Below are 71,455 nucleotides of genomic sequence, written 5' to 3'. Positions count from 1 at the left end.
CGCTCTCCCTTCCTGCTGCCCCGTAGTGGTTGCCGCCCCAATCGCATTGCTCTCTCCTCTAGCTCTGCCGCATTGAGGTTAGTTCCTATGTCATATATGATAGTATGAACAAACATCGCCTCAATTGAATTTACACATTTTCTTGAATCGGATTCGACTTGAATTCGTGATATCTTCCTCTAGCAAGCTCCAAATCATGTACCGTTTGATTTATTGGAAAGTACACTTCAAATCCTTCCCTCTTAGCTGTATGGATTCTTGATTCTTGTAGCACCTCCCGCTGGCCTCTATCATATCTCATCTTCTTGGACTTGAAAGACTCGACAAGATGTCTACGTAATAAGATCACACAAGATAGTAGCTCCGTTTCTTTCCAAGTAATGTTTTGAACACATTTAATAATTGAATTCACCTGATTATAAATGTTCTCCAATACTCTACAATTGAGGGTACCGAAGGTCGTATACATGATTAGCATGTCGATATCACGTATAGTCCTTTACCAAAGCGAATAATCAATCCCCATAATATCTTCCTGCGGTCAACCCCTCTCTCTCTCTCTAATGTCCTTGTTGAATTCTCTTTTCACTCAGGCGCCCATGCAGCGTACAATCTGTCAGAACTGGCCATCACCCAAACCAGGCATGGTGGACAGTACCTGTGACGGTGGAGAACAAGTGTATCTGCACGCAGGAAAACGTCAAGCTGGCGTGCAAGGGCTTCGACTCCTCTATCCCCGTCCAACCGGCTGGCACCGTCGTAGTGGACGGCGACAATGCATATTGCACCTTCATCGGCCGAAGCACGGTCCGGCCGGGCACGCCGTCCAATTTTCGTACGCTTCAAACACCAAGTTCAGCTTCGTTCCCGTCTCCTCGACCGTCGTGTGCTCATGATCTGAATAAATCAGATCATCAATTTGTATTTTGTGCCGTCAAAAGGAAATATTATTTCTAATTTGTACATGCTCCAAAGCATTCAGTTTCAGACAGTGATGGGATGCCATGTTGAGGTAGTACCAAAGTTTGGTCGTTATTGTTACAAAACTCTATATATTACCGGAAACAACAAAGGTGCAATTCATGTTTATATATTATCTTTTCTCTTTGGAAACTGAAATACTTGCCGAAAAATCATACCTTCATATGCCATGCAATTAGGGAAAAATAAATGTCATAAAAGTAGTCATGATTTTGTTTTCTGAATATATGTTTGATGTAAACAACATGAATATATTGTGTTTGGCAACGAAAAAAGAACATGATATTGTTCCATGGCACCCTTTTTCTGTACTGGCTTGAATTACCTACCATCTTTGGTGAACATAATGAACATAATATTGCACGGTTACTATTATTGGGAAACGATCGAGTTCTCCACGCGTTGGACCGCGCGAGCGCCCAGGTATATATGTACTCCTACAAAGACCAATACCCGAGGAAAAAGAGAACGCGTGAACAACTGTACTACGTACGAAAAAAACTGAGTACGGAGCGATTTTAAAAAGGCGGAATCTAATTTTTGCCCGCGCCTCCTTGTCTTACGGCGTGCGCGCTGTTCTCTCCCGCGTCCTACTCCCCTCTCTCTCCCTCTTGAATTTCTTTGTCAATGCGATGTCGGTCAGCGTACAGCTTCATACGATCCTGAGCTTTCAGAAGGTGACTTCGGAGAAGTTCAATGTGAGTGGACCTGGTCTCAAGATCCACTTTTGCAGGAGAACCCTCGGCCGACCTAATGTTAGGCATGGCACCAAAATTTGGTTCAGTCCCATATAATGCTTTGAATCGGAGTGCAACCAAGAGCAGTGTGGAACGAAGAATTATAGCAAAATTCTGCTAAAGGAAGGCATTCTTTCCATTTCCTGGGTATATCATGCACCACACAGCGCAAATATTGCTCAAGGCACTGATTCACACGCTCGCTCTGTCCATCAGTTTGCGGGTGGTAGGCTGTGCTGTAAGCCAACTTTGTGCCCAAGGCAGAGATGATCTGACGCCAGAAGGCACTTGTGAAAATCCGATCGCGATCAGAAATAATGGTAAGAGGAACTCCATGCAAATGAACCACTGTGTCAATGAACAATTTGGCAACTGATTTTGCCGTGAAAGGATGGCGCAGAGGGATGAAATGCGCGTACTTGGTGAGACGATCCACAACAACCATAATCACAGCACAACCATCTGACAGGGGTAAGCCCTCTATGAAATCCATCGTGAGGTCATGCCATGCCTCAGCTGGAATAGGAAGTGGCTGAAGACGTCCTGCTGGTTTGGTGTGGTTGTGCTTAGCATGTTGGCAAATCTCACATTGCCGAACATAGTTCTCCACTTCCAACTTGATGCCAGGCCAATAGAAGAGTTTCTCACACGCTGGTAGGTGGCTTGGATGCCTTTAGCGGAATCATGAAGATGACCAATAAGTTGTGTCTGTAATGATAAGTTGGAGCCAATAAAGAGGCGGCCTTTGTACTTGATCAGACCATGATCCAGAGCATATCCACGGGCATCTGGAGATGAAATAACTAGTTGTTGAAGCAAGTCCTGAGCCACCGAGTCCAAAGCATAAGAGTTAAGCACTAGCTGTAGCCAGTCAGGTTGATTGGAGGATATTGCTTGAGTGTGCAGCAGATGACCAACACGAGAAAGGGAAGCAGCGCCAGTGTTATCTTGCCCTCTTTTGTACTTGAATTCAAACTGCAAACCCACGAGTTTTGACATGGCTTTACGTTGCAGATCTGTTCCCAGCTGTTGTTCAGCCAAAGTACATAAGCTCTTGTGGTCAATTAAGATTTGAAAGGGCCCTCGTTGCAAGTACTGTCTCCAGCGATCCACTGCCATCATGACTGCGAGGAACCCCTTTTCATATATTGAAAGACGCCGATTGGCCACACCTAACGCCTTACTTAAATATGCAATGGGGTGGCCATTTTGGAGCAACACAGCGCCTATGCCTGTGTCACATGCGTCTGTTTCAATCGCAAAGGGGCGGTTGAAATCCGGTCGGGCCAAAACAGGAGTGTTCCTCATGGCCTTCTTGAGAGTATCGAAAGCAGTGGTGGCTTCGGCTGTCCAAGTGAAACCCTTTTTGGATAATAAAGCAGTTAATGGTTTTGTGATTAAACGGTTTTGTGATTAAACCATAATGCTTAACGAACTTTCGGTAGTAACCTGTTAAACCATGGAAACCACGCAATTCAGTAGCATTTTGTGGTCAAGGCCAATTGTGCATCACCACTTTTTTCTCTGGATCCCTTGCAACTCTAGTGTCAGAAATAATGTGGCCGAGGTAGTGAATACTTGTCTGGCCAAAAGAACACTTATCAATTTTGCAAACAATTGAGAAGTGCGCAAAGTGTCAAGGACTTGCTGCAAATGAGATAGATGTTCAGCCACTGAAGAGTTGTAGATGAGGATGTCATCTAGGAACACAATGACAAATTTGTGCAGAAACTTACTGAAAATAGAGTTCATAACGCACTGAAAGATGGCTGGGGCGTTGGTCAAGCCAAATGGCATCACTCGAAACTGGAAATGACCGTGATGTGTCTTCAATGCCGTTTTCGGCTCATCCTCTTCCCTCATCCGTATCTGATGGTAACCAGCCCGTAAGTCCAGTTTTGAGAAAAATTTAGTGCCAGCCAATTCATCTAAAAGTTCATCAACTACGGGAAGTGGAAACTTGTTCTTGATGGTGATATTGTTCAATCCCCGGAAATCCACACAAAACCACCAGCTGCCATCCTTTTTCTTTACCAAGAGCACTGGAGATGCGAATGGACTCATACTAGGCACTATGAGACCGGAGTCCAGCATTTCCATCATTTGGCGTTCAATTTCGTCTTTATGCATAGGCTAGTAGCGATACGGCCTGGCGTTAACTGGTCGAGCATCTGGCTCTAAGGATATGGCATGATCAAGAGCACGTCTGGGTGGAAGCGACTTAGGATCCTGAAAGATATCCTTGTATTGCTCTAGAAGCTGTGTCAAATCAAGAGCAAGAGGTGATACTACTGGAGCGGCATCCGGACTGGCATCGGTGATGGGTTCTAACACTGCCATAGCCCATACTTCATTACCACTGATCCACTTTTGCAATTGCACCACTGATATTTCTTACAAAGTGGCCACCGATTCTGTAGTGACACCATGCAGAACAACGGTCTTATTTTGATGCTAGAAGGAAATCATCCGTTCAGCACAGAGACAATGCATCAGACCACAACTGCCAAGCCAATCTAGGCGAAGTACTGCATCATAGCCACCGAGGTCCAGAACCCGCATATCGGTTGTCGTACCAGTGGCCCACGGGACCACACTGATACGGAACGTGTGGGTCGCCAGTAACAAAACCCCATCAGGAAGGACTCCCGGGAAGCGACGAGTCCAGGAAGCCTGCCTCGAGGAGACGGACTTTGGTGAAGGTGAAGCCAAAGGCCGAGTACAAGAAGCCCCCGGGAACCCCGGTTCCGGGAAGCTGAAGGAATGCCTCCCCGCAACCAGCCGAGTGCGCTAGCCGGGAAGATGCACCCCAGCAACCCGCGCACGGGTATACAGGTGAGACCCACAGAACAGTGAAGATAGGACAAGACGGCGGGCGCAGTGCATTTAATGCACCGACAGGAGTCTTATCGGCAGGCCTAGTCTTTCTGAGCAAGGCTAGGGCGACTACCCTACGAACCGTTTTTTCTACCGTGTACAGTAGACAGGGCGCTCCGTGGCGTCCAGCGCGGATCAACCAAACTGTATCTCGTGTGGCCGGGACACGCGTCTGGGAAACGTGTCACACTGCATGCTTAGGCACCTGTGGTATCCCCTTGTCTATAAAAGGACCAATGCCACCGATCAAAGGGTTCCAACTCCAGTTATTAGAACATAGCGGGTGATCTGTACGCACTCAAACTTGTGAATACAACTCAAAGCAGGACGTAGGGTATTACACCTCCGGGTGGCACAAAGCTGGGTAAACTCTCGTGTCTACACTTCGTGTCTTTCGCCACGCCGGCGATCGCCGGGGCGATCACCTCGCCCTCCACCAAACCAAAAAGGGGGTGCTCGGCATCCCCGGTGCCGGAGACCGTGCTCCGACATCTGGCGCGGAGAGAGCTTCGGGTGACCGCCGGCGTCATCGGCATCAACATCCTTCGTCTACGACGTCTTCGACAACTAACTCGTCATGCCGCCCAAGAGGGCATACGAGCCTCGGGTCGACTTGCGCGACACTCTCGCAATGCGCACTCGGTCCCATGACATTGCGCGCACGTCACAAGCACAAGGGGACCAGGGGTCCCCTCCACGGCAGTAGCAGCAGTCGCAGCTGCCACCTCCCCCTCCTCGGCCGTCGGCGGACAACCGGCCGAAGGGGCCTGCGGCTTCCAGCGCCGGAGCCAGTCGCGCGAGCAGCCACAACGCCGCGCGCGCCGGCCAGCAAGTCCACTCACGGGCCGAAGACGCGTAGCAACAGCTGCGCCACGAGCACAGCGCATCACGAGCGACACCGACGGAGTCTCGCACCACACATCTGAGGGCACCGGGTGATGATACGGCGGAGGGCAGCCGGTTGGAGAAGCGGCAGCCTCCCGCCCAGAACCGGCGGAAGCCATTATAGCCACGCGTGTCATGGTGCGCTATGAGCCACCGCAAGGCACGCCGGCGCATGAAGCATGGAGTGCAGAGCTAGACGCGCTCCTCGCACTCGCCGCCCAGCAGCCGCAAGGCGAGAGCGCCCCGGCTTGTTCAGGCCGGGGGTAGAAATTGGGACGCGGAGACGCGCCCCGCATCTCAGGGCATGGAGAACACCCTCCCCCGCCGGGAGGGCAAAGAGGCGAGGATCCCGTGGGGTCCTCGGTCTCGTCACCAACCGTTACACGGGGTGACGCGCGAGGCGTCCCGAACGCCCGCCAGCGGGAAGACCTCCGCCCGCGCTTGGAGCGCCGGCGCCGGCGTGAAGTAGAATGCCAGTGCCCAGAGGAGCAGGAAGATGCTCCCATGGGCGCCGAGGACGGCTGCGCCGAGTGACATGGCCCCGCAAGTTCCGAGCACCGGCGCTCGGGACGTACGACGGGACCGTGAACCCCAAGGACTTTCTCCTGACCTACACGTTGGGCCTGCACGCCATTGGCGCCGACGAGAAGGTCAGGGCCAACTGATTCCCGATGGTCCTCAAAGAATCGGCGAGGACTTGGTTGCTCAACCTGCCTGCCGGGTCCATAGCCACCTGGGCTGACCTGTGCGAGCAGTTCGTGGACGCATTCCAGGGTGGCTGCAAGCACCCAGGAACCATGGGGGAACTGCACACGGTCGTGCAGAAACCGGGGGAGACGTTGCGGGACTTCACGAACAGGTTCTCCAACCTCTCCTACTCCATCCCTGAGGCGGAAGCGGCCGCCATCATCAACACGTACGCCATCAACGTCCAAGACCCGAAGATGTGTGACAAGCTCAACACGCACCGGATCCGGACCACAAGGGATCTCTACGCTCTCGCGCACAAGTGCGCGATGGCCGAGGAAGGGCGCTTGGTGCCCGAGCTTGCCGCCAAAGCAGCGGCAAACCCACTAGAGGGCTCAGGGAAGAAGAGCGCTCGGAAACGCGGCGGGAAGCAAGTGCTTGCCGCGGAGCCGGGGGCTCCCCAGAGGCCCACCAAGAAGGCGGCGTCGGCGGGAGCATCGGGTAGCAAGCCGGAGCGTCCGCATGCTGCCCCATCCACACCGACGCCACCCACGACGCGCAGGACTGCCGCACTCTCCAGACCATCGAGAAGTGCGAGCAGTGCCACGAGGAGCGCCGCGCTGCCGGGGCTTGCTTCAACTGTGGGGACATCGGGCACCTCTCCCGGGACTGCTCGAACAACCCCCGTGGCGGAGCAGGCCGGGGCGCAGCTGGCGGCGACAAAGGAGAACCCACGGGCACTCGCGGTCAAGCCCGCGGCGGCAAGGACCGACCTCCCCGGGCCCGCTTCCAGGAGCCCTCGACGTCGCCTGCATCCACGGGGGAGCGTATGCTCTCACGTCTCATGGTGCCGTGAAGCGGCTCACGCGTGAGGTCTGCGCCCTCCTCCCTAGCGTGGAGGCGCAGCAGCCGTTGAGGTGGTCGCATGTGCCGATCACCTTCAACTCGGACGATCACCAGATCCGTCCCTTGGGTTCAGGGGTGCTCCCCCTCGTGGTGTCGCCGATCATAAACAATGTGACGGTGACCAAGGTTCTGGAGGACAGCGGGGCAAGCCTCAACCTGTTGTCCGCCAAGCTGGTGGAAAAGCTTCAGCTGCCCCTGGAGCAGATGAAGCCCACCGACCCGTTCTGAGGGATCAACCCCGGAGTGGTGCCGCCCATGGGGCGAATCACGCTCCCGGTGACCTTCAGTTCCCGGGAAGCGTTTCGGACTGAGCAAATCATTTTGATGTGGCTCACACCCTGTTGCCGTACAACGGGATCATTGGTCGGCCAGCGCTGATCAAGTTCATGGTGACATCACATTGCGCCTACGGCGTGATGAAGATGCCATCAACATACGGCGTTCTCTCCATCAAGTGCGACCTGAAGGACGCTGCTTGGTGCATGGGCGAGGTCGTGAAGACCTCCGCAGTGGCGGATCCCGGCGACTACAACGTTGCCGGGAACGAGGATCCACTTGCGGATGAACAACCCGCACAGAAGAAGGCGCGAGCCGCTCCCGGACAGGATGCCGAGGGCAGCTCCAGCTCCAGCCCGCGCGTAAGCAAGGGCACGAAGCTGAAGGAGGAGGGCACCAAGGTCAAGAAGGTGCCCTTGCATGCCGGCAACGAGGCACGCACCGTCTCCATCGGTGTGAGCCTCGGTGACAAATTGGAAAGCGCCCTCATCGCCTTCCTCCGGGAGGAATCCGACGTGTTCGCTTGGGAGCCGTCAGATCTTCCTGGAGTCCCTAGGGAGGTGATCGAGCATCGGCTGGCAGTGCGGCCGGACGCGCGGCCCGTCAAGCAGAAGGTTCGCCGGCAAGCACAGGAGCGCAAAGACTTCATCCAGCAGGAAGTGGAGAAGCTCAAGAACGCCGGGGCGATCAGGGAAGTGTTGTACCCTACTTGGTTAGCAAACCCTGTTGTAGTCCCTAAAGTTGGAAATAAATTGTGCATGTGTGTAGATTTTACTGATCTTAACCGTGCATGTCCTAAGGACCCCTTCCCTGTACCCCGTATCGATCAAATAGTAGATTCTACAGTAGGTTGTGAGTCTTTGTGCTTTCTAGATGCCTTCTCCGGCTACCATCAGATCAAGATGGCAGTTGAAGACGAGGAGAAAACAACGTTTATTACCCCGGTTGGCTGCTACTGTTACACGTGCATGCCTTTCGGGTTGAAGAACGCGGGCTCGACATTTCAGCCTGCCCTGCGCGAGTGTCTAGGACGCCAGCTAGGCCAGAACATCGAGGCCTACATGGACGATATCATCATCAAGTCGCAGCGTAGGGACTCGCTCGTTGGCGACCTGCCGGAGACGTTCAACAACCTCCGCAGGATCAAGCTCAAACTTGCTAGGCTTCTTGGTGTCTCACAGGGGAATCGAAGCCAATCCACATAAGATCGAAGCGATCGAGAAAATGGAGGCCCCCTGCAAGGTTAGAGACGTCCAGCGCCTCAATGGGTGCGTTGTGGCGCTTGGGTGTTTCATCTCAAGGCTGGACGAGCAAGCCCTGCCTTTCTTCAAGGTGATGAAGAAGAAGGGTCCAATCAATTGGACTCCCGAGGCGGAAGCGGCGTTCCAGGACTTGAAGAGGTACCTGAAGTCGCCGCCGGTCCTCGTCGCCCCCAAGCCGGGCGAGCCGTTGCTGCTGTACCTGGCAGCGACGGATCAGGCAGTGAGCTCCGTGCTCGTTGCCGAAAGAGAAGAGCAAGTCCCGGGGGCTGAGACGGAAGGGCCGGGGCCTCCCGGCGAGCCGAGGGAACCCCCGGCTACCGCCTTTGCCCCTGGATCCGAGGGACAGCCCCCGCAGGCTGCCCCCCGCAAGCGGCTAGTGCAGCATCCCGTGTACTTCGTTAGCACGGTGCTGCCCGATGCCCGGGTACGGTACCCGCAGGTCCAGAAGCTTCTGCTTGGGATCCTGCTCGCTTCAAGGAAGTTGGGCCATTACTTTCAGGCGAACAACATCACGGTGGTGTCGGGGTTCTGCCTAGAGAGAGCCCTCACTAACCGTGAAGCCACCGGAAGGGTGGCCGAGTGGAGGATGGAGCTAGCAGAGTTCGGGCTGCGCTTCGCAAACACCAAGAGCATCAAGAGTACCGCTCTCGCCGACTTCGTCGCGGAGTGGACATCGACAAGCATAGAGGAAGAAGAGCTGAAAGCGAGCCTTCCCGGCAGATTGGATGAAGGGTACTGGGTCATGTACTTCGACGGCGCCTTCTGCTTGCAGGGCGCCAGTGCCGGAGTGGTAATCGAGTCGCCCACTGGAGACCAGCTCAAGTTTGTGATACAGCTCGACTTCGCCAACTCTACCAACAACACGGCAGATTACGAGGGATTACTTGCTGGGCTGCGCGCGGCAATCGCCCTCGACATCAAGTGCTTGGTTGTTCGCGGAGACTCCCAACTCATGATCAACCAGGTAAACAAGGACTACGACTGCCCTCAGATGGCAGGGTACGTGGAGGAAGTGCGAAAATTGGAGTCCAAGCTCAAAGGACTTCGATTTGAGCACGTAAAGTGTAAGGCCAACTTTGTTGCAGATGAACTGTCCAAGTGGGCAGCAGAATGTAGCAAGGTGCCTCCTGGGGTGTTCGTGCAGAGGCAGTCGAAGCCCTCTGTCGACTCCAAGACAGTTGCCGGGGAAGCCCCCCCGGCAACTCGAGGTGACCCTGCAGCTACGGGGGACCATGCCGCCAAGTTGGTGGCATACACTAGCCGGGAGCCAGCACCCTGGGAGACGGATATTATTCGCTATCTCAGGGACGGGACCGTCCAGGGGGAAGACGTTGCCGTGGAGCGAGTAGCCCGGCAAGCTAAGATGTACGCCCTGGTGGACGGACAACTCTACCGAAGGCGTCCTAATGGAATCATGCTCCTCTGCGTGCCCGAGGAGGAAGGGCGCGCATTGCTGGAAGATATACATTGAGGCACATGCTCACACCATGTGGCCTCCAGGGCGCTAGCTAGGAAAGCGTTCCGGCATGGCTTCTACTGGCCGACAGCACTAGCCGATGCTGAACTATCAGTCAAGACCTGTGAAGCATGCCAATTTCATGTCAAGAAGAGCAACTAACCAGCGCAAGCCCTGCAAATCATCCCATCCTCATGGCCGTTCGCGGTCTGGGGGTTGGACATTGTCGGCAAGTTGCCGAGAGCAGTTGGCGGCTACGAGTACCTGCTCGTTGCCATCGACAAGTTCTCGAAGTGGATCGAGGTGGAACCTGTCCGAGCCATCACGGCGCAGGCAGCCATCAAGTTTTTCATGGGCATTGCGTGCCGGTTTGGTGTGCCTAACGGCATCATCACCGACAACAGCACGCAATTCACTAGTGCGGTGTTCTAAGCTTACTGCGAGGACATGGGCACTAAGATTCACTTTGCCTCTGTTGCTCATCCTAGGAGCAATGGGCAAGTTGAGCGAGCCAACGCGGAAGTGCTGCGGGGGCTCAAGACGAGAACCTTTGACAAGCTCAAGGGCCCTGGGAAACACTGGGTTGAAGAACTCTAGCCCGTGTTGTGGTCGCCGCGGACCACACCAAGTCGGGCGATGGGTCAAACTCCATTTGCCCTCGTCTACGGGGCAAAAGCTGTGCTGCCCCTCGAGCTCAAATATGGGTCACCTCGGGTACGCACGTACGGCGACAAGAGCCAACACACGCGGAGGATCGATGACCTTACCTTCATCGACGAGATTCGATGCCGAGCTGCTGTGCGAGCTGCAGGCTACCAGCAGGGACTCCGTCGTTATCACGACAGGAGAGTCCGTCCCCTGGTGCTCGAGGTTGGAGACCTCGTCCTGCACCGGATACAAGGAACGAAGGCGGGGAACAAGTTGACTCCAATCTAGGAAGGCCCTTTCCGGGTAGTGCAGGTGACCAGGCCGGGGGCTGTCCGGCTAGAAACCGAAGAAGGCTTGCCGGTGCCCAATAGTTGGAACATTGCGCACCTGCGCAAGTTCTACCCGTGAAACGGTGGCGCCTTACCCACGGGTGACGCTGCGGCAGCGTGCCTCTTTAAGCTAGTGTAGCCGGGCAAGGCCCGATTGTAATCCGCTAGCACAAAGTGAAGTGTTACCTCTGTGAATATTGTGCTTTGAAATTTAATAAGTGCTTCTGTCTCCTGCTCTAGGTGCACAGAATTGTCTCCTCATCCTTGGCTGTGAGCAGGGGGCTGCCGGAACCCCGAAAACCAAGCTCGTCACCTGGACATCCCGGAACGAGGCCTAGCAGTTGCCGGACCCGTCCGCAACGTGCTACGTGCCATCGAGGCACCATGGGAATAGAAAGATGCTCACACCCAAGCCTGAGGTCGACTCTTCTGTGCCCGGGGGCTGGGAGGCAGGATGTTATCCAGTTTGAACTATGTTTTGTGCATTTTGAAATTTTTGCTATGCACCTTGGGCACTATAGAAATCTGACATGCAGGGTAAAGATGAGGCGAAGGCACACTGTGACGCTCGTGGGGTGGTCACGGGTGTTGTCGTCTTGTGAGTAAGTTGTACATATATGGCAATTACTTCGAGGCTTGATGCAGGAAACTGAGACAGAGCCAGTGCCTCCATGCGGAGACTGGTGGTCCCGGGCGTGTGGAGGCAAGAGCAGCGCTTCGGCTATTTAAAGAGACTGGGGCAAGTGCAGCACCAGCAACAGGCAAGAAGGCAAGAGATGTCGCAGAGAGGCGATGGTAGTGCATCCCTCTGCGCTTGTCGCTGAGGGTTTTCCCACCATCGCGGCCCTGCCACATCTCTTAGGAAACGACACCAGAAATGGCGATGAGACAACCGAGAGGTGTCGTAAAGACGCGGTGGTGGTGCATGCCTCCGCGGCTCCAAGGGTGCTGCTGGAGGGTGCACTGCGACCACGTCCTTGTCACGGCTCTCAACAAGGTGCAACAAGTCCAAAAAGAACGGGAAGCTAAGTATCTCATTTTGGGTCCTTGGTTTTTCCCTTTAGTAACACTGGTTTGCTGGGGTAAGCTCGGTCCCTGTGTTGCCGGAGCGTAGGAAGGACGCTTGCGGGGTGAGGACGCCCTTCACACGTGGCTCGCGGGTCGGACCCGGAGGCACGCGCGCTGGGGTAGTTAACCCGCAGGCGGAGTGACTAGCCACTGCTGTTTAGTCCTAGGTTAGCACTGCTGGTCCGTCCCGGGTCCCTAGTCTGGCCAAGCACGTGGTTGGCGAGTCCTCGGGTACGCAAGGCTAAAACACGAGAAGGATAGAGCCCCTTCCCGGCAAGCTAGTTTTAGCCAAAGAGGCAAGTAAAAGTAGCATTGGATATATATTGAAGCTTGAGCAAAACGAGTTAACAAGTAACACTGGTGATGACAAGGGAAAGCTAACATAAAAAGTTCTAAGGCGCCATCCGCCACTTGCAGGGAAACCAAAAAACAAAAGGCAACTATGCGGGAGGTGCTCCCGGGGCGGTTGCATCGGTGTCAGGTGCGTCCTCGACACCGGGGGCTTCTTCGGTACTATGCGGGAGTGGTGCTGCTGTGCATCGTTGAAGAAGTCGACGAACATCCGATCCTGCTGCTGGATGTTGTTGATCACTTGGTGTCCCTGTTGGAACACGCTTGGGTCGAAGGTAATCTGACCCCAAGTCCGCCTGGCGAGTTCCCCCGTTCCCGGGCTGAAGGCGGCTCCGGTGGAGGAGGAGGACCCCGCCGCGACCGTCCGTGATCCCGAGGGCGCATCAGGATTTGGCGACGCGCCCCTGGCTTGGCCAAGCCCCGCTGCTCCTTGCCCGTCCGAAGGGGCGGGCTGAGGGCTCGGGGGCTTCTCCAGAGCGCTGCCGCCTGCCCCAGCTGGCGGAGGCTGCTTTGTGTCACCCGCCTCAGATGGCGCCCCCTGCGTGGCGTCACCTGCGGCAGCGATCACGGCCCCGGCAGGCGCCGTGGCCGATTGCTGAAGGGCTTCCGTCGGAGCATCGTCATCGACCTCATCGGTGAGGTCGATTACACGCACCTCTGCGGGTGCGGGCGTAGCCGGAGCCTCCCCAGCAACTGCACAAAGAACACCTGCGTCAAGTACGGGAGACGGCGCAGATGAATAAAGAAAATGTGGGAACTCGCACTTACCTGCCGCCGGGCCGGTGCCCTGCGAGCTCGAATCAGGGACCCTTGGGTCCCCAGCGGCCGCTGCCGCTGTCACAGCCGCCGCGTCAGCGGCGTTTCCGTCGCCACCGCCTGATGCCGGGCGGGCCTTCTTGGTCGGGGCTGCCGGCGATGTGCTGGTCAACGAACTGAAAATCACAAGAACAAGTTAGTCTGGCACACGAAAAATTTGTGAAACATTGAACTTACCCCGCCGGTTTGAGCCTAAGCACCCTGTCCGCCAGGATGCCCCTCGCCGGAAGGCCGCTTCGCGCGGGGAGAGCTGTCGGAGCCGCCGAGGTGGTTGTTGCAGTCGCATCGCCGCTGCCGGAGGCCCCAGCGCCACGTCGCCATGAGGCTCTTGAGGCTGCGGGCTGGCTTCGTGCCTGCTCGCCCGCTCCGCCGCGGACCGCCTCACCAGGGGGACGTCGTCTTCCTCGTCATGAGCGCGACCCCGCCGGTTGCCGAGGGAACACCGTCGTCGTCGTCGTCGCTGAGGTCTCCCCCGATGCCTAACGAGGAGTCGTCAGAGTCCGAGTCCTCTGCCCTGGCGGAGGACTAGCCTTGGCCCCCCTTCCCCGAGTCAGCAGCCGGCTCATTGCCCTTGCGGGCCTAGGCTGCGCGGGGGAGGGCTGCGCCGAGGGGTCCTCCATGATCCCCCCACTCGTCGCAGAGTGGGAGATCCTGGGCTCCCGGGTTCGGGATCCCGACGTGGAGCGGGTGCGCTCCAAGCGGGGGCAGCCGGTAAGGTTCGTCCTTGCCGGTGATGCCCTTCACCCAGAACTGCACCTCCCCCGGGAGGAGGTCCGTGCGCTGCAGCCGGGTCCGGTCGCCGGCCTCGGTGTACATCCACGCCGGATGTGAGCGCCGCTGCAGGGGAGCCACTCGCCTCCCGATGAAGTGGCGCGCCACATTCGTGTCCGTGAGCCCAGCCTCACGGAGCGCCTTGATCTTTGCACAGATTCGGGCCAGCTCCTCGTCCTTCTGGTCCCGGAGCGTCCAGTCGTCAGAGCCCTTCGGAGGCCCGAGGGGCTCCTCGTGGAACTCCTGGAGCTCGTCAGTGCACACCCAACACCAGTCGCGATGCCACTCATGCTCGATCTTCTTCTTCCCCAGCTCAATGAATTCCGACTTGATCCTGTCGTGAAATCGGAAGACTACTCCCGAGGACAGGGGAGCCTTCTTCTCCACCCTCGAGTAGTAGTGGTGGCGGAATAACGCCACCGACGGCATCACCCCCACGAACGCTTCACAGAGGTGTTGGAAGACAGCCAGTGTGAAGAATGACGTGGGGTGAAGCTGCGCCATGATGAACCCGTTGGTCTCCATGATGGCTGAAAGGAAGTAGGAGTGCGGCGGCACGAACCCGGCAAGGATGAACCTCCCGAAGATCCGGAAGTACTGCCCATCGCGCTCCGCATCGACGGGGAGAATCCGCGTTGGCCCGTACTCGTTTGCTTGGTGGGCAGCGCCAAGACCAGCTTGTCGACCCCCTCGCCGTTGTACCCGGGGGGGAGGAAGGTGAACTTAGCCCGCATTTCCTCATCCTTCCGGGCCCTGTCCGACAACTCCTTCTTGCCAGCCTTATCGCGTTTTTCCCTTTTGCTGGTGCTCCCCTTGGGACGGTTCTAGCCCTTGGAAGACATCGGCGGAGGTGGAGAGGTGATTTGGTTGGAGTTGGGGCGCGGGGAGCTTGGGAGGAGGCAATGGCAGGAGTGAGAGACAATGGGGAGTGCCCGCCGCCGGCCTTGGGTATTTATCAGGGCTGGCGGACTGCAACGGACACTCCCCCGATCGGCAATATAGAGCCCTAATATAGAGCCCTAAAGAACCGGAGATTAAGAAGCGGGTGCGCGACGTGCCCTTAACTCTCTGGTGATTAAGGGGGATAAGGCACGAAATCGTGCGCCCGACCGTTTCGCTCGAAGAAGTGGAACTATAAATGTGGTCTGCGAGGCCGGGTGTCAGGGGTTTTTCCCCTTGGGACCCACATGTCGAATGGGGCGTAGCCCGGCAACCGACCGAGGATCGCACTTACTGGAAGTTTCAAGACTGCCGGCCCACGCCCGGGGGCTACTGTCGTACCAGTGGCCCACGGGGTCCCACTGATACGGGACGCGTGGGTCGCCAGTAACGAAGCCCCATCAGGAGGACTCCCGGGAAGCGACAAGTCCGGGAAGCCTGCCTCCAGGAGACGGCCTTTGGTGAAGGTGAAGCCAAGGGCCGAGTACAAGAAGCCCCCGGAAACCCCGGTCTCGGAAAGCGGAAGGAATGCCTCCCAGCAACCAGCCGAGTGTGCTAGCCGGGAAGATGCACCCCAGCAACCCGCGCTCGGGTATGCAGGCGGAACCTGCAGAATAGTGAAGACAGGACAAGACGGCGGGTGCAGTGCATTTAATGCACCGACAAGAGACTTATTGACAGGCCTAGGCTTGCTGAGCAAGGCTAGGGCGACTACCCTGCGAACCGTTTTTTCTACCGTGTACAGTAGACAGGGCGCTGCATGGCGTCCAGCGCGGATCAACCAAAGTGTATCTCGTGTGGCCGGGACACGCGTCTGGAAAACGTGTCACGCTGCATGCTTAGGCACCTGTGGTATCCCCTTGTCTATAAAAAAGAGGACCAATGTCACTGGTCAAAGGGTTCCAACCCCAGTTATTAGAACATAGGACAGCGTTCACCTAAGTAGCCCACCCGGGAACCTCTCGGGTGATCTGTACGCACTCAAACTTGTGAATACAACTCAGAACAGGACGTGGGGTATTACACCTTCGGGTGGCCCGAACCTGGGTAAACTCTCGTGTCTACACTTCATGTCTTTCGCCAGGCCGGCGATCGCCGGGGCGATCACCTCGCCCTCCACCGAAACAAAAAGAGGGTGCTCGGCATCCCCGGTGCCGGAGACCGTGCTCCGACATCAGTGGGTGAAAGCAGTGCCCTGACACCACCAAGAAAGGCCAATAACAGTAGCTGTGGATTTCAGAAACTGTCCATTGGCCACTTTGACATTCAAGGTGGAGGCCTCCTGGACTTTGCACTGAGCTCGAGCCACAGAAGAAGAATCGACAAATGTGTGGGTACTGCCCAAGTCCACTAGTAAGACCATGACTTGGTTGCCAACCAACGCTCGCAGCCGAAAGGTGCCTAAGTCTTCAGTACTAGCCATGGCATCGACAGATAAATGACATAGAGTTGCTGCTGCTGTTGGAGGTTCGGCCAAAAGAGAAAGTGCCTGCACCGTGTCTTCAGACAAGACTTCACCATAATCCCCCACTTCAATCATGCACCGGTTTGCAGCTCGTCACGATGCCCTAGCACAAAATGAGGCACAAACCAGCGAGGATTCAGGGTGGAATCAACTGATAACAAGCGATACATGATGGACTCAAAAATTCGTTTGTAATCAGCTATCGTACCTGTCTGCTTCAGCTGAAGCAGAAAAGACATTTGGCCGTCGAATTCGTCAGAACCGAACTCCTCGACGACGGCCGTGATGAAGGCATCCAAACGAAGCTGACGATGTGTGCGCTTGTACGCCTGCAGCCACAAAGCCGCGTGTTCCTCGAAGTAGAGCGTCGCGGTGCTAACCCAGTTGTGCTCAAGGACGTTATACATGTCGAAGTAGGTGTAGCAGAGGTCAACCCACAGCAAGGGATTCTCGCCCTTGAAGGTGGGGAAATGGTGCTTCGGTGGTTTTGGGTAGACGTCGCCACCGTGGCGATCCTCCTCCTGGCCGAGGTCCCCGCGGTCTGCAGCGCCCGGAGCCGGCGGACGACGGTGGTCCTCCAGCCGGGGCGGGCCGTTTTTGGTGAGCCGCGCCGGGCGACCAGGTTGGGTCCGGTGGGACGGATGCGGCTGGTGCAGACGGTCCTCCGGCGTGGCCTGTGCTTGCTTGACGGTGTCGAGATCCTGGCCGAAATCATCCACTTGCTTGCGCAGACTGGTGACCTCCGTAGTCATCTTCTTCATCCCGGCAGAGTTTTTCCGTCAAGGCCTTCTCGAAGCATTCCTGAAGCGATTTCTGCATAGTCTCCATCCTCTCGAGCACGAAATGGGTTTGGGCACTTGGATTGCTAGGTTTCGGAGCCGTCGTAGCTTCCTCTAGAACACTCGAACGCCAATTTCGGATTTACAAGAGATAAGCCGAAGCGAATCCATAACCAATTGGTCGATGTTACCGAGAAGATCTCCAGAACGAAGTGCGGAGCGGATAGAAACCTCGCTCTGGATACCAATTTGTGATGTCCCGAAAAAACAACACAAGAGACAGGTGAGAATCGGAAGAACAAGGGGATGAGGAGCAGAGAAACAAGAGGGTGAGAGTTCAGATCGGTTCTACTTTTTCTGTTCCATAAAAATTGACACGGTTTTAAACTAATTCTAATCCAAAGCCATGTCAATTTTTATGAAACGAGGGAGTATTTATTTTCTTCGATGCCAAGAACAGAGTTGGGCTCCCCGCCAAACTCTTTTCTACCGGGAAGGCTACCTACCGGTGTCTCTCCTCCAATCACGCTTTGCCACGTCATAGTGTTCATCTGCACCCCATTTTATCTCTCCACTGTATTCAATAGCTAGGTCCCACCCACGTGCTCTTTTATCTCACCAACACCGGTACCTATTTCAAATAGCATTGCAATTGTTTCACTAGAGTATATACTATATCATTGATACACCACTGGCATTTTGCAATATCATCACTAGAATACCGTCTGATTTCATTACCATATCTACTGAATATCAATTATTATTTTATTTGAAAAATGAGATAATTACTTTATCATTATTTTTACTGGCATATCATTGAAATGGTTTTTATGCCAACGAAATTTTCTGTGATATACACATAAATCAAACTGATTTCAATGATTTTTCAATGATGTACACATAAATTTCAACGATATTTCAATGAGTTCAATGAAATGCAACAAAATTCAAGGATATTGCCAACGGAATTTTCTATGATATACACATAAATCTCACTGATTTCAATGATTTTTGAATGATGTGTACATAAATTTCAACGATATTTCAATGAGTTCAATGATATGCAACAAAATTCAATGATATTCAAATGGTATGGGACAAAGTCAACGATACATTAATTAGATATCAACGAAATATGCTCAAAATTCAAATGGTAAGGGACAAAATCGATGATACATCAACGATATATCAATGGTACATCAACGAGATATCAATGAGAATACAAATTTGTGAGCAAATTTCCGCAACACAAATCGAACTGTACGGGCCGACGGCGGCCAGATCCGGCCCCATCCATGGAAAATTTCCCAAATCAAATTTCATTGAGATACCAATAAGATTTTTGCTTCATATTTGCTTCATATGGAACAAAATAAACGACACACCAATGAGATATATTTGAAACTCGATTGGAACTAAACAAAAACTGGATACGTCAATGAGATATACGTTTTTTAGATGCACCAATGATTTCCACCAATAATTACAAAATCTAAATCTAAATCAACTAGCCAAGAAGGTAGCTAATTAATAATGGTCGCGACCTGGACCGCGTCCTGGTCGGAGGAGACGAAGAAGGAGGCGTTGCAGGATCCGCGGGGTCAGACGTAGCGACGACGGGCTGCCGACGGGATTGGAGGAGGGACGCCGGCCGGGCCACGAGGGAGGGAGGAGGCCGTGGCGGAGGAGGGTAGGCCTCCGCCGGCTTGGCCTTTAGGGAGGGAGGGGCGGCTGCGGTGGCCGGGCAGGATCTCGCCGGATCCGGCCAGTGGGAGGCGGCGGCGGGGGCTTGGCGCGCAGAGGAGGGAGGCCACGCGGATGGTAGCACGCAGCTCGTGCGGAGGAGGGAGGCGGGGCAGCGAGCTTCCCGGCGGCCGGCGAGCGGGCGGGAGGAGGAGCCTGGCGCCGTCGCGTGGATAGGGGGCAGCGGCAGTGGGGGAAGAGACTAGGGAGGGAGGAGATCGGTAGAAGAGAGAGGGATCGGGAGAAGAGAGAGGAAATATCTCTCGTGTGGAACCAGATATATTTGCACGAATCTTGATGGGGAAATGGATGGCTAGAAGGACGCCGGTAGGTAGCTGGCCTGCTAGAATCGCCGGACTCCTGGGCTCCCCCTTATAACAACAGCAGTTCACTCCCTCACTTACAGATTGGGTCCACTCAACTACTCCTATAGCACACACAACTCTCACGACATGGCAACTTCTTCCCAGGTGGACTGCAGGTGGCGCTGGCTACACCTCTGCTGTGTGCGCTGACAACTCCATGGTGATGGAGGCAGGAGGCGTGACACAACCTCCCCTCGAGCGGGGCTGCGGCAGCCTGGACCAAGCCCCCACTCCTCTGCCTCTCTCCCTTCCCGCCGCAGCAGCGGGTCTGAGCGGCCTGGACAGCGGCCCAGCCCCCCTCCCTCTCTCTCCCTCCCCGCCGCAGCAGCGAGTCGCAACAGTGGTCTCCTCCTGGATCGGTGACGACGCCATCCCTTGCTCGACTCTGGCGATTGGCGTGGGAAGAATCTAGCGACCGGATTGGGAGGGCTCGAGCGAGAAGAACGGGCAGCTCGGCGAATGTACACCACCACCGGCCGGCGCCAAATGACTCCAGAGACCACGAGCGCGGCAACTCCGGCGATCAGGTATTCAGGTTACCCAATTGAGCAGTATGTTTCTTTTCCCCTCCCGAATTACCCTGAATTTAACTCGCTCGGCGAAGGCTGGGCTCTTCCTGTACCAGTAAACTGTCCCTAAGCTTGACCATGGAGGCTTCAAGGTGTTCTGGTGATTGGGCCGAGCCGGGAAGGTTGTAGTAAAATCTGGGCAATAATATGAACCTTAGGGTTCTTATGTGTAATTTTGGTTACGAGGTTCATTTGTTTTATTTTGATGCCGGTAATGGAGCTGTGTTTTAATTTCCATTCCTTTTTGTTTGTCAATGAAATTATGCTTGCTCATTTTGCTTTGCATTATGTGTCCCACTACTGTAGTTCATAGGTGTAAATATGATGCAATGAAGTTACTTCTGAACATTGGTGTCTTACTGTGGATGGAATGGCATGCATGTTGATCTTTGGGTCTGGATGGTATCCAAGTAAAGATTCTAGTCGTTTTGTGTAGTCTTGTACGATGTTCTTGATCTCAAGTTTTTCCTGTGGTGAATCGGTTGCCAGGAATCCTGAAATTCGATGGATTCTGAGCTTCAGAATGTGTGATGTTTTGTTGTTGCCATAAGCTCTTATTTGGATAATATTTTTGGTAAGGGAAAGGATTCCTAGATGTTACAATTATGTGTAAGTGTTCATTTATTCTTGCATTTTTGCTAAATGATGGATGTAAGTTACTGGGTTTTAGCGTTTATTACTCAGATCAGATTACTTATATTTTCTCAAATCCAAGTATCTAGAATGTAACATTTATTATATATTAAAAGTACATGACGGAGCTATCACAAAAAAGATAGAGAGACAAGAAAATCTAAAAAAAAAAGCAAAACATCTGGCCTTTCCATTAGGTGGACCTGCCGTGCTAAGTATAGAAATCAATGGACGTGATTTTATCCCACGGGTCTCTGTGTGCACCTCATGGCTGTCGTGTGATCTCCTACTAAACTTTGACGATCTCTTACCAAAAAAGATAGAGAAGTGTTGTCGTACTAAACTTATTTGTAGCGTTAGTCCGACTCATTGGTCCCATCGTCTCCTCTCCTTTGTGCTCTTCCCGGCCTCCGGCCTCCTGCTCTCCTCTGAGGTTTCGATTGGTGATAACGACAATGCGCCCGGCCACTAAGACTGCAGGCAGGGACGAATCAATTCCATCAGGATGTACGACAACACTTCTCCGGTGTTGCGGGCGGGCGGGGGGCGGCAGCAGGCGGTCTATCGATCAGTTATGGAGAGGAAACAACTTGCGTAAGATTAGATTACTCTGTATCTTTTCTTTCTAGGTTTCCGGAATTTCCTGTTCTTCTTGGTCGGTCTGGATCGACTGGCAGCGGACGGTCTCATCTATGCCTCTGTTCTTAGAGAAGTGGTTTTAATTCTTTTTTGTTCTGATGGAATATGGAAAGACTAACTTCATGTGTGTCAGACCTTATAGTAATCATTCACTTTTTATGGTTTTGTAACGAATAGGAGGCTATCAGCGACTTGTACAGGTGAAAAGCACTGTTAGGTTCAAATTGTCAGTAGGATCTGTGTGTTGCCGAGTTAATTTTGGTTTTAGATGAAATCTCCAGTTCATGGTCTTCACATTGGAGCACTGTTATATTTGATAAGAAATCTCAAGTCCATTTTCGTACAGAGCTACATAGATGAAACTTCATGCCTGTAAAGTTTCGTCAAAAGATAGATTGATTTGTTCTCTGTACAGAAATAACAAATTTAGCAATAAAACTTCCAGGCAAACTATTGTCACATTATTTAGACAGCCCATTATAGCATGATCGATGTCATGATGGAATAACTACAAAAGAAAAATACCATTGATGCTATTTTGTATTTTTCCAAAATTTTGATTTCACTTCCATATATCTTGCAATATTTAGAACTACTATTGCCCCTTGATTTATCCCTCATTAGCAGAATTTGTTATGAACTCACTTCATTTAGAATTATTTGACGATTTTGCAAATTTGATTGTTAAGTCATATAGCGGATTTCAAATGCGAGTTACTATCATCTTAAATGGATAATTAGCATCAAAAATAAATAAGATTGGCGGACGCTTGAGTATTTTTGAAGTTATCATAGGCACTTCCTTATCGATGGGATTGTCACCTACCACTGAATGAATAATCTTTTCTTAATTAGACAGAAAAAGCTTCGAAACTAAGGTTTGATACATGATGGACTAGGGAATACAACCACCCCCGTTGTCCATCCAAATGGTCTCCATAACAGTTGCGATTTGTTAATTGTATTATATTTCATCTTCCTATCAAATCGGTCTTTTAGTCTAGATGGTTGGCTTCTTTATCTTAACATGGTATCAGAGTAGAGGTTTTGAGTTCGAGTCTCAGACCCCCAAATTGAGCTTCTTTCTTTCCATGTCGGATATGAATGGGGGGGGTGTTAAGTGTATTATATCGCAACTTCCTATCAGATCGATTTTTTACGTCAGATGGTTGGTTGCTCTATCTTAACACTATTTATGTTTCCAATCAACTCAGGTAAACAACATGTTTCCAATCAACTATTTGTTGTTCTGCCTTTGTTTAATATATTTTGTTCTTTAACAATGAAATCTGCCAACTGAAATTGGTTCAGCATTAAGAAAAGCTACTGCCAACGATTGTTCAATTTTGGATACTGCCAAAGAATTCAGAATCTGTTTTTCCCTGTTACACGTTTTAGCATCTAGGTTACCACAACCATGTCAAACATCTCACTTGCTTTGGGCTGGAATGAACTTCTAATCACCATGCGAAGATCAATCTGCTTTTCATTCAAACTTGGTGTGGGCATCAACATATTATAGATGGATGCCAATTAAGAAATTGTGAGGTGCTTGACGATCCTACTCTATGAATTTGTTTTCTATAGGTCGTACCTTTCTGCTTTGTGATTTGATCAATAAGTTTACAGAACAATTAATCAAGCAGACCCTGGGTTGAAGTCAGGAAGACCTAAGATTACTCTCTCTCTCTCTCTCTGATGGATATTGCAATATATATGTAGACACACACACCTGATGGATCCTTGTGTTTATTCTAATATTGTTCATATAAACACCGTGAGCACAATAGGATGTGCAAGGTTTTATAATGGGGAAAGAACTGACTTCATATATGTTTCATCTCTTTATGTTCATTTCAAAAGATAATGCACAATAATAACATAAATGCATGTTATTCAATTACTCCGTATAGTTCATTTTCTTCTGCCATCCTTTCATTGCAATATTTGACTCTTATTTACATTTATATTGTCCTTCGTAGCTTGCAATTTTCATGATCGAAGATGGACAATTGAAAATACTAAAATGTCACTTTTATACCCTGAACAGTCACTTTGTAAGGCACTTTCAAATAACATAATATTATGACACTAACATCGTAACTTTTTGATACACATAAGGGTGTTGCCGGCGCAATTGTGCGGGTCACTTGGCTAGTTTTCTTAAAGTTACATGCACCACTTCTTTGGATGTAACATTTTCTAAAAGTTACATTCATCAATACTTTGGATGTAACATTTTTCTAGAAGTTACATTCACCACTTATTTGGATGTAACATTTTTTTAGAAGTTTCATTCACCACTTCTTTGGCTGTAACATTTCTTCTTTTCTTTGAATTTTAGATGTAACTTATCAGCACTTTTAGCGATAACTCGATATAACTTATCTTTTGTTGGTCCTTTTCTGGAGATGTTCACGGAGATACAGCAATGGCTGGAGGTGGAAGAAAGGGTCGGTGATTTTTTTGGTCGAAAGTTATCTCCAGTTCGATGTAATTTTTAGGGTTTTTTGTTTCCCTAGACATATATCTGCCTACTTTTGTGTTCTCATGGCGGTCTGGAGGTAGAAGAAAGGGATGGTAGCTTTTTAAGGGTGGGCTTCAAGCTAGGTTGATCACGTGATGGAAGCAGACCATAAACAAGGTTTTCTGCAGGTTTTTAACTGAATTTCAATGCCCCAATGAAGCGTTTTGATCTCTTGCATGGAAAAAAGAAGGGTTCTGTGCAATGCTACCATGAACTGTGATTTTGTGTTTTCTAGCTGTATATGGTCACAAAACAACCTGAAAACTACTTGTACATCCTCTTTTCCTATGTTACTAGCTAAATGCCCGTGCGTTGCTACGGATAAAACATATTAGACTGCTCGTGAATTAAAAAACTTTTATGTGTTAATGACACGTGCTATTAATTTTATGATTTATCTTAGCTTCGATGGAAAACACCATCCATATCTTAATTATTTAACAGATTTAATTGTTGTGTTAGGAGGTGGTAAGCTTTTTTTTTGCGATAGAGGAGGCAAAGAGGTGACGGACCGCCACCACCAATTGCCTCTTTTATAAGAGTAAAGATATGCATGTAGTTTATCTGAACTTTCTTTAATCCTACCTACATGTAAATAATAGTAGTACAACTACGTTTTGGGCTTTTTCTCTGTGAATTGGATCTTGTGTGTGTGCAGGAATTTTCATGGATTAGATCATACAGTATTGGACCAAAAGTTATGGCATCAAACCATGAGGTGTTTTAGATTTTTCTTTTTTACAGCCAAAATTGAGGTAGACAACAAGACAACAAGTACTTGGAGAAGTTTGTTTTCCTCGACTCTTGGTTGATCTGCCTGGATCTGATGTTTTTTTTGTTAGTTGCATTCTCTAGTTCCATGTAATTTTTAGGTGTTTTTTTTAGAGGTTGATCTGATTCCTTTTGTGTTTTCATGGCAGAGGCTGCTGGAGGAAGAAGAACTACGTCCGCAGAATAAGGAAGAAAGAGTTGTCAAGTTAGAGGGCCAGGTGATGAGGAAAAGGATTGCCAGGCACGTGATGGGAAAATAAGAGCACCAAGTATCGCATTTAATGCGAGACCATGGATTTCACTGTCTTCGTTGGGGGGGGGGGGGGGGTGGCACCGTGGCCTGTCGGGAAGCACGTTTTGGGACAAATAGTGCGCACCGCGTAACCAAACATTTTTAAGAAATACTGCTACAAATCATCAAAGTGATAACACAAGCATCAATTCTTTAACTTTATTGACAAAGAACAATGCCACGTATCATCACATATAAAGTGTATAACTTTGCCCCACGCGCAGTAGAACTTGATATACATAAACGACAGCATGCGGCATCTGGTGCATATACGCAGAACCATATCATGGCATGGAAAACAACAAAGATTTCCTTGTACATTCACATCTATTCAAGGAGGAGTATTACAATTTGAAGAGGAAGCAATCCAAACACCAAACTCATTCTGGTACATCAAAACAACAAGGATTTATCTGTAGATCCAAATTGATTCAGTGTACAATAAAACATCTGGCATGATGACATCTATTCTGTTAAACAACATAAAAACGCCATGTACATCGAAGTAACAATTCTAGCTTTCTTCAGCAAAATAGCTGAGGTTCAGCAGTCCGCGGCTTCCAACAAAATGCAGGTACATCAACTTTTCTCGGCAAAGGTACATCTCTGTCTCTACTGCTTATAAAAACACGAACACATTCATTTCTAAATCTTCCCCACGTTTCCCACCTGACAATTAACAAACAATTAGACCCTGCGACAACTGCCGTTTACCGTTTACCCTGCCGATCTTTTTCATGTCTGCGTTTAGCGAATATAATTAACATCCGACTATGGTCTGCTTCCCAGAACTCCTGATCCGCACGTACCTCTTCATCATCCATCTATTCTTTTCTACGCCCGTCTTCCCTTTTTTTTCCGCCTCAGCCGACCTCACGCCGCCCGCCCGCCCGCCCGTCCTGACGCCGCCCGTCCGCCTGCCGCCGCCGCCCTCTCGCCGCCTCGCCCGCCCGCCGACGCAGCGTCTGTCTGCAGCCCCTACCTCCCGCGGCTGCTGCCCTACTGCGCCGCATACCCTATCTCCCGCGGCCACCGCCCAGCACCCCCGCGCCGTCCGGCACCTCCAGCGTCGCCGCCCACCCCCTCCCGCGTCCGCTGCAGCTGCCGGGTCACACAGAGGGACCGCGATCGCTGCAGCCACCGACGTCTCCTCCCGCCCCGCGCCTCCTCCCGCCCCGACATCTCCTCCCGCCCCGCGCCGAGGGCTGCTGCCGCCGCCCAGTCCTACCTCCTCTTCCGATTTTTCATCGGCCGGCCGACTTTTTGCGTGGAATCAGGTGATTGACACTGCCACTCCTCTTTCTCTGTTTTTGCCCTTTTCGCAAATTCTGGTTCACATTCAGCAGCTGAGTTTCAGACGTTGAACAGTTAGCACATCGTGTGTTTGTTAAAATGCTTCTCACGGTGGAAAATTAGATTTGTTTACCATGTGTATAATTCTTAATTCTTAATCTACTTGCATGTTTTGCGTTGTTGAGTCGAGACTTGTTGGATGCCTATAACTAATCTTTTTCTGAATGAGACCATGCGTGTATTAATGTTAACAGTAAAGTTTCCATGTGCTCTCCCGCGGCGCCGTGCCGCTGCATGCGCCGGCCCGCGTCACGCCGCCCCTGGTCTCCTCCACGCCCACCTTCCACCACCGGGCCCGAGCACCGAGCCGCTCACGGACATCGTACTGGTAAGAGCCTGCTCCCTGTTTTTCGTCTCTGTCTATGTTGGATTGCATGGATGATGATTAAAACTATAAAATTTTGGTACACCTGATGATTAGATAGACATCATAATCGGAATTGATTTTATTGACAACATCTTCAAATTGTGAGCGACAGCTTATTGATATTTCTCTGTGGATGATTTAGGCTTTGCATAAGTGGCAGCGCATTTTTATGCAGCTCAATTCGTTCAAATGTTGTGTTCATAAGATCATCTGAAAACCAATTACAATATTCTTGTTGATGACTTGTTGATGGAATAACCCAAGGATTAGTGGCAACGCAACAAAACATTCCAACATATGCCTACTGCACTAATTCCATTCTGTTGGTAAGAAACATACTTGCAGTTCTAGCGAGGAATGCTATGTTATGTTTGCTACAACCTGAAATATATTTAGATGGGAACATAAAGTATTGTGTATGGGAACTCCTATGGTAAATGAAGATGCTTCAGTTTAAGATTCCGTTGATCTTCAAATGATACAAGTAGAATCTTTTTGACTCTTGCTCCTATTGAGAACATACCTAATAACTGATGCTTTACCTTCTTAATGGCCAATAATGGATTGTTGCAAAATTAAAATCGGATTGCATTCTTAATAGGAGCCAACTATATAGCAAAACTTCCTTAATTGATGGCATTCATTCCGAGTGAACCTTTGTGGTGGCAGAATTCAGTTTCAGCCAAACATAAGGCTCTCTGCTACCCCATCTTGATGATCATCCAGTATATAAACTGCCATTTGTTACACATAATTGATGGAGCCAAATAAGGTTATTGGTCTTTATAAGTTGGATTTTTCTTGGTACGATAAACGTCTTGAACAGATCACTATCGAGGTATGCTTGCCAGGTAAGCAAATTAAGAGGTTGCAAAAGAAGGTATATAGTATCCATTTTAGTGAGATTAAGTTTTCAGTCATGACCTTCACTGAAGGTACTGGGATTTTCATTGAAACAACAGAAATTTCACTTGTACTGAATAAGGTTATTGGTCTCTTTTTTTTTGACGAACCAAGGTTATTGGTCTTTATAAGTTGAGTTTTTCAGTTCCAACATTTCTTGGGACGATAAACGTCTTGAACAGATCACTATCGAGGTATTTGTATCCTACATTCGGAGCTCATTTGACATATAGGACAGATCAACTTCAATTCCTCTGTAGAGATGCTGGTAGGTGCTCACACTTCTTTTACTGTTGCTCTTTGTAGTATGGCAGTTAATAAAATTTATAAACTTTAGAACATTGCCAAGTTCGTAATCTGAATTGGAATGGTCAACCTCATTTTGCTCTATTTTAATTTAGTGTTACCAAATTCTTTTTCAACACCTCATCTGTGAAGATTATGGTTTAATAACTGACCTATTGTTTGCCATCTTTGTATTAGACCTAGATCACTTCTATATCAACCTTAGTACTAATTGGGATTTCATTATTCCTTGAAACTATGTGTAGTTCATACGAGTCTTGTCTATGCTTGCTTTGAATTCTACTCCATGCATGGGAATCAAGATAATTAATTTGATGATTTCAGGGAGCACCAAAAATAATTGTTTCTCCAAATCTATAGAAGTTGTAGGTGCAGGGATTACGTGGATGTGTTTGGTGGGCACAGATAGTCTGATTTGATACAGGACCATGTAAGATGTCATTCTATCAAGTGTGGTGTATATTTTATCTACATATCTGCGTAGATACATGAGTGTCTAATAGAGTGATTGTCCATTTAATAAACCCAATGTTGTTGTTACCTTAATTTTTGCATGGGACTAGGAATTTCTTGGCGATGTATATCTACCCTTGACTCAATTGGCTTGTTCTCTGTTGTTCTGTTCTTCAGATTCGAGCTAACTTTCAATATTTAGTGTGGTGCATGCAATTCCATGATAAGGAAAAGAGTAAGTTTATTGCTGAAAAGAAAACGTTGGAAATTACTACTACTATACGAAGGTTTGTGTCTGATTGGATCTTCTAGGCAATGATCTAATTTTGTTTCATGCTTACATGTTGGTTATGACTATTGCCAGCTTTGAATCCTGGGCACATGGAATTTTTAGATGCTATAAAATCTAGCAACTTCAGCAAAATCAGGCTTGAATTAGTTCATCTCAACATCAAACAAACAGGTATTGATTTGTTTCGTGTTACTTCTGAAGCAACAAGATTTTTTGATGCTTTCTACAAACTGATTCATATTTAACAGAACACTGAATGGAAGATTTATTTAGTAGTGTTATGTGCATATAATTTCTTGGGGCTTCACATATGGATTTGTTTGTTTGTTTTTCCTCCAACAATTTTCAGTGTACTGCAGCTTTGCCACTGAATCTAGACACGATGTTTTGTCCTATTTTGCCAGCACCATCTTTGAAGCCACTAGCTCTGAATCAATGATTTCAGAAAGAACTCAAATCTATCTATGGATTACTATATATTCCAGTGGAAGTAATATCCTTTTTTGCCAACCATTTAAACTTTTGGTAATACTGCATATGTGTGCCTGAGAATGTGAGCAGTCATGTCTCTGCGCGGGTTGAGTTTTTCATATTTTTTTTTGTGTCAAAGGAGATCATTTTATTTGTTTGTGGGGTTTCTTCGTACCATGTGTCATATATGAAATCATTTTTATTTGTAAAGTGAAATTGTTTTTATCTGTTGCGAAATATACCATGCACACACTTGTCAAGAAGACCGATTCAAAAATATGTGAACTATGTCACGCTATGACCCAAAAATTATACGCTCACGCTTGCACTGCTGAACCATTACACCTAATTACGTGGAATAAAAAAGATAATAGGAAGCAACTTACCTAAAGATAAATGAGATTCGGAAGAAATGATTTATATTTTAGGACGTAAGTGCACGTGCTCGCTTACTTTTTATGCAAATGCAGCTTCAGTAAAATTAAGGTCGCAGTCGCATGGAGGTTGGAAGCAACACCGGGTCACCATCGCCTGGGGGAGGTGTGCCACAACAGGGCAACCGAGCCGCCGACGCGAGGGGCCAGCGCCGCTGCAGGGCAAGCGTGCCACCAACGACGTCGCGTGGAGGCGCCGTCGCGACTGGGCTGTGGTGGTCGCCATCGTGGTTGTTAAGAATAATTAGTTATGATCAATTAGGATTAATTATTAGTTAATTAATAGTTAATTAGTTATGTATTGGTGTCCCTTCCCCTTGTATATATATGAACATCATTCAATGGAAAGAACACACAGATTTCATTCACAATACGTTCAGCCACGTTAGTTCTACAACCACAGAGAAGAGAAGAAGGTGAGAATCATGGCGTCCTATGATCTGCCCCTAGTTCTTCTCGCTCTGCTTGAGTTCTCGGGCCAAGGAGGTGGTCGCCGGGCACTTACCGTCGCCACTAGGCTCGCAGGTGGGCCCCACGCCGCCGATGGAACCGCATGGGTGGCCGCCGGTCTGCCGCCACGGAGAACCACGCCGGCCCAAGCCGCTCCGACCGTCGCGCCGCCGGCCTCGCCGGAGTACTCGCTGACCATGGAGTGGATCTTGTCCGGTCCGGCGCCGCCTATGCTTGGGGAAGAAGATGATTTCGAGGCCGCCCTCGCTCCGCCCCCACCGCCGTTGTACTGCCCCATTCACAGATTCGGGCCGTGCCCCGCGAGGGACGGCACGGCGCCGCCACTACCATCGCCTACACCGCCTGCTCCGGCCACCGAAGACCCCGCGCCTTCGGCCGCCGCCCTCGCACCACCGACCAACGACGACGATGGCGAAGTCCTTGACGACGTCCACCCGGAAGCCCGGCGCCTCCTCCGCAAGTTCGCGGCCGCCCTGGCTGTCCATTGCGCCGGTCCGGCCGCCGACAGTTGGGACCCGAAGGCCCTCAGCCTCTCCTCCTCAAACGAGGGGGGGCCACCCTCCGTCTAACCGCGCCGGCGACAGCGGCATAATGGGCGGCGACGTCGGGATTACGGAGGCGGCGGCGGGATGGGCGGGGGCAATCCTAACCCTAACTGTCGCCCCCCCCCCACCACCCCTTTATACCCCCCCGCCCCCCCCCCCCCCCCCCCCCCCCGCTCGACCTACGATAGTGGACATGATCCATGGTGGACATGAGAAGGCGGCCCCGTGCAGCTGTCCTCCTACTACTCCTGGCTCGACGGTGGCGGCGAGAAGGCTGGCGGGCAAAACTGCAAAAGACCACCGAATCCGGCGCCGTGCCACTGGTCACACCACCATAGACTTGGGGAAGACATCCTCACCATCTAGCGACTTTTTTGGCTGTTCCGAATCCCCTTTGCCGTGTGACGTGGGAGACCCACAGGGCCAACATGAAGCCCACTCGGAGGCCTACTACGACTCTAGGAGTCCGGATGTCTAATCTTGCAACTCAAGATAAGGAGGCTTATTGTAACCGACTGAAACTCTACCCGAGACCTGACCTCCTGCATATATAAAGGACCAGGAGGGGGAGCCAAGGAGGATAACTCACAACCCTCTCCACCAAGACAGATCTCATCTATCATACACGCCAGATCCGATATGCGCACCATAACCTCTACGGCAACCTTATAATCTTTCCATCAATTCAAGATCAGACAAGCAGGACGTAGGGGTATTACTTTTCAAGGACCCCGAACCTGAGTAAAACTGTGTCCCCTGTGTCCTTGTTAGCCGACGGAATCGTCAACACACACGCATGTCGCTCTCCCTAAACACAAAGTCTCTCAACATGTGCATCGCCGAAGTGAGATTTCGTCATTGACGCCGTGTGTGGGAATCGACGTGTGTTGGATTCACGAGTCCGACGGCCTCATCATCATCAGTCGGCAACTCGTCCACTCTGAAGCAACCGATCTACAAGGAACCGAGAACCAGGACGATCAACTGACCGATCTGGCCACGTCCGAGCGCGTCTGCATCGGCCTCCATGACGTGTTGCCTTGCCAATCCATCGAGCGCAGGTGGCGGCAACAGCTGAGTCCGTTCTACTCATGAGCGCAGCAACCTCCGGTTATCCGTCAATCAAGCTACCCCGTGGGATTCAATCTGCTTGAGGCCATGCACTAGGAGACAAGAAAAAAGGAAGATCGGTCTAATTTTCTCTAATTATGTTTATCTATCGTGCTAATTACTTGTAGACATGTCAATCTTGTTTTACTCAGAGCCGAAGATCGAGGCCGGCACAACCGCAAGGATTAACACAGTCGACCACTGGTTCGATTGGTCCAGACGGTCGCCACTACGTCAACTCGGTCTCCTCCTTGGTTCAAAAAATCTGACGCCAGTGTCGAGCCGGGCTCCTCGGGCTCTGTTTGTTTGGGCTTTTACTTCAGTTTTTGGTGCTTCTATCAATCTCAAAAGTATTCCTCCCGTTTATACATGAAACTGAGAAGCACATTCGGACGTGTTTCTCAACTAGAAGCACCAAACACGTCCGAAAATGCTTCTCAGATTCATGTATAAAAAAAAAATATTTTTGAGACTAAAATCACGAAAAGCTGAAACTGAAGTACAAACAAAAAAGTGCCTCGGTCCACTGCCCCGATGCCCGATGGCAACGATCCGGTTTCCTTTTCCGTTTTCCTAGTAACGGTTTTCGATGAATATTTGGCAGGTCACACGCGCAAGCAGATACTGTTTCTGTACAAATCATCACGCTTACCAAGATGCATCAATCACGAGGCCATCTTCAGACCTCGAGCTGACCGAATCAAAGCAGCAGTCGGCCGATCAATTTGGTCGTGCGCCGGCTTACACGAGGACACGAAGCCTAGGCCCAGCCATGGGATACGGCCACACGGCCCAAGTATCAGCCGCTAGATGCATGATCAGTACATTGATTGGAAAAATTTACAACGTGCATCACGGGCTGGAAGCAAACTTCAAACATGCAAAACGTGCATGTCCCAAACCGAAGCAAAGTTCGACATGGGCACACGTGTGTGCCTGTACGACGCGACTCTGTCCGCCGCTTCTACTTTGCCGCCGCACCGACATCCATGCCGCGCGTCGACTCCGTCCGTGCATCGTCGACTCCGTCAGCCGCTCGCCGCGCTCGGGGCTGCGCCGCAGAGGCCCAGTCGCCTTTGCACACCCGACACTTGGGAGATACGATAGCAGCCAACGAATCGGCGAGACGGCAACATCTGCTTCGCTGCCACCCGCACGCCGACTGCATCACCGGCCCATGGAAAACTTCATCACACTCAGTCTACATCGACCTTCTGACCACATCCGACGCAACACACGTGTTTGCCGGTCAGATCAATACGTACGGGGCAGACGCCTCCATCCACTACTCCTCCACGGGATCCCAGCTTCCCCACGGGCATACCCGAGCAGCAGAATCGGGACGCGCATGAGCAACCAGATCGAAGTCGTCGGGCTGCCCCAACCACTTGCTCCTCTGCACGAGCGGAAAGAAGCGGGCGCAAGGGCCAGCCGGCATGCATCATTCCGTACCTGCTGCCGCAACGCGACCCAACTGGCAACTACCACGGTTTTATTTTACCTTTTTCTCAAGATCAAACCAACGTCTTTTATGGCTTTGTTTTTTTTTATATTTGACAGATGAAGCCAAGCAGGCCCACGGCCTCCGTCGCATTCAAGCAGTGCCAAGCGCTCAAACAGACCAAGCGTTTGGCCGATCTGCCGTCTCATCGTCGCCATCCACCATATGTCTCATCGTCGCCATCCACCATATGACTCCGTCCGACCAGCGTCTGGCTTGACTTTGTACGTCATCCGCGGTATCAACTCCCTACGCCACGTCGAGTCCATCCGATAGAGCGTCCGACGCAACCTCTCCGCTGCATCGCCTCCATCCACGACACAACGTCTCCGTCTCCTGCTGCCGGAACGGGTCCGCTATACCCCCAACTACTGGACCGCACAACAACAAACGCCATCTACCGTGCGACCCGTCCCACGTGACAACAAACGCCATCTACCGTGCGACCCCGTCCCACGCGACTCTGCCAGTGCGTCGACTCTGGTCGCGCGCCGCGAGGACGTAGCAGATCACGTTGCAGGTGGGCATGCATGCTTGGACGCGACCACCCTGCTGCAGTCAGGATACCCAGGAGTTCAATGGAGAGCAGCACCCACGATCAACCGCGTCAACACGCGACATCACGATCTACGGCAACATAGCGACAGCCTCGACGAAGAACATATCGGCCGCGACCCGATCTTAACAAGCACGTCACCGACAACATATTCGGATCGGTCGAGGCCCCAGTCACGGAGGGAAAATAATCCTGACTCTGACAAAAACACTCGCCACACGCATCCGCAATAACTGGACGGAGGAATTTCAAGTCACAAGCACAACACCCGCAGGCCGTGCGCGTTCTTCGGCTCCCGATTCAGCTACCGCCGCCTGCGATTTCATGTGTTCTTCACGGCCGTCGTCAACTCCAACTCCCGAGCTGCGAACGACTCGTGTCCCGATCAGTACCCGGATCAATCTCGATCCCCGATCCGGCCTTAACGGTGGAACAGGCCGGCCTCAGTTTCCACCTCCCGTGGACCAGTTCGGCCCATAGGCCTTATCGGTGGAACAGCCGCATGCACATGTGCAGTCTCTTGGACCCAATTGGTCACGGCAAGAAAAAGAGGAAAGAAGGAACAGGAAGACATGCCGACGTGCTATTCAAGCTTGGTCACCTCCAAAAAACGCACGTGCGTCTGCTGTTTCTTGCCTACCACTACGCGAAGAACAGAACATCATCAATCCTCAAGAAACCTCGAGCTGCATAGTTGAGGAAAGCACAAACTGCAACTACCAGCTTGCATACTACTGTACAAAGTATCAGGTAGCTTTGAAGATTGAACCAAGCCAGATACGTACGTCTGCATGCCCGTCTCCAAGCAAAGGTGCATCGCCATACCACGACCGAGCAAAAGCATGCGTACGCGCGCCGGACGCCGAGGATCAACTCCGCGTCAGCGCCCAGACAAGCGCACCGTCCACCGCATCAAGATTGTCTGCCCGGACGACGCGTCGACTCTCTCCTTCCGACTACGCATCCGCCGTCGACATCGTCCGTCGCGTCGACTCCTGACGCAGCACCGACTCCCCACGCGACGTCGGCTCCGTCCGCCGCGGTCCCATCGGCTCCGTCAGTCACGCCTGACACTCGGGGCCCGCGCCACAGAGGCCAAACTGCGAACCCGACATTCGGGGACTGCGCCACACGGGCCAAACTGTGTCAGTTGAACCCGACACTCGGAGGCTGCGTCCTGCAGGCGAAACGAATTCCGCCGCACCCGACACTCGGGGGCTGCGCCGTGCAAATCTACACCGCCAGAACTACACTCTGCAGATAAGTATTGCTATGTATTTGCTAATTTCAAACATGACACATTCCGGTCAAACAGTTTCCATCGCCTGTGAATAGTCGAAACACATTCGACTTCACGTGCTAACAAACATGCCGCCTGAGTAGCTGACTCTGCATACGAAGTCGAAATCCATGAACTTCAACCCAGTTGTAGCCCAACTGACAGGTTGGCATGGGACAGATACGACGGGCGTCAGGCTAACGGAAGGGCCTGCATACTAGATAGCACATCGAGTTCAGGCAAATGAAAAAATCACCGCTAATAATAAGCTGATCAGATATTCTACGCGCACTCGGTACTTCGGGTGCATCGTTTTTCGGGTCGATTGACCTTGCTACCCTTCGGGTCCGCTGGTTTCACCGTGCTTCAGGTCCTCAACAGAGTCGACCACGATCATTTTGCGCCAACGTGCGCCTGGCCCAAGTTGAGTCCTCTCCTTGGTCGGCCATACCAGCCTACAGCATGGCTAAAACTGTACTCGATTACAAAAAGTTGATTATTTCCGGGTCGCATCTACTGCGGAAATATACCCGAAGCCACGTCCATGACGTGAAGGTCAACTGATGACAGTCGAATTTCGGGTCGCATCTGCTGCAGAAATATGCCCGAAGCCACGTACAATTACGTGAAGATAAGGCTCGTGGATCTTTCCATAGAGCCTAGAGTCGCACCAGCTGCGTTACTCTAGTTCATCCATGCTCATTGCACAAAGATAAGACTCGTGGATCTTTCCATAGAGCCTAGAGTCGCACCAGCTGCGTTACTCTAGTTCATCCATGCTCATTGCATGAAGATAAGACTCGTGGATCTTTCCATAGAGCCTAGAGTCGCACCACCTGTGTTACTCTAGTTCACCCATGCTCATTGCATGAAGATAAGATCCGTAGATCATCTATTGGGCCTGGAATCGCACCAGCTGCGTTATTGTAGTTGAAACACGTTCATTACGTGAAGATAAGACCTATTATTAGGCCTGGATATGCATCAACTGCATTCATCCAGTAAAACATCAACTGAAGGGTCGCTCCCTAATCCACGTTCATTATGTGAAGATAAGATCCGTAGGCTTCCTACTGGGCCTGGAGTCGCACCAGCTGCGCCATTCTAGTTCAAATTCATGCTCATAAGTATAAGCCCATACTCTTGATAAGCGAGTCGAGCACTTGAAAACTTGAGTTCGACTATGTTAGACCTCAGTAGGATAAGTCGAATTTCGCCAGTTGCCAGGTTCGAACCCGGGGACTCGAATACTGATGTAAGCTAATGTTGTTTTTGCCCTAGAGCAATTAACTGGACTCAGCCCATTGAGTATTCCAGGCGCGTTATGTGGTTATCCCTATGACTGTAATCTAGCTACATTTGGCGGGGCGTTGACTCGATGCACTTCCGAGTCAATGACATCCCTGTCGCGTGTTGTTAAAAACTGTAACTTGACTCGAGCGACTCTCGAGTCGATCCCTTCTTATTCGAAGTACGAGCCTCGACTCGATGCACTTCTGAGTCAATGATCTTTACATTCAGCATTATCAGCTGCGACCGGCTTAACACATGACGGACAAAGATTTCGGCTTTGAGTCTCTACCCGAGTCTACGACTCGGCTAGACACTCGGGGGCTACTGACGTGGGAGTGACCCATCGGGTCCTCATCTTTGGTATACCCACTACGGCCCAACACGAAGCCCACTCGGAGGCCTACTACGACTCCAGGAGTCCGGATGCCTAATCTTGCAACTCAAAATAAGGAAGCTTAATAATAGTACATCTCTCTATTGCAACCGACTTGGACTCCACCCGAGACCTGACCTCCTGCATATATAAAGGACTAGGAGGGGAGCCAAGGAGGACAACTCACAAGCCTCTCCACCAAGACAGATCTCGTCTCTCATACACGCTAGATCCGATATGCGCACCATAGCCTCTACGGCAACCTTGTAATCTCTCTATCAATACAAGATCAGACAAGCAGGACGTAGGGGTATTACCTTTCGAGGGCCCCGAACCTGGGTAAAACTGTGTCCCATGTGTCCTTGTTAGCCGACGAAATCGCCAACACACACGCATGTCGTTCTCCCTAAACACAAAGCCCCTCAACATGGGCATTGCCGAAGTGGAATTTTGTCACCCCGTCTCTGGCAATTTCTTCAGCGGCCCTAGAATTCTTCTTTCAGCGGTGCGCACGGACAGGATAGCTCCAATCAGACCAATTTCAATCCAAAATATGAGCACATCGGGAGGTTAAGTCTGCCGGCGCTGTGGTTGCCAGTCTCTTGTCCAAAGACCATGATAGCTCCAAAGCAGAAAAACTACCTCTGGCGTTTTTCTTCTTGTATCTCGATGCACCGCATATGTGGCAACTCTCATGGTTCTCGTACTCTTCAATGTATACAATGCAGTCATTTGGACATGAATGATGTTTCACGCAATCTAATCCAAGCAGTCATGTAATCTTCTTCGCCTCGTATGTGTTCTTAGGCAACTTGTTTGGCTACGGAAAAACCGAAGTAAGGTAACTGAACAAGTCCATGAAGCCCTTGTCTAATCAACATGATGTTGCCTTCAGCCTCAGAAGTTCGAGCGTTACTTCCAGCACGTTGTTTCCTTTGCCAGCTCCATCATACAAGGATATGTTTGCGTCCTCCACCAATTTTTTGAACTTCATAAACTCTGCCTCATCGTCGGGGTGGCCCCGTAGGTACGGGTCATCTAGCATTTCGGGAATCCTGCCATGCACGTGGAGCTCCTTCACCTTCCACATTTGCCTCCTCATCGACCATTACTTCCTCTTCGGAATCATCTGTCAGATCATACTGCATGCCACGATCATCTTCGCTGCCGCTACCGACATCCACCGCATCCTCCCCGTGAGAAGTCCAGCGTGAATAACCTTTCACAAAACTCAATGCTAGCACGTGCATCTGAACATCTTCGGGCTTCATCATGGATGTGTTTCCACATTTTCGACATGGACAACACACCTACAAAAGGTTTTTTCTTTCTATATCAGCTTTGTCGACTTCAAAAAAGACCGTCCATTCGGTTATCCAACTAGCATTGATTCTTTCTTTGGCGTACATCCAACAACGGTCCTTCGATCTACAAGAGATGAAAATATAAAGCAAACGATTAGGTTATGAGGTTAAGCCCGGAGTTAAGGCTGCGGTTAACCACGGGGTTTGAGTGGTAAACCCTAGCTTAATTAATTATGTGGTGGACATCAGGCCGGAAAGAGACCGGGAGGGAGGGAGAGAGAGAGAGAGAGAGCTCGCGAGGGAGAGGGAGCTCGAGTTCAAGCCAGAGGAGAGGGAATTGGCCAGCGGCCGGCTAGAGCTCGAAAAAAGGAAGCTTCAATGGTGGCCAGCAGGCGGCCGGATCTTTCTACATGCGGGCCGGCCGGGGGAGAGAGGAAGAAGGGAGAGGAGGAAGGAGCTGAAACCTACCAGCTGGAGGAGGAGGTAGTGGCCGCAGCAGGTCAGTGAAGACCCGCAGCGGTGACCAACTGCGGCTCTGGCTCTCCTATTTATATGGCGAGCACATCAGTGTCGGTCGCGACTTCGGCGACCGCTATTGGAACCGCAAACTCATCGGTGTCGGTCGATGCAGCGGTGCCCACCAGAGAAATGTTAACTATCATTGGCGGGTGGCATGGGTTGACCGCCACTGATATATCGTGTGACGTATAATACATCATCAGTGGCGGTCGATTTCCACGCCCGTTATTGATGTCTGGCGGGGCGGAGATGGGCAGGTCCCTGGCGTTCTATCAGTGGCGGGCTCTTTGCCGCCCGACAGTGATGTTCGACGTCAGTGGCAGGTCTTCTCTCACCGACGGTGACGTATCATCACTTATAATCCGTTTTGTAGTAGCGTCGATTACATTTGCAGAACATTGAACACTGCTACCTGGATATTCATATCCACACCGCACCCATCCATCTCTTTCGGAACTTGTTCCTACCGCCAATAAGCCACCACTGCTGCTAGTATTGACGTCAGGGAGGAGAGAAAGGGCGGGAGGCGACCAACGGACCAAGGAATGATGGAAGGGCGGTGCAGGGGCGGGGCTGCTGCTGGCTTAGGTACGGAGGCAGCGGTGGCCGGAGGATTTTGGAGACTGAGATGGTCCGTGACTACGGATCGGAGGTTCTCGTCTGAACAGGCAAGCCGCGTCCCTCCAACGGCTGGGGGGGGGGGGGGGGTGTTCTGTGGCATATGCGTGTGGCTATTTATCCCCTATTTAACGCATATATACTTGTCGGTTAGATCGATAAATGTCTTCATTGTTCCTTAATTAAGTGGGAAACCTACCAACTTTGCCGATCGGTTTCCTTTTTCACGAGCCACGAATATTTCCTTTGGTGCATTGGTCTTTAAAGACTTGCCCCGGCCCTCCCCTAACCAAGAGCACAGGAGCAGCACACACATACATATATACCTGAATTAGACATCACTGTAACGAGTATCATGGAAGCCAAGCTGGCAGCGATTCTTCTGGCTTGCTTGCTGTGTTGCATCATCAACTTCGGTATATATACATATCCAAACCAATCCTAGTTTAAAAGATTTCAATTGAGAAAACATGCGATTTAATTTTTCAAAATGTCAACGACATGCAGGTGTGGCGGCCCACTGCTCGCTGTCCGACATCTTGGTGACCCAGACCGGCACCGGCGGGTGGGCGCACGGGCAGCCGGAGTACGCGGTGACGGTGAAGAACACGTGCGGGTGCCCGCAGTCGAGCGTCACGGTGGCCTGCGACGGGTACAACACCACACTGGAGGTCGACCCGGCCAAGCTCCGCTACGACGGCAACGGGAAGCCCTGCCTCCTCAACAACGGCGCAGCAGTGGTGCAGGGCACCGACGTCACCTTCAGCTACGCCTGGAGCACGCAGTTCAAGTTCCAGCCGATCTCGTCCACTGTGGTGTGCGTAGATCAGTAGAGATACTGAGTGATGGATGAATAAGAACGAGTTTTTAGAGAAAATACCAAGAGTTTTTGGAAGAAAAATGGTAACCGGAGGCAATATAGTGTGTACGTTCAGTGCGCGCACGCAATTGCTACTCCTCCTGGTCAGAGGTATAATTAGCTAGCCTATGGGTATTATTACTTTTTATTTCGCGCAACACCTTGACATGGAAGAAATCACCTTCGCCGTCTCATTATTCTATCACCGAGACAAATCAGCCTAACCTATCCCGGCAGCCACCTGTCGGTAAAGTTTAGACTGCCAGCAAATACTTTTGCCGTCAGCAATATAGCAGGCAGCCTGAGCTGCCGGCAAAAATAATTTCCCGGCAGGCAGTCTGCCGGAATTCTGATCTGATTAAAAGTTTTGACATTTGACTGGCCAACAACCAATATATAAAACATGTTTTTTATTCAAACATGCGGATCGAATGCCCAAAAGTAGAAATCCAATCTGTCCAACCATCTCGAAAAAGATCCAATAGATTTTGACCATATAATTGCACTGATTACATACCTTGCTTACTACTTGCACAATTACTCTCTTAATATTTACAAAATACTCCCTCCATTTCACAAAGGTTGGCGTATTTTGTTTCATTAAGACAAGGCTTTGACCTATGAAAACTCTATTGATATGTTGTTTTTCATACATGAAATTTATATCAGTTGATTCGTCAAGTTCTTACTAATGATCATGATTCCGTAGCATATAACTTACATATTAATAGATTAATTCTTGGTCAAAAGTTTGTCTTAACGAAACAAAATACGCAGAGTAATAATAGTGGTTAGTAATTTTCAAAACAACTAGTTAGTTACCCGTGCGTTACTACGGTACAACAAAAGATTATAAAGACATAGTTTATTGCTTCCGACATAAAAATAACATAACAATAAAAGCATGCCTTATTTTTTTTAGAACATCAAACTCATGTTATCAAATCAACATGGTTACATTCATTCTAAATGCACACTGCCAAACAATCTAGGATGTGGTTAGACCAGATGCAATCTGAATCAGTTTGAGATGATAATTTTGCAGTTATACGAGCTGGTGTATTCGGGTCTCTGTTTACGTGAACAAAAGTAAAACCAGAAAAACCCCTAGTAAGATCATCCATCTGCTTAAGGGATCATACTTGATCTATCACTTGCTCTGGAGTTCCATAGATTCAGCAGCACTTGTGAGTCAGATTGCAGGTATACAAAGCGCAAGTTCAGATTTGAAGCAACCTGAAGAGCATCTCGGCATGCTACTGTTTCAGCTGTCAAGGCATCGAGAATGGAAGCATGCTACCCAGCTCTAGCAGCCAGGAATACAACCTTTCTTCTCTGAACACAACATCCGAGGCTGACTGACCATTCAGCAAGAATAAGGTCGCATCAGCATTGATCTTTGTCCAGCATGGGTCTGACGATTCCCATCGAGGAGGGGTGACACTGCATGGCACAAGTTTCTTAGCTCGTCAAAGTTCAATAAGGTCAAAAGATGTGCCCCAAGCACATCTACAAGCAGTCTTCAGATTGAGGGGCACCTCACCATGATGTTGACCATTACAAGTTGTCCATGTTGACCACATGCCGCATAAGATGGCTCTAGCCACATCGGTTTTGCAAAAGGATGGATCCGACAAGTCTGCCGTCCAGGTGAGCGTGCAGCACTGGCAATTTTATACCACAAAGATCTTTAAAATAAGACCAAAAAAGGTTAGCAAAGATACACTTAGTAAGAGAATGGAAAATAGCATCAACCTTGTCACCGCAGTCACTGCAAGTATTCATAGGCTCCATGTTTCTTTTATGCAGAACCTCTCTAACCTAAATAAAGTCATGAATCACACGCCACCACCAGAAGGTTCAAATTTTGGGTGGAATTTTCATCTTCCACAAACGTCTCCAAACTGGATTTTCATCCCCAAAAGAGGTGCAATGCTCGTATCCTGCTATGGAATACTGGGTTGTACTAATCATCCAGTCAATATTGGGTTGTAGGCTAGAAGCACAAAGCCATTTTTACAGAAGTTAAGATTCCTCATTAGGTGTTCTTTTATTGACAATTCAAAGTTCAAACCTTTTGTGCTCATGCTTTTGACTTCATTTTCCTATTAGAAAGAATGGAACTAATGGGTTCCAATTCTTAAACTGGTCGTTGAAACAGTCATTTTAACAATATCATACGTCTGCATATCCGGAAAAAAAAAGGTGCAGATGCAAACATTGTTACAATAGAAAATAACGGAAAAGTACTCACATGAATACTAAGGATCTCAGCTCACTAAGTTCTTTTGGTATTGTCCCTGAGACTCACAAGCTCAGCCCTCTGCAACAATTTTTCAGGAAGATATTAGAGCATTAACATGAGTGCTAAGCCAGTTACATTATAACTCCACTAAAACCAAATGACACTGAATATGATCACAGCGCAACACATGTAGAGTCAATTACATCAGCTGAGTTCAATTCACAAGAGCTGCAAACAAACAACCCTTCTCTGTTTTCAGCGAGGAAGTTTTCCTGTGTCCTAGATAATTAACTTGTTGAGAAAATTGAGCAAGGAAGTTGAGGAAATCCTTCAACAGGCAACAACATAGTTTCAACATTTCACCATGGTAAAAAGTTACTTCTACCATTGTGCTTGACAGGCTGCATGATAACTGATTCTTCCTTCTTATCTTAAGATGTCAATCGGCAGGGGTGCAAAGTTAAATTTTGGGCCAATTCAATTTATGAACCAAATCCCTTCGGCCTTTCAGTTTGATTGTCTCTCATCAATCGAGCTTATATTCAGTTAAGATACAAAAAGCAAATGTACTAAAATACTTCCATGGAACATATAAAAAATAATCCAAACCAGCAAAAAGAACCATATTGAAGATTTTAAATTGCCCTATTGCAGACAGGATAAAACAGTTCTTGAAATAGCATATATATAGTACCTTCCTCTATGGTGCCAAATGGTGAAAATATGTTCTTTAGTTCTTCCTCTGTTGTGTAAAACGATAGCTTTGCAAAAACCAAAATAGAAGAATGAACAAATTGTATACCAGACAGAATGATGTATTTGTACGGTTTCAATGTGGCGACGAATATGGCAATGTTCTAAATGTAGGGGCAAGTTTTAAATACCTAAAACAATATTAATATTGTAGCAGTTTTTCAAATATAGCAAGTAATGTGCAGCATCTGTGAAGCACAATCATTTTCCAAGATGGAAAAGCACCTAGGTAAGAGAGCAACTCAAATTCTGGAGCTAACAGCACAAGCGGTGCAAAGTTCAATTTTGGGCCGATACAATTTATGATATGGTGATTTTCTTTTTCAAACCAATTCAGCAAAACTACCATTATGCCAATACAATTAGGCAGTCATATGCCAGACTACTTTTCTGCCCTCTTAGACGAAGTGCATCCAGGACTTCCAGGTTATGCATCCAACAATTCATAAGAAAAACTGAAATGCCTAGAGGTGCCCCTCTCCCACTTTACCTTGTCTCTGTTGTACATGAGTAACAACTAAAACAAATTACTAAAAGAGCCTTGATTGTTCTTAGAAGCATGTAAGGCATCTCTTTCCCAACGTATACGCATCACCAATAGTATAGGAACAAAACAAAGAAAGAAAGGAAAAAATAGCCCAACTGGACTAAACAAGTTCATTTATAAGAAACCAATTTCTGAAACTGAACACCACTGGTTTAGTCCAGTCTTGTGTCACATCTCGTTATTAGGTTCAAAATTCTTGAAATAATTGCAGGACTTGAAGTATGCCGATGACCAACACCAACCAATTACAGTCTTGAGTCACATTTCCTCCAAGTATATATTTTTGGGGAAATTGGCCATGGAACACCATTATTTTGTGGCCTTTGCCCAAAATGTAGATTTGCCCAGTACCATTACAATTCTTGGGCCATTTGCTGAAACACACTACCCATCCAAAAACGGAAAGTTGACCTTTTTGACTGCTCGTTATGTTTTTTTTTTGCTTGTGATGGCTGTTTTGAATAGTTTTTTTGTCCAAAAGTGGCACATAGGTACTGACTGAAAGGGCCAAAATTTTCATTAGACAAAAAAACATTATTCAAAACAGCCATCCCAATCAAGTCATGAGCAGTCAAAAAGGTTAACTTTCCGTTTTTGGAGGGGCGGTGTGTTTCAGCAAATGGCCCAAGAATTGTAATGGTACTGGGCAAATACACATTCAGGCGGTGTGTTTGGGCAAAGGTCATAAAATAACGGTGTCCCCTGGCCAATTTCCCCTATATTTTTCTATTATGAACTACAGCTACCAAACAAAAATTTCAGACTGCACACCACATAAGGAGTTGATCAATTAGGCAGTCATATGCCAGCCTACTTTTATGCCCTATTAGACCAAGTGCATCCAAGGCTTCCAGGTTATGCATCCAACAAATCCTAAAATAAGAAATTTCAATGAACCAGGACCCCGAAACTCAAATTAGGCAGAAGGAAACCGGTAATTTGTGTGGTCCTCCCGAATATTTCGAAACATGATAACTAAGCGAGTAGTTGTACAAATTAATCAAGGCACAAAACATAATGTCGGCAGGCTAGCAATATTAGCGCAGCCAAACAAAGGAACATACCTCCTGTCCGCGGTGGAGGAGATTTCACCGGCGTATGCGCCGGCGGCGAACTCAATTGCGCCGGTGTTTGTGGAGGCAAGCCGGCTCCGTGGCAGCGTCTTCCTCCGCGGATGAGAAATATAGGGGGCAAGGGGCAGGGGGAGGGAGCCCGAGCCTGCTCCGTCCGCACCCACCGCAAGGCAACTCGCCGGCCCCGGTGACCTTCTTTCTCCCCTCCCTGCTCGCTACTTCTTCGCTGTCAACTGCAACAAAGGGTGGCGGGCCAGCCGCGTGAGAGGAGGGGGCGGAGCGTGCTGGGTTGGCGGCTAGGGCGGATGGGAGGCGCGGTGTGGGGGACGCCGGCAACTACGCAGGGGAGGGGCGAGAACTCGATCGGTGCAGGAAGACACGGGGGAGACAGACGGTGTCAGGTCCCACATGTAAGACTGGTGTGGAGGAGTGCGACGTACCGCCAACACCACGAGACTTTTTTATAGGAGTTAAGAAAATTGTCATATGATGCCACATTAATATTTGAACCACGTGCGTGCCACATCTATTTGGGCTATGTGCTCACAAATGGTGAAGAGTTGTCGTTCTGTTGCAAACAAAAAATCAAGAAGTTGTATCTCAGAACCACATTCGTGAAGTTGTGTTTTCATGATTTATTTATTTTGGTTGGCAAAAGAGACGAGCTAGGGCTATGTTTGGTTGATGACATGACACATTACAACATTTATATATGCATTTACACGCTGAAGATACAAATAAAAGCATTGATGAGAAACCATATCTTCGGATGAATGTGTTGAAGTGTGGGCGACAAACGCCAAGTCGCCGTTCTTCGGTGACCATGTGACGACCTCACGTTTCCTTTGACCTAGCAAAATTAAGCTAGGAATACATATGCATATAGTTTGCGGTTGCAGCAGCTTCAAGCCATGCCTCCCCATGATTGTTCTAGTATGATCATTGATTATGTGTGACAAATACCAAAAACTAGACTCGGTTTCAATTTTCAATTAAACAACCTTGCCACGTCAATATGCTAGATAGGGATTAAATCTACAAAATTAGCAACATACTCCATCCATTACACAAACAACTCATATAGATTTGTTCACTTGGACCAAGATAACTCTCTTTTATCGTGTCTGGCCATTCATATTGGTTTAAGATTAAATGTCTCGCAAAAAAAAATTAAATGGGTGAGAGTAGTTATTAGGCCGCTCTCAATGCATTGTCCCTTATATGATATCTCTTAGCCCAAATTAAATGCTAAGAAAACATATTTCCAATGCATTGTCTCTTAAAGTGGTATCTAAAGTAGCAATTATTTAATAACTTTGTAGAGAGAGTTAATGACATTGTGTTGGTTTGTGCAAAGAGACTGTCGCTAGTATAAGAGATAATTTTATCATTAAAAGGATGTCATGTCAGCAAAATGCCTAGGATGACGTACTACGAGACTAGCTTTGGGAGTGGCCTTAGCCGAGTGCGGTAACAAAAAAACGAGTTGTATTATGAAACAAATGAGAAACAATTATATGAGATATTTTGTGAAACCGAGGGAGTAAAAGCCAAGAGAATATTAGACAACGTAAAGAACAGTGCATATGAACCATTGACTAGGATCTCCAGTTGTCCCACACAATGTCACATGTGTCACTAATCCTCCCTGGGTAATCAGCAGCCCACGCTACAGTAGAAGCAATTGATGGCCACCAAAAAATAAAAATGGTCATCCGAAGCACAAATTATGATACCCGATCAAACATACCTTCCAAACAATAGGAATAGATCCAAACTGTATTCCATCTAGAGGTGAAAATGGCGACCCTAGTGGTACACAACTCTCCTTAGTTTAACCAAATGAATTAGTTTTCTAAAAGGTGCTGTGATTTTAAATTTTAGTCCATTTGTTTGAATTAATAAGGAGTGAGCGTACCCTCCGAACAACCTTTTTTGCACCTCTGATTCCATCTCAATATTGATGAATGTCTTCTAGACACAACATATATTCATGAATCGAGACATAGCACTATACAATTTCTACATTTTTTCTGGCCTAACAAATTCAACACAACTAGAGTGAAAGACAAAAGTCAACATAAATCTCGTTCCGAAAGGGGAATGATTTCTCGCCCTCACCTCGCGCCACCTTAGAATGTGACCTTGTATTTTGCGTTTTTTCCTCAATAGTGTGTGTTTTTGGGGTGGCCCACCGTCAGCCACCTTAGCTCAGGTGGCCTCCCGGGGCGTTATTGCCCTTGCCAGGAGGGCTCTTTACCTGTTCCTTCGGGTTTTTTTGCCTTTGCACGTGTCCCGTGTGCGGGTGGCCGTGCGTGCTCAACGCTGCTTGCTCGCGTGTGCCGTTTCTCCTAAGTTATATACGTGAAGGAAAACTTGCAGCAGAGAATATTGATATAGTACTACCAGAAAACTTATTTCAACAAACAAGTTCCTTTGCGAAAAATAAATTGATTACCACAAATATCGATTGCGTGGCAATAGTTACTTCAATAATTTTCTGTGGCAATAGCTGCTCCTTTTGTTGCGATAAAAAATGACCATACTACAATGAAATTCAAAACATTGCATCAGATTTGGTGTTGCCATGATTTTCTCATCGTTACGATAATTACAAGCTTTTGCCATGGTAATTGCAATTACGCTAGACCCACCAAAATTAGCTGCTTCCCTTGGTAAACATTGTTCCCCTCCATTTCATTTTGCCGGTTATCTTGATTCCCACCATAACTCTTCTTAAATATTACGGCAGGAATTTGCTTGCCCGTACAAATTCAGGCACGCACTATTCCTATTAAGTTGTTTTTTTAGGAACATACAGTACGCAAAATGCCTACTGCAATCTATTAAATGAAAGGTAATACAAGGTGCTGATTACAAGAGGAGCAACAAAAAGCAGTCTGAAGCTATCAAAGCAATCTATTAAGTTCTTAACCGACAGGATCAAGGAAATTAAGTTCTCCCCACGTATTACAACAACAAATTTTGTCGCAATAGACCGGACCAGTATATATAATGACTGGCAATAAGAAAACAAAATTAAGTGAAGTACATGTTTTTTTTCCAGAAAAAAGCATGACAACGCTGGACGGCGCTGCTGCCAGAACCTGTTCAGGAGCTCCTGTCCCAGTGGTGTGGAGTAAATGGCTGGCGCTTCTGCAGCGGTCTTTGTGGTTGGGTTGTGTTTGTTTGAACTGGAACTCCACAACTGCAGGTCTGTGGCTGCCAGCTGCAGCTGGAAGATTGGAGTTGTCTGATACTTGTTTGTTTGGACGGCTGGTACGGCTGCAGCTGCAACTGAAATGTGTTGAAATGACCTTAATGACCATGTAGTTCTATAGATTTGATATTAGTGCTAACTGTACTGTTTTAGATGTAAATTAGTTGTTTTTTGCTGCAAATGATAATGTTATTACTCCATTTGACAATATGTACACATTACACTAATTTTTTAGAACACATTATACCATAGTATACTAATAATATATTGCCCACACATCGTTTGGTTGCAAAACATAAGGTCATCGTGACAGTAAATTAGTCTTAACACATTACAATCCTACTCTCTTGCGGCAATCAGAGCATCAGCAATTCTATGACGAGTTGTGCCATCACGACTTCCCGTATAGCTCCACCACTTGTGTTGACGACATGGCCGGGTGGCATGTAGTCCTCGTCAACATCGCATCTAGCAAAGTGGTAATCATACAAATTACTATCTCGTATGAAGTTGTGCAACTCCATACAAGCAATGATAATCCTTGCTTGCTTTCTAGGTGGGTAGCTAGGCACAGCTTTCAACTTGCACCATCCTTGTTTCAAGGCGGCAAAGCATCGTTCTATGACATTTCTGAGTGGTGAATGTAGATAGTTGAAGATTTCCTTCCTACCACTTGTAGCGGCGCCATGTTGATATTCAGGTAGATGGTACCTCCTGCCTCTAAACGGTGCTAGATAACCAGTCTGATTGGGGTAACCAGAATCAATAAGATAAAATTTACCTATACAAAGGCAAGTGTGAGTCAAAAGAACATACTATAAAATATGAACTCGAAAACTGCAAAACAATTTAAAAAATATACCTCTTGGAGGATGAGGAAATTTTTCTTTATACTTGTCCAAGATATCTTTGAATATCCTTGTGTCATATGCCGAACGTGTCCATCCAGCCACGACGGAGATGAATCTCATGTCAAAGTCACATACCCCCATAACATTCTGTGTTGCATAAGCATCTCGACCAACATGGTTAACCATGTCTTTAGCAGGCACGATAACAGGTATGTGCGTACCATTAATAGAACCAATGCAACTGTTGAAAAATCGTGAGCTCTGCAATCTCTCATGCACATTTTTGAATTTGGGATCAACTGGTCTAATGATGTATGCAGCTAATAAATCCAAACACTTCAACACATGATTGAATTTCCGATTGATAGTTTCAGTGGACCTTTGGAAATGATTCTGAACTTGACTCACTGACTGTGGGCTACCAATGGTCCACAAGAACATTCCAAGGGCCTCTTCAGAACACATGTTTCTTGTTTCTTGCAACCCATAGTCACGTACCAAAGTCTCATGCAATGCATCAAACACAGGTCAATTACAAGAGGTTAGCACCACATAAGAGCAATTAATCCATACGTAGCTCAAATAAATAGTTGACAACTGAATCAAACAAGCACATGGTTCAAATACATTTTAGCACACATGAATGCATACTTGCAATAAATTGTAGCACCCTAATCATCGAAGCGACCGCCCCCGTACACGGGTTCGATCTCTGTGCTTTAGTGCTAGTCCCTGGATCTACTCACTAGCACACACAGTTTCAAGATGTAATATCATAGAACAAAGGTCTCAATATTACAATGAATCATCCAGAATTTAAAAGGTACTTACAACTCGCATAACCTCAGGGGTTAGCTGGAAATAAAACAACTGTTTAGCAGCGGAAAGCGAAAGACACAAGGGCACATCAACACCACGGTGAGAGCGTGTTGGAATGTAGGCCCGTAACCCAAACAAACAGAACGTACATCTTACTCGTCGTCGGAGCTTCCTGCATCATTAAACAATGCAGCCACTAGGGTCAATACATTGAATGTATTGGCAAGATTCACCAAGGGTTATAACAGAACCTACCAAGTATATGCAGTATTTGGCAAGGTGGAGTTCAGGCTGTTTGCGTGGAAGTAGAACATAAATTACCCTACTACAAAGAAATGTTATAATAATGTTAACTATTGGACACGGGGTAGACACACCCATGCTCCTATTAACCTAGAGCACATTGAAGTGGATTCATCAAGTGCCCCTACCCTGTTCAACCATTCATTTTATTTAAGAAATTTGAATGAGTGAGACTTTCCTTACAGCTTCACATCTAGTTGCTCAAATTGTCCGTTGCCGGGGACACGGCTAAGTGCTTAGTTTTGACGCTCTTGAGAGTTTGTACACATTCCCCACAAGAAACCGACGTGTTAATCCCTTGCTGTCCTCAGGGTAGAGTAGCAACGGCATCGATTACGAGATTTTCAGAGGTAATTCCCTAAATCACGAGAGAGTCACGCTCCCCCTACACATTGTACCTTAGTACAATTCCTCGGGTCTAGGTTCATACAACTTACTCTTGTCTAGCCAGAGCCCATATAGCATTGTGGTTGTACTAGAAGCTTCTAAATAGGAAACTAGTCCAGTCTCGGTTACCCCAGGTGGCATTCCACATTTGCAACGTAGGCGCCCCCCGAATCCACGGGAGAGACGTCCATGGACGATCCATTCCTGAATCCACAGGAACTCGACTCAGAGAGACCCATAGAAATGGACCTGACGCCGCTAATCCTCAAAATCTTCAAAGCAGCCCACCCAGGACGGTTCATTGAATTAGTTGTTTTGCCTTACATCTAACAAAAACATTTCATATAGCCAATGGCATAACAATATCATAATGTAGTTATTACCCCCACGATACTACCATAGCTTAGCATTCAACTACAATCGATGGCAATTTGGTGGCAAGGTAATGGCGAGGGTAAACTATACTACCTGGGATTTATAGCTAGCATAGAGGTACGAGTAATAGCCCTATCATGCATCTCTACCAACAACACTAATGCATAAGAAAACAACAATAATAATGGGATATGATCAAAGTGAACTTGCCTTGTCCAAGGTTGTGATAGTTCTCGCACTCTTTGCAACAACAAGGAAAACACTCCACACAATCTAAAATAAAAGAAAACACACACACAATAAACACAACATTCAATGCAAAAATCATGCCATGATGCATATGCTATGTTAATGCACACTTGGTTACTTTTAATGTAACAAGTTTTGTTTCTGTTTTGAAAAGTTTTTCAAAAGGTTTGGGCAAATTACACATTAACAAAGAGGTAATTAATATGCATGAAACAAGGATAGCGTTTAAATTAAAAGATTGTGTGGTTTTTGCAACATAGAACAAGATTTAAACTTGTATCCCATTTTTATTCACAAAACAATTTCTTTTCTGGTCCTAATGGACAGAGAACAAGTTTAAATAATTTTATAGCAAGCTAACATGCTCAAAACTATTTTGAAACAATTCATTTGAAGTTTAAACCATAAACCACCATTCTGTAAATTTCTTCTGACTAAGTTGTTCAAAACTGAAATTAGACAGTGCCAAAATATTCTACAAGTTGTGGCGATTCCAGAAAGGTGCGGAACACAAATTTTGGACAAACGGTTTGAAAGATATGATGCTTTGAAGTTGTAGGGGCCTTTCTGTAAAAGTGCAATATTTAATTCGGCCGAAAAAAAAATGCTCTGCCACGTGGCAGCGCACGGTTGGCCGGGATCTAGGGTTCCGGCTGGAAGGGCGGACGGCGCGGGCGCGGTGGCGGCGGGCGGAGGGGCGAGCGGCGCGGCGACGCAGAGCGGCGCGCCACAGGCGGGCGCGGGCGGCGAGGCGGCGGACGGCGCAGGCGGGGCGGCGCAGGCGGCGCGGGGGGCGCGGGTGGGGGCGGCGGCGCGCGGCGGCGCGCGGGCGGGGGCAGCGGCGCGGGGGGAGCGGCGGTGCACGGGCTCGGGAGGCGGACGGCGCGCGGGCGGCGGGTGGGGTTGGGGAAGACGGCGGTGCGGCGGAGCTCCAAACCGGGGACGGCTCGCGTCACCACGTGCGCAACGAAGAGAGGAAGAGGATTAGAGGGTTGGCGCGGGGAGAACCTCACCGGAACGGCGGCGAATCGCGAAGAACGGCGACAGCAGCAACGAACTCCGGCGAGCAATTAATCCCTAACCGATGCGAAATTGGACGTGGGGTTTGGGGGAAGTGGTACAGGAATTCGGGGGCTTTGATATGACGCGCGGGGTTTCAGATTTGGAGTCGTGTGCGCGGAGAAATCGGAGTGGAGGTGTGGGCGGACTCAGACTGTGCGTGGCCGGTTTTCTCGGGAGGTAGTTGAGGAAGAAGATGACGCGCGGGTCCCACCGATCAGTGAGAGGAACCGGGCGGCTCGGGCTGGGCCGGTCCGGTCCGGTTCGAACGGTTCGGTCCGGTTTGACCGGTTTTCTTCGGTTTTTCCTTTTCTTTTATCTATTTTCTGTTTTTGAACCTCAAAATTGATTCGAAGCTCCAAATCACTCCAAATAAAATGCAACGAAATTTGTAAAATCATATTTTCATATGATCTAACTTTTCGAACAAGAATTTCCTCAAAATAAAATATTCAAAAATACATTTGCCTATAAAATGGATTTTAGGGCCCTTAGGCTATCAAAATAAATTATTTTTCAAAATAGTTTCAAAAGCCAACTTATGGGATAGCTTTATATATGCACTAAATCCCTTTTTATCACAATACCTTCATGGGTTAAAATGCAAATACTCAAAAGGAAGATGACAACCCAAAATCAAATAAAGGCATTTTTGCACAAGGGTTTTCTGGGCAAATTTTAGGGTTTTCAAATGTGGTTAAATGCAGAGTGACATGATGCTTATGATATGCAATGCATATGAAGAGTTTTGAAAATTGGGATGTTACAGTCTCGGTCTCTTCTTCGTCCACATCAACCACATCTTCTTGAACCTGAATGGCAGCTACGTCTTCTACTCCCGGCATAACGGATGTGGTACCATCAACATTAGCCTTATCAAACGCAATAAGCATCAACTCCAAGTTGTCCGGTGGTCCCTTGCGGAATGCTTTAATTGGCTTGTGAATCTGCAAATAAATATCACGGCATTACTACTTGTATATGCGACACATATCATGGCATTAAAGAAATTATCATTGCATATGAAAATTTTATACCTTGATCAATTCAGCGCTCTGCTCATCCTCAGCTATTATGGTTTGCGTATCTTCATTCCATCCAAGTCCAGTTGCCTTACTTTTGTAGAACACCCACGCCGAATAAATAGCCTTCAAATCGTCTCAACGATTTTTCAGCTGCCTTCTCTCATAGTTTCTCCCGGTCTGAGCATTGAAATCTGCCACTAAGTTCTGTATAGCACTCAAGAATTTGGTTGGCCTATTTCCAAGCTGAACTTGTTTGGTTTTTTTTTCTGAAAAGGGGAGAGAAATCCCCGGCCTCTGCATCAATAGATGCACACAACCATTTTTATTGCAAAGTTTTAAAAAAACAAGTCATCAAATTCACCGATCAGCGATCGTGGATACAAGGATAAAGCAAACATAGCGATTCTATGCCTCTAGACGACTAGTACACCACCAGCCAGCCCGGTTGAAGATATCCCGAGATACCTTCTCCAGCCGGTTGCATCCAGTATCCAAAGGAGCCCGCTAGTGCGCAGGGACCAGCAGAGCCCAAAGACGAATCCAGTGTGTGACTTTGAAGATAATTTGCAAAAAATGAGGAGTTCTTGATCGATTAAAAATAACATCATTTCTACAGTTCCAAATAGCCCAACAAAAAGCCGAAACTCCCATCCGAATTTGAGCTTTAATCTTTTTTTCCACACCATTAAGCCAATTGCCAAACATATTGGAAATTGATGTCGGTGGAGGAAAATTAAAAGCACAAAAAATGATGCGCCAAATAATACGTGCAAGGGGACAAGAGACAAAAAGATGTTGTACAGTGTCATCAGACTCGCAAAAACAACACTTTAAACTCCCCTCCCAATTTCGTTTCGCAAGATTATCTTTTGTTAATAAAACTTGGTGATCGAGGAACCACATAAAAATCTTGATTTTCGATGGAATTTTTAGCTTCCATATGAATTTATGATGAAAGACCATTTGCCCATCCATATAGTCCACGTATAAAGACTTCACAGAAAAGACGCCCGAGGGAGTAAGACTCCACACAAAGCTATCAGGTTCGTTCGAGAGGTTAACCATCATCAAACGCTGAACCAAATGTAACCATCTTGTCCAATTGGCAACGATCAAGTTCCGCCTAAAATGTATATTTAGAGGAATCGTCGCAAAGACCGTGGCAACCGAAACATTTTTATGTTGCACAATACGAAACAAAAATGGATATTGATAGGAAAGCGGGGTATTGCCAAGCCAGGTATCTTTCCAGAAACGAATTCCGGACCCATTCCCGAGGATGAAAGCACCACGGCTAAAAAAATCATCTTTAACTCGCATAAGTCCTTTCCAAAACTGAGAATCAGTTGGTTTGGCGATCGTCTGGGACAGAGTGCCATTCTAAAGGTATTTATTTCGTAGCATCTCTTGCCACATTCCTTCTTTGTTAAGCAGTTTAAACAACCGTTTGCTAAGTAAACATCTATTTTTAATCTCCAAAAGCTCCACACTGAGTCCGCCTCGATCTTTGGGATGACAGATAATATTCCATTTGGTCAGTCTGTACTTGCGCTTATGCTCGTCAGATTGCCAAAAGAAACGGGATCTGTAGAAATCCAATCTTTTATGAACCCCTACTGGAATTTCAAGAAAGGATAACATAAACATGGGCATGCTAGTCAGGACCAAATTGATTAGGGTAAGCCGATCACCGTTTTATGAAATGGGAGTGTTCCAGATTCACAACCAAAGAGGCTCCTGTAGCTATGTTCATCATCTTTAGCTTTACCAAAACAAAAATCTCAGTTTTATGAAAATTTATTTTTAGGCCCGACAATTGTTCAAAAATACAAAGGATTAGTTTCATGTTGACGGCTTTCGCTAAGTCATGCTACATGAAAATAATCGTGTCATCCGCATATTGGAGGATAGAGACACCTCCCTCAACTAAATGAGGAACCAAGCCCCCAATTTGGCCATCCTCTTTGGCCCGAGCAATTAAAATGGCCAACATATCCGCGACAATATTAAAGAGCACAGGTGACAGCGGATCGCCCTGTCTCAAACCTTTGTGAGTTTGAAAAAAATGGCCAATGTCATCGTTCACTTTAACCCCCACACTCCCACCTTGAACAAATTGGGAGATCCAATTGCACCATATCGGATCAAAACTTTTCATACGGAGTGCTTGTTGCAGAAAGGGCCATTTAACTTTATCATACGCCTTCTCAAAATCAATTTTACATAAAACCCCATCCATTTTCTTCCGATGAAGCTCACGGATAGTCTCATGAAGAACCACCACACCTTCTAAGATGTGACGTCCAGGCATGAAGGCCATTTGAGAGGGACTAATCACCTGGTGAGCGATCCCAGAAATGCGATTAGTGGCAACTTTCATGAAGATTTTGAAATTCACATTAAGTAAACAAATAGGGCTGTATTGTTGGATTTGGACCGCGTCCTCTCTTTTAGGAAGCAACATGATGACCCCAAAAATAAGCTTAAAAAGGGGCAGTTGTCCTACTTGAAGCTGACCAAAAAGAGCCATCAAGTCGGGTTTAATGATATTCCAACAGGTCTGAAAAAACTCAGCGGGAAAGCCATCAGGACCGGGTGCTTTGTTACGCTCCATCTGAAAAATAGCATCACGCACCTCTTCTTCCGTAAACCCAGCCACAAGAATGGCATTCTCCGCGGGAGAGAGTTGAGGTATATCGGCCACTTGATTTTCTACAAGAGAGAAAGAATTTGGCACCGATGCCCCAAATAATTTCTTATAATATTCCGAAATGAAGCGTTGAAGGTTAGCTTGGCCAGTAATAGTCCCCTCGTCCTGCTCTAACTGAAAGATTTTTTTCTTTCTGTGTTTCCCATTGGCGATAAGGTGGCAGAATTTCGTGTTATTTCCCCCCTCCTGAATATACTTGACCTTAGCCCGTTGAGCCCACTTAGAGTCCTCATCGCGTCGAAGCTTAGATACGAAATCATTAGCCCCTCTCAAAGCGGCACGCTCTGGCTGTTAGATTCGTTGCATAGGAAACAAAAAATTTCCTACGAGAAGTGCGGAAGAAAACCCAAGAATATATATACTAGATGTATGTAACGAGAGGGATCATGAACACCATACTCTCGTAGACCGCTAAGCGTTACGATCACGAGATCGTTGTTGGTGTAGTGGAACTTTCAATGAGATCAATCTCAGTGCCGAACGGACAGCACCTCCTTGGTATCCACACGTTCAGCTTCACGTTGTCTCCTCCTTCCTCGATCCAGCAAGCGAGAGGGAGAGGTAGACGAGATCCCGGCAGCACGACGGCGTGGTGACTATGGTGAATATTCTCACGGGCAGGGCTACGCCGTGCGCGTGAGAAGAGGAGGAGAGGAGGGCTCAGGGGAGAGAGATCCAACTGAAAGCTTGGGGTTATCTCTCTCCCTTGCCCCCCCTTCTATTTATATAGGGGTAGAGGAGGCGTGGCCGGCCAGGACTATCCCGTGGCCAGGACTCTCATGCGGCCAGGACTCTCCCGCGGCCAGGACTCTCCTCCTGGCCGCATGGGCCCTGTGGACTAGCCCCTCGGCCCATTAAGGCCAGGGTGCTCCCTCACAGGCCCATTTAGCCCAGGGATAGGTGGGCCTCAAGGTGGAACCCTCCGGATCCCTCCAGAACCTTCTAGAAGCTTCCCGGTCAAAACCGGGAAATATTCCAAACTTTCCAGAACCCTGAAAACAACTTTCCATATATAAATCTTTATCTCCGGAACATTCCGGAGCTCCTCGTTGCGTCTAGGATCCCATCCAAGACTCCGAATCATAATTCGATATCATCATCATTTATCTCATCTAACCCAAGCAACATGAAACGTTAAGTGTGTGACCCTACGGGTTCGAGAACATGTGGACATGATCAAATATCAATAACCAATAGCGGGACCTGGATGTCCATAATAGTTCCCACATATTCCACGAAGATCTCATCGGTTGAACCACTATGTCGAGGATTCAATTAATCCAGTATCCAATTCTCTTTGTCTCGCGATATATTACTTGCCCGAGATTTGATCGTCGGTATCGCCATACCTAGTTTAATCTCGTTACCGGCAAGTTCTCTTTACTCGTTCCGTAATATAATACCCCCGCAACTAAACACATTAGTCGCATGCTTGCAAGCTCATTAGGATGTTATATTACCGAGAGGGCCCAGAGATATCTCTCCGTCACAAGGAGTGACAAATCCCAGTCTTGATCCAGACAACCCAACAAGCACCTTCTGGGATACCTGAAAAACACCTTTATGATCACCTAGTTACGAGATGACGGTTGATGCCCACAAAGTATTCTTCCGGTACTAGGGAGTGGCATGATCTCATGGTCTAAAGAAATAATACTTGACATAATAAAACATAAGCAACTTAAACTTAAGTGACACAATCAAAAGCTATGTTTAGGTTTGGGTCTGTCCATCACATCATTCTCCTAATGATATGATCTCGTTATTAAATGACAACACATGTCTATGGTTAGGAAACCTTAACCATCTTTAATCAACGAGCTAATCTAGTAGAGGCGTATTAGGGACACGGTATTTGTTTATTTATCCACACATGTATTTGAGTTTCCAATCAATACAATTATAGCATGGGCAATAAACATTTATCAAGAACAATGAAATATGATAATAACAAATTTATTATTGCCTCTAGGGCATATTTCCAACATGAATGGCATGCCATACAGGTTCATCTTGTAGGTACTGCCAAACACGACGACGTCACCGAAATCCTGATAGTCCTGACGTGATTGCGAATCACACCAGACCATGCTTCGCAGACGTCCCATCTCATCTGCCTGGTACTCGAAAAAAAAAATTAGGATCATTGTCCCTCCTGCTGAGCATAATGCCGAGTGAGGTGGACGCGTCACCATTCGCAATCAACTTTCTCTTCTCTCTGGCACACATGTTATACACGTCCCGTCTCACGAATCCCACTTCGCTGTATCTCCCGTATTTGCTTATGAAGCTACTCATGATCATGTGCTTTCTAACCCTGGCAGCTCCCAATGCTAAAATTTCTGCTTTCTGAAAATCTTCCGCTTCAGTTGTTGATGCTGCCACAACGCTCTGCTTGGAACTCCTCCAGCTAACTGCACCACCATTCAAAATAAATACGTATCCGGATTGAGACTTAGAGTCATCCGGATCAGTGTCAAAACTAGCATCGACGTAACCCTTTACGACGAGCTGTTCGTCACCTCCATAAACGAGAAACATTTCTTTAGTCCTTTTTAGGTACTTAAGGATATTCTTAACTGCTGTCCAGTGTTCCACTCCTGGATCACTTTGGTACCTGCTAGTCAAACTAACAGCATGACACACGTCTGGTCTAGTACACAGCATGGCATACATAATAGAGCCTATGGCTGAGGCATAGGGGATACTATTCATCTTTTCTCTATCTTCTGCCGAAGCTGGACACTGAGTCTTACTCAATATCTTACCTTGCAACATGGGCAAGAACCCTTTCTTTGCTTGATCCATTTTGAACCTTTTCAAAACTTTGTCAAGGTATGTACTTTGTGTAAGTCCTATCAGGCGTCTTGATCTATCTCTATAAATCTTGATGCCTAATATGTAAGCTGCTTCACCAAGGTCTTTCATTGAAAAACTTTTATTCAAATAGCCTTTAACACTTTTAAGAAGTTCTATATCATTCCCAATCAGCAATATGTCATCCACATACAGTATTAGAAATGCTACAGAGCTCCCACTCACTTTCTTGTAAATACAAGCTTCTCCGTGAGTTTGGACAAATCCAAACCCTTTGATCACCTTATCAAAACGGAGATTCCAACTCCGAGATGCTTGCTTCAGCCCATAAATGGAACGCTGAAGTTTGCATACCTTATTAGCATCCTTAGGATTGACAAAACTTTTGGGCTGAACCATGTATAACTCTTCCTCAATGTGACCATTAAGGAACGCGGTTTTGACATCCATCTGCCAGATTTCGTAATCGAAAAATGCAGCAATTGCTAACATAATCCGAACAGACTTTAGCATCGCTACGGGTGAGAAAGTCTCATCGTAGTCAACTCCTTGAATTTGTCGAAAACCTTTTGCGACAAGTCGAGCTTTATAGACGGTAACATTTCCATCAGCATCTGTTTTCTTCTTGAAAATCCATTTGTTCTCAACGGCCTTTCGGTCATTCGGTAAGTCTACCAAAGTCCATACTTGGTTTTCATACATGGATCCCATTTCGGATTTCATGGCTTCTAACCATTTTTCGGAGTCTGGGCTCATCATCGCTTCCTCATAATTCGCAGGTTCATCGTTGTCCAACAACATGACATTCATGACACGAACATTGTACCACTCAGGAGTATTACGTGTTCTCGTCGACCTGTGAAGTTCAGTAGTTGTCTCATTCAAAACTTCATGACCATTATCATTAGCTTCCTCTCTAGCTGATGAAGGATGCACGGGAACAGTTTCTGGTGCTGCGCTACACTCAAATTCGAGAGAAGGTTCAATAACCTCATCGAGCTCTACCTTCCTCCCACTCACTTCTTTCGAGAGAAACTCCTTCTCTAGAAAGGACCCGTTCTTAGCGACAAACACTTTTCCTTCGGATCTGTGATAGAAGGTGTACCCAATTGTTTCTTTAGGGTATCCTATGAAGATGCATTTTTCCGACTTGGGTTCGAGCTTATCAGGTTGTAGCCTTTTTACATAAGCTTCGCATCCCCAAACTTTAAGAAAGGACAGCTTAGGTTTCTTGCCAAACCATAATTCATACGGTGTCGTTTCAACGGATTTAGATGGTGCCCTATTTAAAGTGAATGCGGCTGTCTCTAATGCATAACCCCAAAACGACAGTGGCAAATCAGTAAGAGACATCATAGACCGTACCATATCCAATAAAGTACGATTACGACGTTCGGACACACCATTGCGTTGTGGTGTTCCAGGCGGCGTAAGTTGTGAAACAATTCCACATTGTCTTAAATGCGTGCCAAACTCGTAACTCAAATATTCACCTCCACGATCCGATCGTAGAAATTTAATTTTCTTGTTACGATGATTCTCCACTTCATTCTGAAATTCCTTGAATTTTTCAAATGTCTCAGACTTGTTTTTCATTAAGTAAATATACCCATATCTACTCAAGTCATCTGTGAAGGTTAGGAAGTAACGATATCCACCGCACGTTGTAACACTCATTGGTCCGCACACATCAGTATGTATGATCTCCAACAAGTCACTGGCCCGTTCCATTATGCCTGAAAACGGGGTTCTAGTCATCTTACCCATGAGGCATGGTTCACATGTATCAAATGATTCAAAATCAAGTGATTCAAGTAGTCCATCAGAATGGAGTTTCTTCATGCGTTTTATACCAATATGACCTAGACGGCAGTGCCACAAATATGTTGAACTATCATTATCCACTTTGCACCTTTTGGCATTAACATTATGAATATGTGTGTCACTACTATCGAGACTTAATAGAAATAAACCATTCACAAGTGGTGCATGACCATAAAAGATATTACTCATATAAATCGAACAACCATTATTCTCTGATTTAAATGAATAACCGTCTCGCATTAAACAAGATCCTGATATAATGTTCATGCTCAACGCAGGCACCAAATAACAATTACTAAGGTTTAAAACTAATCCCGAAGATAAATGTAGAGGGAGCGTGCCGACGGCGATCACATCAACTTTTGATCCATTCCCGACGCGCATAGTCACCTCATCTCTTGCTAGTCTTCGTTTATTCTGGAGCTCCTGTTTCGAGTTACAAATGTGAGCAACTGAACCAGTATCAAATACCCAGGTGCTACTACGAGTACTAGTAAGGTACACATCAATAACATGTATATCAAATATACCTTTGACGTTGCCAGCCTTCTTATCTGCCAAGTACTTGGGGCAGTTACGCTTCCAGTGGCCAGTCCCCTTGCAGTAGAAGCACTCAGTATCCGGCTTAGGTCCAGATTTGGGCTTCTTCGCGGGAGTGGCAACAGTTTTGCCACCCTTCTTGAAATTTTCCTTCTTACCCTTTGCCTTCTTAAAACTGGTGGTCTTATTGACCATCAACACTTGATGCTCCTTTTTGATTTCCACCTCCGCGGTTTTTAACATCGCGAGGAGCTGAGGAAGTGTCCTATCCATCCCTTGCATATTGTAGTTCACCACAAAACTTTTATAGCTAGGTGGTAGTGACTGAAGAACCCGGTCAATGCCTAATTCATTAGGAATCTCAATTCCCAGTTGTCTCAGGCGGTCGGCGTACCCAGACATTCTGAGCACGTCCTCGCTAACGGAGCTGTTCTCCTCCATCTTGCAGTTAAAGAACCTTTCGGAGGCATCATACCTCTCCGCACGGGCTTGGGTCTGAAATAAAGTTTTCAGTTCCCCAATCATAGCATATGCCGAGTGGTGCTCAAAACGCTTTTGGAGCTCAGGTTCCATACCAAGCAAGAGGCCGCACCTAACTACATTGTGGTCCTCAGATTGAGTCAGCCAAACGTTCCTAACGTCAGCAGACTCAGTTGTTGCGGGTTCTGCACCAAGCGCTGCATCAAAAACATAAGCCTTTTTGGCAGCTTCGAGGATAATCCTCACATTCCGGAACCAGTCCGTAAAGTTACTTCCATTGGACTTCAGTTTATCTTTCTCTAGGAGAGTATTCATATTGAACGTAGTACGAGCCATTGATCTACAGCATATTTGCAAAGGCAATTAGACTAAGTTCATGATAATAAGTTCAAGCTAATCAAATTACTAATGAACTCCCACTAAAATCAACATCCCTCGGGTTGTTTAGTGACACATGATCCAAATCCACTACACCAAGTCCGATCATCACGTGAGATGGAGTAGCTTCAATGGTAAACATCAGCATGTTGATCACATCATTCATATGACTCATGTTTAACCTTTCGGTTCCTTGTGTTCCGAGGCCATGTCTGTACATGCTAGGCTCGTCAAGTTAACCAAAGTATTCCTGCATGTGTAAAACTGGCTTACACCCGTTGTATGCGAACGTAGAGTTTATAACACCCGATCATCACGTGGTGCTTCAAAACGATGAACTTTTGCAACGGTGCATACTAAGGGAGAACACATTATTATCTTGATATTAACAATGAGGGATCATCTTATAATGCTACCGTCAACTAAGCAAAATAAGATGCATAAAAGGGATAAACATCACATGCATAAATAATGTGACATGATATGGCCTTCTCTTCGTGTGCCTTTGATCTCCATCTCCAAAGCACGGGCATGATCTCCATCATCACCAGCATGGCGCCTAAGTCCTCGGGCGTCATGTATAGTTGCCTCCACCAACTATTGCTACTACGACTATTGCTACTACTAGCGATAAAGTAAAGCAATTACATGGCGATTAAATCATTGACACGAAGGTCATACAATAATTAATGAGACAACCATACGGCTCCTGCCGGTTGCCAAACTCATCGACATGCAAGTCGTGAAATATTACAAAACATGATCATCTCATACATCAAATATATTATATCATATCTTGGCCATACCACATCACATGCCCCTGCAAAAATAAGTTAGACGCTTCTACTTTGTTGTTGCATGTTTTACGTGGCTTTAGGGGCTGCACTAAAAGAACCGTTCTTACTTACGCAAAAGCCACAACGGTGATATACAAATTGCTTATTAACCATATAGGCCTCCCATTGCAAATCAGATTTCAACTATAGTGGGAGAGACAGACACCCGCCAGCCGCCTTATGCAATACAAGTTGCATGTTAATTGCGGAACCGGTCTCTTGTGCGAAGACAAGTAAGGTTGGTCCGAGCCGCTTCATCCCACTATCCCGCAAAATCCGATAGTGCACAAAGGAGGTAGCAATATGAACATCAACGCCCACAACTAAATTGTGTTCTACTCGTACAAAACATCTACGCATAGATCTAGCTCTGATACCACTGTTAGGTTCGTTGCATAGGAAACAAAAAATTTCCTACGAGAAGTGCGGAAGAAAACCCAAGAATATATATACTAGATGTATGTAACGAGAGGGATCATGAACACCATACCCTCGTAGACCGCTAAGCGTTACGATCACGAGATCGTTGTTGGTGTAGTGGAACTTTCAATGAGATCAATCTCAGTGCCGAACGGACAGCACCTCCTTGGTATCCACACGTTCAGCTTCACGTTGTCTCCTCCTTCCTCGATCCAGCAAGCGAGAGGGAGAGGTAGACGAGATCCCGGCAGCACGACGGCGTGGTGACTATGGTGAATATTCTCACGGGCAGGGCTACGCCGTGCGCGTGAGAAGAGGAGGAGAGGAGGGCTCAGGGGAGAGAGATCCAACTGAAAGCTTGGGGTTATCTCTCTCCCTTGCCCCCCCTTCTATTTATATAGGGGTAGAGGAGGCGTGGCCGGCCAGGACTATCCCGTGGCCAGGACTCTCCGGCGGCCAGGACTCTCATGCGGCCAGGACTCTCCCGCGGCCAGGACTCTCCTCCTGGCCGCATGGGCCCTGTGGACTAGCCCCTCGGCCCATTAAGGCCAGGGTGCTCCCTCACAGGCCCATTTAGCCCAGGGATAGGTGGGCCTCAAGGTGGAACCCTCCGGATCCCTCCAGAACCTTCTAGAAGCTTCCCGGTCAAAACCGGGAAATATTCCAAACTTTCCAGAACCCTGAAAACAACTTTCCATATATAAATCTTTATCTCCGGAACATTCCGGAGCTCCTCGTTGCGTCTAGGATCCCATCCAAGACTCCGAATCATAATTCGATATCATCATCATTTATCTCATCTAACCCAAGCAACATGAAACGTTAAGTGTGTGACCCTACGGGTTCGAGAACATGTGGACATGATCAAATATCAATAACCAATAGCGGGACCTGGATGTCCATAATAGTTCCCACATATTCCACGAAGATCTCATCGGTTGAACCACTATGTCGAGGATTCAATTAATCCAGTATCCAATTCTCTTTGTCTCGCGATATATTACTTGCCCGAGATTTGATCGTCGGTATCGCCATACCTAGTTTAATCTCGTTACCGGCAAGTTCTCTTTACTCGTTCCGTAATATAATACCCCCGCAACTAAACACATTAGTCGCATGCTTGCAAGCTCATTAGGATGTTATATTACCGAGAGGGCCCAGAGATATCTCTCCGTCACAAGGAGTGACAAATCCCAGTCTTGATCCATACAACCCAACAAGCACCTTCTGGGATACCTGAAAAACACCTTTATGATCACCTAGTTACGAGATGACGGTTGATGCCCACAAAGTATTCTTCTGGTACTAGGGAGTGGCATGATCTCATGGTCTAAAGAAATAATACTTGACATAATAAAACATAAGCAACTTAAACTTAAGTGACACGATCAAAAGCTATGTTTAGGTTTGGGTCTGTCCATCACATCATTCTCCTAATGATATGATCTCGTTATTAAATGACAACACATGTCTATGGTTAGGAAACCTTAACCATCTTTAATCAACGAGCTAATCTAGTAGAGGCGTATTAGGGACACGGTATTTGTTTATTTATCCACACATGTATTTGAGTTTCCAATCAATACAATTATAGCATGGGCAATAAACATTTATCAAGAACAATGAAATATGATAATAACAAATTTATTATTGCCTCTAGGGCATATTTCCAACACTGGCATCGAGAGATCGACGGATTCAGCTTTAATATCAAGGTCATCGATAATTTTAAGTAGGCGGTCCCGCTCCTTCCGATATTTACCGCTCAGGTTCTTAGCCCATCCATGAAGGAAACGACGAAGGTGCCTAATCTTGTTCTGCCAAAGCTCAATAGGCGTATGACCTGATGTCACGGATGCCCATTCCGTGGTGATCATATCATAAAAACCTTCCTCATTCAACCACGATAGCTCAAAAGAAAATTGAGCTCGGTTCCCTAGATGTGCTTGATCCCCGGAATCGATAATTAGTGGTGTATGGTCTGACCCCGACCGAGCCAGCGCATGAACCGACACCAAAGGGAATTTTTGTTCCCAACCAATACTGGAGAGCACGCGGTCCAACTTCTCATAAGTCGGAACCTGACGTCTACTAGCCCAAGTAAATTGTCTACCCGATAAAGCAATTTCACATAGATCCAGGCTTTCAATGATAGCATTGAAAACAAAAGGCCATTTAGCATTAAAACGATCATTGTTCTTATCCTCGCGGCAACGTATAATATTAAAATCACCGCCAACCAACAGAGGGAGGGTTTCGGCCTCAGAAATACGAACCAGCTCAGCCAAAAACTCGGCTTTGTGAGCTTCTTGGGCCGCCCCGTAAACTGGCACCAAGATCCACTCAAAGCCATCAGCTCTAGAACGCAGGTGAAATTTAACACAATAATCTCTAGTGTCAATCCGATTAACATGGAGAGAAGTTGTATTAACACCAACTAAAATTCCCCCCGATCTGCCATGTGGAGGTAAACAATACCAAGCAAAGTCAAGTCCCCTAGCCAAGTGTCTCAAAAAAGGGTTGGAAAATTTAGAGCGCCCCGTTTCGAGGAGGGCCACAAAGTCTAATCGTTGTTCACGAATTGTATCCTGAATGAAACGGTGTTTAGCTGGGTCACGAAGACCCTCGCTGTTCCAGAACATACCCTTCATCATGAAATATTTCTTGGTTTTTTCACTCTAGAACTACGACGAACAGTTGAAAGATCATACGCCTTTTTCTTTCGAGGTCGTGTGACTTTCACACGATGATCCGCATGATCTTCCTCGATTTCAACAGCAACATCATCTAAATCAGTGCACAACTAAATCATGCACAGCATCAGCCTCCCCTGCCGACTGTAAGTTTTTTTGTAGCATCGTAAGCGTCCTCTCAATTTCAACATCTTTTAGTAATTTGACCGACTCTGAAACGGAATGATCAGTAAAGCCAAGAGACACCCCAATGCAGCTAGCCCCTGCAATAATATCAGAATCAGGTAAAGATGCAAAAGAAAATTTTGAACAAAAATTAGTACCTGAAACAGGGAGCTCGTCGCGGCAGCTAGCTCGACGCGAAGCACGCTCGAGTTGGGTGTCGTCCCGGTCTGGTTGGGCACGAAGCTGTGCACTAGACCGGACACCCGCAGCCTCGACATCCAGGATCCCGCCGAACGCGATCACCTCCGCAACCAAGGGAGAGGAAGAAGCCACCGCTCGCGCCGGGTTTCGATTCGGTGAAGCGACAGCCGCCCTGAGCACATTCTGAGCCACCTGTCGTGACTGCACAGGGGGAGTCCTTTCCGGGCTGAGCACGGCAGCCGCCTGCGGCTGTGCTCCCGGCAAGACCTCAGCATGGACCGGCGAGGAGAGCCTCGCCCTTGATGCAGCCGGACGAGGCGGGGTAGCCACAGCGATGCCCTCCCCAGTCGAATGGAGAGGCAAAGCCGTCGCTGCCACGCGTGCCCCAGCCACCTGAGGAGGAGCTGGAGATGGCGCCACAAGCCGTCCCGAAGGGCCCTTCCGAGCAGGCGAGGAGCACAGCAACAAACAAGGAGCCGCTGCAGCCTTGTCACTCCCCAAACGCCCAAGAGCTGCAGCTTTCCGGGCAGCAGCAGCAGCTGTGGTCAAAGAAGCACCCGCAGGGTGCACCGACATGGCCGAGGCCTCCTCCTCGTCCACCAAATCTGCCCACAGTCTGCGCGGTCGCACAGGTCCGGAGGAAAAGGCTCCCGCAGGGAATGACCCAAAACAAATTTCCGAACCCGGCAAACCAACAAGCTGAGCAGAAGGTGGCAACACAACATTTCCCGTGGCTGAAATAGAAGTATTGCTATTAGCAACATCCGGAAGTTTCTCCTTGTTGTTAGACTGATCGTTAGGAGGTTTGCCATCAAAATCACCACCATCTTCCTCTGGATCCGTAGCATCCAACAGATGTTCATTGGCGGGTGGCTGAACACCAAGTGGTGCCTCTACCTGGAACAAAAGTTCATAATCTTCCCCCTTAATGAGAACAACTCTACGATCTGCAATGCGACTAAAATCTGTGCAAGCAATCCGGATCCTCAACACGCCATGGAGACGAGTGTAGACCATATCCACTTCCTTAGTCTTTCCAAACAGGGACCCCAACCCCCACAGAGCCAGGTAACCATGAAGTGCATCCGTTGGAATTCCGGACACGAGAACCCAACCTTCATGCAAAGTCCAAACAGGTTTCACTTTCACCGTCCACTCATCAAAAGTAAGAACGCGGGAGCTACCAGGCACTTTGAAAGTACCAAAGCGAACCATCCGTTGCAGCTCCGCCTTAGATGGAAAATGCACTTTAAAAACATTAGGCTCATCAAGAGAAACATCCCAGTGGAACTGCTCAGTCGGAACAAATAACTGAAGGAGAGAAACCATCTCATCGATCGACAGACTCCCTCTCGAAACCGACACCATACCAACACGACCACCGTCCAGCTTAGTCCGAAAAGTTTCTGTCAACGGCATCTCAAACATAATAAGCTCCTCATCAGCAAAACCATGCAACAACATTTGTGGCTTTGGAGCAGATAGAAGGGGGCACACATCCGAAGCATGCTCCGCCCACTCACAATAATCACAGAGGATAGTGTCGCAATCTAACGACACATGCCCAAATAAATTGCACCTATAACATCTAGCCCGATGCTGGAGAAGATTAGCAGCCCCTCCACCATCAGAAGAAACATCAGCTTCACCACCTGTAAGAACAGCAAGAGAGATTGAAGGAGCTGCCCCCATACCAGCCGGAGCCAACACAACGGGCAAAGAAGCAGCACGCCCAGCCGACGAGGACGAAACAGCCCGAGGTGCCGTCCCTGCAGGAACAGCAGCTGCAGCCGCAGCGGACGTCGCTGCCGCAGATGTTGACGCCACTGTGGTCACCGGAACCGCAGCTGAAGCACCGACCAAAGCCGGAGCAGCCACGCCGCCCATCGCCGTCGAAGTCTGACGGGGGGTAGTGGCCACCGCAGCTGCCACAACCGGGGCCCCTGAGGCACCCTGAGCAGATGAGGAGGAGATCGTTGCCGCCGCTGGAGTCGATTCTGTAGCAGCAGCAGGAGCCTCCACCTCAGAGGATTGAATTACCGTCTGTCCTTTTGCACCAACAGCCGATCCGCGGCCACGACCACGGCCCGTGGACGCACCACGGCCACGTCTGCCAACACCACGACCCCCGCAGAACTCATACCAGCGCTTGCTATGGTAGCCAGTGCCACCTCCGCCATTACGGTCGTTGTAGTTTGAATCCCCTCGGCCAGGGTGGAAACCGCCGCCATCATAGCCACCACCCCCCCGACTATCGTAGCCGCCGCCGCCACCTCGACTGCCCTGTAGCCAGTGCCGTGGCCATCATCGTAGCCGCCACGACCATCGTCATAACCGTGGCCACCACGGCCACCTCCGTACCCGAAGTCAGAGTAGTCGCCAGCACGACCACCAGGCGCATCGAAATCGCCTTGGTTGCTGCCGGAGTAACCACCTCGCTCGAAGCCATTCCGGCCGGCCGGAAAACCGGTGAAACCACCACCGCCTCCGCCGTTCCCACGACCACCATGATTCGCGATCGTAGCCATAGGAACCACAGGTGCGAAAGAATTGGAATAACGCCAGAAAGATTGCAAGAATCGACGCAATCCCCAGCCGACGGGAATCACGTCGATCTTGTCTGCGTTGTCGCCACGATGGGCCAAACCCAGCATGCTCGCATGGCCGCATGGGCTCAGCACCAGGCCCAAAACGTTCCGGCCCGAGTTGCCAGACGAACGTTGGCCAGCATTCGAACCAGATGCCGACGAACGGCATGGAGGAAGGAGCCTTACCGGCGAGGAGCTTGCCGCCGCCATCCGACGCCGACGCAGCACCGTTGTCCACTTAGATGCATCGAACGAGTCCAGCAGAAAAGTTGAAGGCAGAAGAACCGGCGACGACCTACAGGAATCTCGCTGTACCGGAGCATGCACCGAGACCGCCAGCAACCCACTAGCCGAGCTTGACGATGAAATTGCAGGAGAAAGGTCAGTGGAAAGGGCAAGACGCACCTGCCATTTTTTCCGCCGTCGCTTCTCCTCACGAGAAGAAATTGTTGGAACCGCCAGAGAATGGAGATCACGAGACTGAGACGACGCCGGCGTCACACAGACCTGCGCCCGGTCCCCCGACGACTCCCCAGCAGTGGCCTCCTCATCATCACTGGCATCTCTGGCGAGATCCACCGGAAGGGCCCAGAACCGGCCACCCGGTCGCCCTAACGGCTCTCCGGAAAATCCGGAGCTCATCCCGCCCCCCTTTGGTTCTCCCTTGTGTTGCTGAACTTGTTTGGTAGTGCACTCACAAAAAAATTCTAGCCGTGGTAGCATCCCGCATAGCGTTCATAGGTTCCACTTTGATAGGTTCCATCTAAACAAGTATATATTTTATCCCATATATACATCACAGAATAGTGAGCATTTAGACAACAAAATTTGCACATACACACATCAACATGAGTGCCAATCACTGGAACTCATCATCATTTCGCACAAATTTCAGAAAAAAGCTAACAACAAAAGCACCAGAAGATCTCCATTGTCACCAAACATCACTAGATCTAGCCACGACCGAGGGAACAGGGGGAGGGGGGCTGGGAAGCCATATGCTCTCTTACCTTGGCGGTGGTGGAGCTGGGCCTCGGGGGGCGGACTAGCATGGCATGGAGGCCGGCGGAGTAGGGGCTTCTGGTCTGCCGGCGCAGGGGCTTGGGGGGGTAGGCGCAGCAATGGCTATGGTCGTCGGAGCCCGTGGAAGCACGAAGGTCGGCGGCAGCGTCGGTGAGGGGAGCCCGAAGAACCCTAGTTCACCATCTCGAGAGGAGAGGAGTGTTCGGGTCGGTTTGCTTCGGGATGTGACTGGGGAGAGGAGAAATAGCGCACGGAACCGTTTTGTGGCATTTGGGACGTTATATGTGGTTTTGTGGGAGGGTATTCTAGTAAATGGTCCGTTTCGGAGCTGCAGCCGGCTGGAAGAAGCACCCATATCGCAGATTCCGGCTTGCAGTGCATTTGCTAGGAGCACTCCACGGGATCCTCTACTAGAATTTGGGCTGAAATTTGCGGTTTGTTTGGACTCCAGCTTTTATGGCCTGGAAGCTGTAGAATCTGCTCCTAGGAGCCCAAACAAACGGACCCTAGATGGGGGCTGGCTTCGAGAGGTGGTGGCATCTGATTCAACTTTGACCAAAGCTGTGGAGCTGGGTCGTGAAGGTGGTGCCGTGGTGGGTAGCAAGGTGAAAGAGATAGAGATGAGCTCCGTGTTCCTGCTGTTAGCTATGTCTCCCATGAATGCTCAGAAGGGGGCAACCCTGATGAGTAGAAGTTTTGATTCTAGGCATATGTTGCCATATAATATATGATGGAGTTTCTTCTTAGGAGTTTTGCTTTATGTATTTTCGACAGTTGGATATTTGAAGAATAGTGTGAACTTGAGTTTTGTGGCTTGGTCACACAGAAAACCGAAGGGGAACGGTGGCCCGTGGCGACGTGGCCTATCCCAGAGATCCCCCCTCCTGTGTTGCTTAATGGGTGAGATGCAAGCAGGGAGGGTGTCGGAGCACGGTCTCCGGCACCGGGGATGCTGAGCACCCCCTTTTTGGTTCGGTGGAGGGCGTGGTGATCGCTCTGGCGATCGCCGACGTGGCGATAGACACGAAGAGTAAACGCGAGAGTTTTACCCAGGTTCGGACCACCCGGAGGTGTAACACCCTACGTCCTGCTCTTTGTTATATTCACAAGTTTAAGAGCGTACAGATTGCCCGGGGGGTTCCCGGGCTGGCTACTTGGGTGAATACTACGATGTGTTCTAATTACCTCCGTCGGAACCCCCTTTCCGGTGGCTTTGGTTCTCCTTTTATATGCAAGGGGATACAACAGGTGCCACGGTGTGCAGCGTGACACGTTAGCTAGACACATTTCGCACACGACATACAAATTTGTTCATCCACATGGACGCCATGCAGCGCCGGTCCTACTGTACACGGTAGAAAAAGTAGCTCTTAGGGCGACCGTTCTAGCCTTGCTAAACAAGACTAGGCCTGTTGATAAGACTCCTATCGGTGCATTAAATGCACTGCGCTCGCAGTCTTGTCCTGTCTTCACTGTTCTGCGGGTCTCGCCTGCACGCCCGAGCGCGGGTTGCCAGGGTGCTCCTTCTCGGCTAGCGCACCCGCTAGTTGCCGGGAGGAGCTCCTACGACTTCCCGGGGTCGGGGTCCCCGGGAGCGCTCCGTACTTGACTCCTAGTTTTATCTTAACTAGGGCCATCTCCTTGAGGCAGGCTTCCCGGGCTCGTTACTTCCCAGGAGTCCTTCCTGATGAGGCTCCGTCAAAGGCGACCCACGCGTCTAGTATCAGTGGGACCCCACGGGCCACTGGTACGACAGTAGCCCCCGGGTGTGGGCCGGCAACCTTGACGCCTCTTCAAGTGTTATCCCCGGTCGGTTGCCGGGCTACGCACTATCCGACGCGTGGGTCCCCAAGGGGAAAACCCCTGGGCACCCGGCCTCGTGGGCCGCTTTTATCGTCCCACTCCTTCGAGCGAAGCGGTCGGGCGCACGATCTCGTGCCTTATCTCCCTTAATCACCAGTGAGTTAAGGCCACATCACGCACTCCACTCTTAATCTCTGGTTCTTTAGGGCTCTTCGCTGCCCATCGTGGGGGTGTCCGTTGCAATCCACCAGCCCCGATAAATACCCTAGGCTGGTGGCGGGCACTCCCGATT

General features: G+C 48.4%; 3 protein-coding genes, 2 long non-coding RNA genes and 1 other non-coding gene across 15 annotated transcripts; 3 read left to right on the top strand and 3 right to left on the bottom strand.

Moving 5' to 3' along the window:
* Positions 1-15,854: 15,854 nt before the first annotated feature.
* Positions 15,855-18,530, bottom strand: LOC106866773. The gene is made up of 2 exons (XM_014902576.2): positions 16,663-18,530; positions 15,855-16,557 (listed from the first exon to the last, which is right to left on the bottom strand). Exons 1-2 carry the CDS (start codon positions 17,213-17,215, stop codon positions 16,526-16,528), a joined length of 585 nt encoding a protein of 194 aa, XP_014758062.1. The 5' UTR covers positions 17,216-18,530; the 3' UTR covers positions 15,855-16,525.
* A 1,057-nt stretch (positions 18,531-19,587) lies between these two features.
* Positions 19,588-20,256, top strand: LOC112272311. Its single transcript, XR_002965942.1, has 2 exons — positions 19,588-19,868; positions 19,946-20,256. It is a non-coding gene; the product is annotated as an uncharacterized LOC112272311 (long non-coding RNA).
* Positions 20,257-25,665: 5,409 nt separating this feature from the next.
* LOC104584543 lies at positions 25,666-29,719 on the top strand. 6 transcript variants are annotated; one of them, XR_002960212.1, is made up of 4 exons: positions 25,666-26,049; positions 26,320-28,131; positions 28,332-28,441; positions 28,519-29,144. It is a non-coding gene; the product is annotated as an uncharacterized LOC104584543 (transcript). The 6 variants fall into 6 exon arrangements; XR_002960209.1 differs by adding an exon at positions 29,388-29,719 and having other exon boundaries at positions 25,667-26,049; positions 26,320-28,441; positions 28,519-28,617; XR_002960213.1 differs by having other exon boundaries at positions 25,667-26,049; positions 26,320-28,441; positions 28,519-28,617; positions 28,851-29,144.
* A 9,507-nt stretch (positions 29,720-39,226) lies between these two features.
* Positions 39,227-39,879, top strand: LOC100826474 (TPD1 protein homolog 1). Its single transcript, XM_024455211.1, has 2 exons — positions 39,227-39,336; positions 39,428-39,879. The coding sequence occupies exons 1-2, from the start codon at positions 39,276-39,278 to the stop codon at positions 39,751-39,753; spliced, it is 387 nt and encodes a 128-aa protein (XP_024310979.1). The 5' UTR covers positions 39,227-39,275; the 3' UTR covers positions 39,754-39,879.
* Positions 39,880-40,665: 786 nt separating this feature from the next.
* LOC104584542 lies at positions 40,666-44,847 on the bottom strand. 5 transcript variants are annotated; one of them, XR_001407475.2, is made up of 5 exons: positions 44,389-44,847; positions 42,034-42,102; positions 41,535-41,735; positions 41,323-41,443; positions 40,666-41,222 (listed from the first exon to the last, which is right to left on the bottom strand). It is a non-coding gene; the product is annotated as an uncharacterized LOC104584542 (long non-coding RNA). The 5 variants fall into 5 exon arrangements; XR_001407476.2 differs by having other exon boundaries at positions 41,535-41,722; XR_001407474.2 differs by lacking the exon at positions 41,535-41,735 and having other exon boundaries at positions 41,323-41,467; positions 44,389-44,844.
* Positions 44,848-67,785: 22,938 nt separating this feature from the next.
* Positions 67,786-68,277, bottom strand: LOC104584983 (POU domain, class 4, transcription factor 1). The gene has a single exon (XM_010240853.1). The coding sequence runs from the start codon at positions 68,275-68,277 to the stop codon at positions 67,786-67,788; it is 492 nt and encodes a 163-aa protein (XP_010239155.1).
* Between the last annotated feature and the right edge of the window lie 3,178 nt (positions 68,278-71,455).

This window comes from Brachypodium distachyon, chromosome 4 (genome assembly GCF_000005505.3).
Source record: "Brachypodium distachyon strain Bd21 chromosome 4, Brachypodium_distachyon_v3.0, whole genome shotgun sequence".
Lineage (NCBI taxonomy): Eukaryota > Viridiplantae > Streptophyta > Magnoliopsida > Poales > Poaceae > Brachypodium > Brachypodium distachyon.
Note: the sequence above shows the minus strand (reverse complement) of the source record. Positions and strands in the feature narration are given on the sequence as shown.

Excerpts from the sequence above, each read along its gene's own strand:
- LOC106866773 (XM_014902576.2), bottom strand. The coding sequence starts at position 17,215 with ATGAAGAAGATGACTACGGAGGTCACCAGTCTGCGCAAGCAAGTGGAT. Across the intron at positions 16,558-16,662 it reads GCTTCAGCTGAAGCAGACAG|GGCATCGTGACGAGCTGCAA; the intron begins GTACGATAGCTG and ends ATTTTGTGCTAG.
- LOC100826474 (XM_024455211.1), top strand. The coding sequence starts at position 39,276 with ATGGAAGCCAAGCTGGCAGCGATTCTTCTGGCTTGCTTGCTGTGTTGC. Across the intron at positions 39,337-39,427 it reads GTGTTGCATCATCAACTTCG|GTGTGGCGGCCCACTGCTCG; the intron begins GTATATATACAT and ends AACGACATGCAG.
- LOC104584983 (XM_010240853.1), bottom strand. The coding sequence starts at position 68,277 with ATGGCTACGATCGCGAATCATGGTGGTCGTGGGAACGGCGGAGGCGGT.